We start from the raw sequence: 68,608 nt of genomic DNA, 5'->3' as shown, positions 1-68,608 counted from the left end.
TTATCTTTAATTTTTGCAATTTTAATTACAGTGTGTCTTGGTGTCTTTCTCTTTGGGTTAATCCTGTGTGGGATTCTCTGTGCTTTATGGACTTGGATGTCTGTTTCCTTTCCCAGATTAGGGAAGTTTTTAGCTATTATGTCTTTAAGTATATTCTCAGCTTCATTCACTCTCTTCTTCTTTTGGGACCCCCTATAATGCAAATATTAGTATGCTTGATGATGTCCCAGAGGTCTCTTAAGCTGTCCTTATTTTCAGCCTTTTTTCTTTTTTCTATTCAGTATCAATGATTTTTAACTACTCTGTCTTCTAGCTCACTGATCCATTCCTCTGTATCATTTAGTCTTCTGATGTATTTTTCATTTCATTTATTGTATTTTTCTTCTCTTTTTGGTGGTTCTTTATATTTTCTAACTCTTTTTTAAAAACTTCAAACTTCTCGCTCTATGCATCCATTCTTCTCCCAAGTTGTTTGATCATCTTTATGATCCCTACCCTCAACTCTTTTTCGGGTGTTACCTAACTCCCCTTCACTTAGTTCTTCTTCTGGGGTTTTACCTTGTTCCTTCATCTGGGACATGGTCCTCTGTCACCTCAGTTTGCCTAAGTTGCTATTTGTATTTTTATGTATCTGGTAGATTAGTTATGTTTCCTGACTTTGGAGAAGTTCCCTTTGTATGAGGCATCCTATGCATCCCAGCAACACACTCCCCTCTCATCATCCGAACTATATCTCTAGGGGTTCCCTTTATGAGGGCTACAGGCTCCTTCCGTTGTAAAGGGCCTGACTATGTGGGCAGTCTTTTAGGCTTTGTTGGTCCCCAGTCCAGTTGGTTGCCAGGTCTTGCCTTGTGCACAGGCTGCTGGCTGGTGGTTGGTAGGGCTGGGTCACAAGGAGGTGGCTGACTGCAGAGCCGCAGGGAACCTCAGGACTAGTGCTGCCTTACTGGTGGGCAGGGTCCAGAAGACTCTGAGGCTGTTGCCTGCCCACTAGTGGGTGAAACCAGGTCCTCGGGTTAGAGCCAGACCACTGGCAGGCAGAGCCAGGACCTGGAGTCTGCTTGCAGGGCCTAGGGGTCCCAGTGCTGGTGTCAGATGGCTGGTGGGGGAGACTGGTTCCTGACACAGTTTGGTAAGGGATCTGGGGTGTCCTGAAGCTTGTGCTGGCCTACTAGTGGGTAAGGCTGTTGCCCAGCTGGTCCCATGACAGGGTCTGGCCTGCTGATGGCAGGCTGGGTCCACAGGCTGTAGGATTGTGGTTTTCTTGCATCTGGTGTTTACCCCATGGTAGGTGAGACTAATCCAGAGGCTAGAGCAGACTTCCTGGGGCCATGGCCAGGGCCCGGGGGATTCTGGGGCTGGTGCTTGCCCACTGGTAGATGGAGCTGGTTCCTGGGCCCTCTGCTGTGCAGGGCTGTGACCAGAGGCAGCTGTTGGCTCAGTGGGTCTTAAGGCAGCCTATATGGTGATGGGTAGGGTGTGTCCCTGCCCACTTAGCTGCTTGGCCTAGAGCATTCCAGCACTGGCACCTACCAGCTGTTGAGCCAGGGCAGGGCTGGGTCCTGGGGCTAATAAGCTAGAGGGATGATTCCACAGTGGCACCTGCCAGCACCAGTGTCACTTGGTAGAAGGAGCTCCCAAGCATGGCTGCTGCTAGCATCTGTGTCCCCAGGGTGAGCCATACTTTCCTCCTGCATCTTCAGGATACTCTCCAAGAGCAGCAGGTAGGTCTTACCCAGGCTCCTATCAATTTACTGCTTTTGTCCTGGGTCCTGGAGTGTGTGAGATTTTGTGTGTGCTCTTTAAGTGAGATCTCTATTTCCCTCCGTCCTCTGGGACTCCCGAAATTAAGTCCCACTGCCTTTCAAAGCCAAATACTTTGGGGGCTCATCTTCCTGGTGCAGGACTCCTGGGTTGGGGTGTTTGACGTGGGGCTTGGACCTCTCACTCATGTGGGAGAACCTCTGCCACAGTGGTTGCCCACCCAGGCATGTGACCTGACTATATCGTGAATGTGCCCCTCCTGCCCATCTTGTTGTGGTTTCTTCTTTACATCTTAAGTTGTAGAAGATCTTTTCTGGTAGGTTCCAGTCTTTTTCACTGATGATTGTTGTGTAAATAGTTGTGATTTGGGTGTACTTTTGAAAGCAGTTGAGCCCAGGCCCAGAGACAGCTGAAGCCTGGACAGTCAACTGTGTCCTTAGGCAGCCGTTATTTGCCCCCATGTCCAGTAATGCCAGTTTCTTATCTGTGCCATGTATGAAAAAGGTTAGAAAGTAGTATTCTAAACTTTTTAATAAAAAATGTGGTGGTGTTGATCATGTATTAAGTCATGGCCTATTGAGGTAGAATAGCCATTTAATTATATCTGTTATAGGAACTTACAATTTTTTAGTTAAGAGGTATTTTTAGATAATATTTCATTTTGCACATGAGGTGGTGACATGACTGAGCATTATTTTAAGGAAGGCTTAGATGAAACTTGTGAAAAATAATTTAAGGATAATATGTACATGAAATAGGTACAGATACTTTAAAAATATTGTTGGTTGCGGAGTGGATATGAGTGTTGTCGAGCTTCATAATAACAGTTAATGAAGGATCACTGTGACTTTCAAATGCAAGTTTATTTTCTTTGAGAATGAGCTGAAATTGATGGTTCCAAGATAAAGATAACTTTTCTTTGATGTGAGAAAGGAGAAAGAATATTGTTAAGTAAACAGGAAGCATGCGAATTTCCTCTTTAGAAATCTTTTGATCCTGGTACCATACTATAAATTAAGTTGAGTTAAAATACAACTTTCTACTCTGTCACTTCTTGTGTTATAATAGATGGCAAAAGTATTTTTGTTTAGTGTAATAGTTTTAGTAGTATCAAAGGAGCATCCTGACTACCAAAACATTATTTGTTCCTGGAAATAACATACATGTTTCTGTTGTTAAAAAGTGCTGAGCCTGAATTCCCTTTCTTTGTGATATTTTAAATCTGGATTATTTTTTTAGAAGCTATAGTTTTTATTGTTACATGATGGTAGAGGTTAAAAAGGTATACTACTCCTAGAAGATTGGTATTACCATTTAAAATCTTTAAGTGAATTATTTTGAGAGTTGTAGTTTAAATTTTTCTACATACATTAATATGTTACGTTTGTTAAGAGTTTTGATCTTGATCGTCCAAGTAGCATTTTTTATTTTTAATAGCTCCCAGTAGTTGAGCGTGTGCCAAGATCAGTTAGTGTCCCAAAGGAGAAGAATTCAGCATCTAGGATCTAGGTTGATTGGAAGGCAGACCCTCAGGCAGCAGCTGTTAAAGTATGCAAATATATATAGTCCTATGGGACTACAAGGATAAGCCCCACTGGTCCCCCTGAGCCGGCAATCTGGAGGTATCCCCTGGGCAGCATTCACAAAAATCAGGGCGTCAGACAAGTGTATAAGCTGCTTTCTGGGAGGTACCGTTGAACGGTGGCAAGGCAGAGGGAGAGTGCAAAGATGATTTTTCCCGGCCTGTGTTCCCTGAGAGCACCTTTGTATCCTCTAGATGTGTGCCAAACTTGAAGCCTGCCCCTAAGGCCAAAGGTCCATGATTAGCAAGTCCCTCTTTCACAGAAAGTCTGGGTGTGTATTTCAGTTTGCTATCTGTGTAGTGCCCTGAGGGGGAGGCTGCCAAGAACTGTCTCTCCAGTGTTACAGTCCTGTGGTACCCAAGAATGCAAGCCCCCCTGGCCACCAGAGCCAGGCAGTCCAGGGCAGCAGTTACAAAACCAGAACGTCAGAGAAGGCTATAAGCTTCTTTCTATAAGATACCAGTGAGCTGAAGTGAGGTAGAGGGAGAGCACGAAGATTGCATCCACTGGCGTTCTCTGAGAGCACCTCTGTAGGTCCCTATAAGTGTGTCAAACCAGAAGCCTGACCCTCAGACTAAAGCTCATGGTCAAGGAAATAGACCTCTTTCTCAGAAAGACTGGGGGGGGTGTTTCAGTCAGCTACATGTGCAGTGCCCTGGGAGTGATAGAATTCCAAGAACTCTCTCTGATTGTTACAGTCCTGTAAGACACAGAAATACAGGCCTCTGGTCTCTAGAGACAGGTGATCAAGGGGTATCCCCTGGGTGGCAGCCACAAAAACTGGGTCACCAGATATAAAAAAACAGGGTGAACAAAGTGAGAAAGTGGCATGGACTAAATACACTACCCAATGTAAAATAGATAGCTAGTGGGAAGCAGCTGCATAGCACAGGGAGATCAACTCTGTTTTGTGACCACCTAGAGGGGTGGGATAGGGAGGGTAGGAGGGAGACGCAAGAGGGAGGAGATATGGGGATATATGTATATGTATAGCTGACTAACTGTGTTATAAAGCAGAAACTAACACACCATTGTAAAGCAATTATACTCCAATAAAGAGGTTAAAAAAAAAAAAAAAAGCCAGGGCAGCAGGTGTGTGTAGAATCTCCCCTCCAGGAGATACTGGTGTTCTGAAGCACGACAGAGGGAGAGTGTGAGTGGGAAGATGGTGCCCTCTGGCTTTAGCAAAGCAGAATGAAAGCAGGAAGATGGTGCCCACCAGCCTCTGTTCCTGGAGAGTATACCAACAGGCCCCTGCCCCTCAGACCAGTGCTTTAAAATTAGGAAATGAATCTCCTTTACATAAAGTCTGGGCACTTTTCAAAGGACTGCTTCCACATTGGGCCCTGGGGCAGGTGAGTCTGTATACAAGCCCTCAGTTTGCCACAGCTCTCCAAGTGTCATGGGTGCAAGCCTCATTGGTCTTCAAAGCCAGGTGTTTGGAGGACTGTTTCAGGTGCTGACCTTAAAAGTTGGAGTGTCCAATGTGCGGTATTATGAGCCCTCTGCTGCTTAGTGAGAAGCTCCAGGTTTTGAGTTCCCTCCCGGTTGTGGGTCACCTCACAGTAGATGGAATTTATGGTGAGATTGTGTCTTAGCCTTTCCTATCCACTTTGATGTGATATCCCTCTCATTTGCCCAATGTGAAGGGGCAAACTGGTTTTGCTGGTTTTTAGTTTTGTTTCCAGAGGAAATTATTCCATATATAGCTGTAGGTTAGGTGTGTCCATGGGAGGAGGTGAGTTCAGGAACTTCCTACATTGCTGTCTTGAATTGGAGCCTCTCTTCTCCATCTTTATCCAAATTCTTCCTACTTTAAGGACAGCTCCAATGTAACTTTTCCATTAAATTTGCTCTGAAACTTCCTAGTTTTAAATATCCTTCCTATTTCTGAGCTCCCATATATCCATCCCTCTCTTAACACATTTATTTTTACTTCTTATCACTGTTACTAAATTGTAAATTTGTTCATTTTTTTCCTATAGCCTCCTGGGCAGTGACTTTAAGTAATCAGTTAATAAATATTTACTTATTGAAAACTTACTAAGTTTTTATATTTTTTTCCCAAGAATGAAATATGCAGATAGGTGTAGACATATCTAGAGACAACTAAATTTACTACTTCAGAAACTGGGGGCATCTCTGAGTCCCTTAGCTATATGTTGTTGTAGATGAATTATCTTATTTGATCATTTACTGCTAGAATTTTTATGACTACACTTTCTGTATAACTGCACTTACTAAGATGACTTCTACTTTTAAAAGCCAAGGACTTTCTGTATTAAGAAGGTATACAGCACCAAGTTTAACGTGTTGTTCTTTTTTTTACTAAAAACACTTAAAAGGAATTATTTTCTCTCAGAATTTTAAAAACCTTTTTCGAAATAATTATATGCTCATAAGAAGTTGCAGAAACAGTACAGAGAGGGTCCTTTGTACCCATCACCCATCGTCCTTCAGTGGTACATTTACATAATTATAGAACATTATGAAAACCAGGCACATAGGCACAATATAATTAACTAGACCACAGAACTTACTCAGATTTCTCCAGTTTTTATATGTACTCCTTTTTGATGTGTACAGTTTTATGAAATATTTTCACATGTATACATTAATATAACTACCACCACAAAGGAACTCCCTCAAGCTTTATAGTCAAACCTTCTCCAACATCTGGCAATCTGTTCTCTCTCTGTATATAATTTTGTCATTTTGAAATGTTTTATTAATGAAATCATATAGTATAATATTTGGAAAATGGCTTTTTTCACTCATTAGAGTGACCTTGAGATCAGTCCAAGTTGTTGTGGGTATCAATAGTTCTTTTTTTATTGCTGAATAATATTTCACTTTATATATTACCACAGTTTGTTTATCCCTTCACCCATTAAGGTGAACCCATTTGGGTTTTTTCCAATTTTGGCTATTACAAATTCAGAGAATATTAATGCATGTTTTATTGCAGTAAAATATATAACAAAATTTGCTGTTTTAACCAACTTTAAGTGTACAATTCAGTGGTATTAAGTACGTTCACAGTGTTTTGCAGCCATCACCATTATCTATTTCCAGAACTTTTGTATCATTCTAAACAGAAACTCTTATACCCATTAAACAGTAACTCCCCATTGCCTCCTTCCCCCAACCCCCAGGTAAGCACACATCTATTTTCTGTCTGTATGATTTTGCCTATTCTAGGTACCTCATATAAGTGGAGTCATAAATATTTGTACTGTTTTGTCCAGCATAGTGTTTTCAGGTTCATTCAGAGTTACCTTTTTAGGCTGAATATTATTCCATTGTATGGGTGTACTGCATTTTGTTGTTGTTGTTGTTTATCCTCTCATCTGTTGATAGATATTTGGCTTATTTCTACCTTTGAGCTATTGTATTTCATGCTGCTCTGAACATGAGAGTACAAGTACGTTTGAGTCCCTGCTTTCAATTCTTCTGGACAAATACCTAGAAGTGGAATTGTTAGATCATATGGTAATTCTGTGTTTAATTTTTTGGGGAACTACCATACTTTCCAGTATAGCTGTCTCAGTCTGCATTCCCGCAAGCAGTGCACAGAGGTATCAGTTTCTCCTCATTCTATCAACACTTATTTTACCTTTATTCAGACATAATGCTCAAGGGTTTTTTTTTTTAATCTATCTAGTTAACCTGGAAGCATTTATTGGGAAGACTGTTCTTTCCCCACTGAATTAAGTTGTACATTTGATGTAACCTTATATATGTCAGACTTTTTCTTTTCCTCTGCTCTGTCCTTATGTCAACCATGCTTATTTATTATGAGCTTTTTACTAAGTCTTGATAGTTGGCAATAGGAGCCCTGCAGCTTTGTTTTTCTTCAGGAATGTCTTGGCTAGTTTACATTCTTTGTATTTCCGTATAAATTTAAGCTTCACTTTTTTGGTTTCATACCACCCCTCCACCACAAACATATATACGTTTAAAATCTTCCAGAATTTTGAATAGATTGAGTTAACTCTGTAGATCAAATTAGGGAGGATTAACATCTTATACTGAGTCTTAAATTCACGAACATGGTAGATCCTTTCGTTTATCTAGATCTTAATTTCTCTCAGTAATGTTTCTTTTCAAGATAGAGGTATATATATTTCATGACATTTATTCCCAGTTATTTGATGTATTTTGGTGCTGTTGCAAATGGTATTGTTTTAAAATATTCTCTGTTTGATTCTGGCATATAAAAACACATTTGACATATTTGTATATTAATCTTTTTATTAATCTTACTATGGTCACCCATTAATTCTAATAGTTTGTAGTTGCAGATCCTTTTCGACATTCTATTTGTACAATCACATCTGTGAAAAGTAATTTTACTTCTTCCTTTCTAATCTTTTACTTCTTTTCCTTGTCTTATTACATTTGTTAGAACCTCCACTATACCACTGACTAGAAATGGTAATGAACACCCTTGTCTTAGTCCCGAACTTAGGAGAAAGGTGTCCCACATTTCATTATTAACATATTGGCTGTGGTTTTGTGACAAAGATACTCAGATTAAGGAAATTCCTTTCTATTCTTAGTTTTCTGAGCACCGTTAATTTTTAAGTTTCTTAACTGATTTTTATATACCAATTGAGTTGATTCATGTAGTCTATATCGATTTGGTTTTTTCTCTGTATATGATGAATTAATTACATTTTTTAAAAAACATCAAGCCCATTTTACATTCCTGGATTAAATCCAATTTAGTCACATATATTACATTTCATATATAACATTGGTTTTTATTTGCTAAAGTTCTGTTTTTTGCATTTATGTTTATCAGAGCTATTGGCCTATATTTCCTCTTTCTTATAATGTTAGTTTGGTGTCAACGTTATGCTGGCCTAATAAGAGTGATTTTTTTTTTTTTTTGCGGTTCGCGGGCCTCTCACTGTTGTGGCCTCTCCCATTGCGGAGCACGGGCTCCGGATGCGCAGGCTCAGCGGCCATGGCTTACGGGCCCAGCCGCTCCGTGGCATGTGGAATCTTCCCAGACCAGGGCACGAACCCGTGTCCCCCGCATCGGCAGGCGGACTTTCAACCACTGCGCCACCAGGGAAGCCCAATAAGAGTGATTTTTGAAGTGTCCCTTCTTTTTCTACTCTTTCAGATTGCTTGTGTAAGATTGCTAGTATTTCTTATTTTAATATTTGGAAGACTATAACAGAAAGGCGGTTTAGGCCTGGAGTTTCCTTTATGGGAATGTTTTAAATTATAGATTAATGTTCCATTATTTTGGACCATCTTTATGGGGATTTTTTTTTAAACATCCTTGTTGAAGTATAATTGCTTTACAATGGTGTGTTAGTTTCTGCTTTATAATAAAGTGAATCAGTTATACATATACATATATCCCCATATCTCCTCCCTCTTGTGTCTCGCTCCCACCCTCCCTATCCCACCCCTCTATGTGGTTACAAAGCATCGAGCTGATCTCCCTGTGCTATGTGGCTGCTTCCCACTAGCTAGCTATTTTACATAGATAGCGTATATATTAGTCCATGCCATTGATAGCGTATATATTAGTTCATGCCACTCTCTCACTTCGTCCCAGCTTGCCCTTCCCCGTCTCTCTATATCTGCGTCATTCCTGTCCTACCCCTAGGTTCTTCATAACCTTTTTTGTTTTTTAGATTCCATATATATGTGTTAGAATACAGTATTTGTTTTTCTCTTTCTGACTTACTTCACTCTGTATGAAACACTCTGGGTACATCCACCTCACTACAGATAACTCAATTTCATTTCCTTTTATGGCTGAGTAATATTCCATTGTATATATGTGCCACATATTCTTTATCCATTCATCTGTCGATGGACACTGAGGTTGTTTCCATGTCCTGGTTATTGTAAATAGAGCTGCAATGAACATTGTGATACATGATTCTTTTTGAATTACGGTTTTCTCAGGGTATGTGCCTAGTAGTGGGATTGCTTGGTCATATGGTAGTTCTGTTTTTAGTTTTTTAAGGAACTTCCATGTTCTCCATAGTGGCTGTATTAATTTACATTCCCACCAACAGTGAAAGAGGGTTCCCTTTTCTCCACACCCTCTCCAGCATTTATTACTTGTAGATTTTTTATGATGACCATTCTGACTGGTATGAGGTGATACCTCATTGTAGTTTTGATTTGCATTTCTCTAATGATTAGTGATGTTGAGCATCCGTTCATGTGTTTGTTGGCAATCTGTATATCTTCTTTGGAGAAATGTCTGTTTAGGTCTTCTGCCCATTTTTGGATTGGGTTGTTTGTTTTTTTGACATTGAGCTGCAAGAGCTGCTTGTAAATTTTGGAGATTAGACCTTTGTCAGTTGATTCATTTGCAAATATTTTCTCCCATTCTGAGGGTTGTCTTTTGGTCTTATTTATGGTTTCCTTTGCTGTGCAAAAGCTTTTAAGTTTCATTAGGACCCATTTGTTTATTTTTGTTTTTACTTCCATTTCTCTAGGAGGTGGGTCAAAAAGGATCTTGCTGTGATTTATGTCATAGAGTGTTCTGCCTATGTTTTCCTCTAAGAGTTTTATGGTGTCTGGCCTTACATTTAGGTCTGTAATCCATTTTGAGTTTATTTTTGTGTGTGCTGTTAGGGAGTGTTCTTATTTCATTCTTTTACATGTAGCTGTCCAGTTTTCCCAGCACCACTTATTGAAAAGGCTATCTTTTCTCCACTGTATATTCTTGTTTCCTTTATCAAAAATAAGGTGACCATATGTGCATGGGTTTATCTCTGGGCTTTCTATCCTGTTCCATTGAGCTATAGTTCTGTTTTTGTGCCAGTACCATACTGTCTTGACTACTGTAGCTTTGTAATATAGTCTGAAGTCTGGGAGCCTGATTCCTCCAGCTCCTTTTTTCTTTCTCAAGATTGCTTTGGCTATTTGGGGTCTTTTGTGTTTCCGTACAAATTGGGAAATTTTTTTGTTCTAGTTCTGTGAAAAATTCCATTGGTTGTTTGATAGGGATTGCATTAAATCTGTAGATTGCTTTGGGTAGTATAGTTATTTTCACAATGTTGATTCTTTCAATCCAAGAACATGGTATATCTCTCCATCTGTCTGTATCATCTTTACTTTCTTTCATCAGTGTCTTATAGTTTTCTGCATACAGGTCTTTTGTCTCCTTAGGTAGGTTTATTCCTAGGTATTTTATTCTTTTTCTTGCAGTAGTAAGTGGGAATGTTTCCTTAATTTCTGTTTCAGATTTTTCATCATTAATGTATAGGAATGCAAGAGATTTCTGTGCATTAATTTTGTATCCTGCTACTTTACCAGACTCATTGATTAGCTCTAGTAGTTTTCTGGTAGCGTCTTTAGGATTCTCTATGTATAGTATCATGTCATCTGCAAACAGTGACAGCTTTACTTCTTCTTTTCTGATTTGGATTCTTTTATTTCTTTTTCTTCTCTGATTGCTGTGGCTAAAACTTCCAAAACTATGTTGAATAATAGTAGTGAGAGTGGGCAACCTTGTCTTGTTCCTGATCTTAGAGGAAATGGTTTCAGTGTTTCACCATTCAGAATGATTTTGGCTGTGGGTTTGTCATATACAGCCTTTATTATGTTGAGGTAAGTTCCCTCTATGCCTACTCTCTGGAGGGTTTTTATCATAAATCGAAGTTTAATTTTGTTGAAAGCTTTTTCTGCATCTATTGAGATGATCATATGTTTTTTATCTTTCAGTTTGTTAATATGGTGTATCACATTGATTGATTTGCATATGTTGAAGAATCCTTGTATTCCCGGGATAAACCCCACTTGATCATGGTATATGATCCTTTTAATGGGCTGTTGGATTCTGTTTGCTAGTATTTTGTTGAGGGTTTTTGCATCAGTGTTCATCAGTGATATTGGCCTGTAGTTTTCTTTCTTTGTGACATCTTTGTCTGGTGGTGGTATCAGGGTGATGGTGGCCTTGTAGAATGAGTTTGGGAGTGTTCCTCCCTCTGCTATATTTTGGAAGACTTTGAGAAGGATAGGTGTTAGCTCTTCTCTAAATGTTAGTTAGAATTTGCCTGTGAAGCCATCTGGTCCTGGGTTTTTGTTTGTTGGAAGATTTTTAATCACAGTTTCAATTTCAGTGCTTGTGATTGGTCTGTTTATCTATTCTGTTCCACCTGGTTCAATCTTGGAAGGTTGTGCTTTTCTAAGATTTCGTGCATTTCTTCCAGGTTGTCCATTTTATTGGCATAGAGTTGCTTGTGGTAATCTCTCATGATACTTTGTATTTCCACAGTGTCAGTTGTTACTTCTCCTTTTTCATCTCTAATTCTATTGATTTGAGTCTTCTCCCTTTTTTTATTGATGAGTCTGGCTAATGGTTTATCAATTTTGTTTATCTTCTCAAAGAACCAGCTTTTAGTTTTATTGATCTTTGCTCTTTTCATTTATTTCTGATCTGATCTTTATGATTTCTTTCCTTCTGCTAACATCGGGGTTCTTTAGTTCTTGTTTCACTAATTGCTTTAGGTGTAAGTTTAGGTTGTTTGAGATGTTTCCTATTTCTTGAGGTAGGATTGTATTGCTCTAAACTTCCCTCTTAGAAGTGCTTTTGCAGCATCGCATAGGTTTTGGGTCATCATGTTTTCATTGTCATTTGTTTCCAGGTATTTTCTGATTTCCTCTTTGATTTCTTCAGAGATTTCTTGGTTTTTAAGTAGCATATTGTTTAGCCTCCATGTGTTTGTATTTTTTACAGATCTTTTCCTGTAATTGATATCTAGTCTCATAGCGTTGTGGTCAGGAAAGATACTTGATATGATTTCAATTTTCTTAAATTTACCAAGGCTTGATTTGTGACCCAAGATATGATCTGTCTTGGAGAGTGTTCCATGAGCACTTGAGAAGAAAGTGTATTCTCTTGTTTTTGGATGGAATATCCTATAAATATCAAGTAAGTCCATGTTGTTTAGTGTGTCATTTAAAGCTTGTGTTTCCTTAATAATATTTTCATTTTGGATGATCTGTCCATTGGTGAAAGTGGGATTTTAAAGTCCCTGACTATGATTGTGTTACTGTCGATTTCCCCTTTTATGACTGTTAGTATTTGCCTTATATATTGAGGTGCTCCTATGTTGGGTGCATAAATATTTACAATCGTTATATCTTCTTCTTAGATTGATCTCTTGATCATTATGTAGTGTCCTTCTTTGTCTCTTGTAATAGTCTTTGTTTTAAAGTCAATTTGTCTGATACGAGAATTGCTACTCCAGTTTTGTTTTCATTTCCATTTGCATGGAATATCTTTTCCCATCCCCTCACTTTCAGTCTCTATGTGTCCCTAGTTCTGAAGTGGGTCTCTTGTAGACAGCATCTATATGGGTCTTGTTTTTGTATCCATTCAGCCACTCTGTGTCTTTTGGTTGGAGCATTTAATCCATTCACGTTTAAGGTAATTATCGATATGTGTGTTCCTATTCCCATTTTCTTAATTGTTTTGGGTTTGTTATTGTAGGTGTTTTCCTTCTCTTGTGTTTCCTGCCTAGAGAAGTTCCTTTAGCCTTTGTTGTAAAACTGGTTTTGTGGTGCTGAATTCTCTTAGCTTTTGCTTGTCTGTAAAGGTTTTAATTTCTCTGTCGAATCTGAATGAGATCCTTGCTGGGTAGAGTAATCTTTGTTGTAGGTTCTTCCCTTTCATCACTTTAATTAATGTCCTGCCACTCCCTTCCGGCTTGCAGAGTTTCTGCTGAAAGGTCAGCTGTTAACCTTGTGGGGATTCCCTTGTACATTATTTGTTGTCTTTCCCTTGCTGCTTTTAATATGTTTTCTTTGTATTTAATTTTTGATAGTCTGATATAATATGTGTCTTGGCATGTTTCTCCTTGGATTTGTCCTGTATGGGATTGTCTGTGCTTCCTGGACTTGGTTAACTATTTCCTTTCCCATATTAGGGAAGTTTTCAACTATAATCTCTTCAAATATTTTCTCAGTCCCCTTCTTTTTCTGTTCTCTTCTGGGAGCCCTCTAATTCCAATGTTGGTGCGTTTAATGTTGTCCCAGAGGTCTCTGAGACTGTCCTCAATTCTTTTTATTCTTTTTCTTTATTCTGCTCTGCAGTAGTTATGTCCACTATTTTGTCTTCCAGGTCACTTATTCGTTCTTCTTCCTCAGTTATTCTGCTCTTGATTCCTTCTAGAGAATTTTAAATTTCATTTATTGTGTTCTTCATCATTGTTTGTTTGCTCTTTAGTTCTTCTAGGTCCTTGTTAAACGTTTCTTGTATTTTCTCCGTTCTATTTCCAAGATTTTGGATCATCTTTACTATCATTACTCTGAATTCTTTTTCAGGTAGACTGCCTATTTCCTCTTCATTTGTTAGGTCTGGTGGGTTTTTATCTTGCTCCTTCATCTGCTGTGTTTCTCTGTGTTCTCATTTTGCTTAACTTACTGTGTTTTGGGTCTCCTTTTCACAGGCTGCAGGTTCATAGTTCCCATTGTTTTTGGTGTCTGCCCCCAGTGGCTAAGGTTTGTTCAGTGGGTTGTGTAGGATTCCTGTTGGAGGGGACTAGTGCCTGTGTTCTGGCGGATGGAGCTGGATCTTGTTTTTCTGGTGGGCAGTATTGTCTCCAGTGGTGTGTTTTGGGGTGTCTTGACCTTATGATTTTAGGCAGCCTGTCTGCTAATGGTTGGGGTTGTGTTCCTGTCTTGCCAGTTGTTTGGCATAGGGTGTCCAGCACTGTAGCTTGCTGGTCGTTGAGTGGAACTGGGTCTTAGCTTTGAGTTGGAGATCTCTGGGAGAGCTTTCACCGTTTAATATTACATGGATCCAGGAGATCTCTGGTGGAGCAATGTCCTAAACTCGGCTCTCCCACCTCAGAGGCACAGGCCTGACACCTGGCTGGAGCACCAAGACCCTGTCAGCCACGCGGCTCAAAATAAAAGAGAGAAAAAAAAAGAAAGAAAAATAAAATAAAGTTATTAAAGTAAATATTAAAAAATAATTATTGAAAATTTTTATAAAAGGAAAGAAAGAAGAGAGCAGCCAAACCAAAAAGCAAATCCACCAATGATAACAAACGCTAAAAACGATAAAAAAAAAAACCAGAACCCTAGGACAAATGGTAAAAGCAAAGCTATACAGACAAAATCACACAAAGAAGCATACAAGTACACACTCACAAAAAGAGAAAAAGAAAAAATATATCGTTGCTACCAAAGTACACCACCTCAATTTTCGGATGATTCGTTGTCTATTCAGGTATTCCAGAGATGCAGGGTACATCAAGTTGATTGTGGAGATTTAATCTGCTGCTCCTGAGGCTGCTGGGAGAGATTTCCCTTTCTCTTCTTTGTTCGCACAGCTCCCAGGGTTCAGCTTTGGATTTGGACCCTCTGCGTATAGGTTGCCTGAGGGCGTCTGTTCTCCTCTCTGACAGGACGGGCTTAAAGGAGCAGCTGACTCGCGGGCTCTGGCTCACTCAGGCCAGGGGGAGGGAGGGGTACAGATGTGGGGTGAGCCTGTGGCGGCAGAGGCCAGTGTGAAGTTGCAACAGCCTGAGTTGCGCTGTGTGTTCTCCAGGTGAAGTTGTCTCTAGATCTTGGGGCCCTGGCAGTGCCGGGTTGCACAGACTCCCGGGAGGAGAGGTGTGGATAGTGACTTGTCCTTGCACACAGGCCTCTTGGTGGGTACAGCAGCAGCCTTAGAATTTCAGGCCCGTCTTTGGTGTCCATGCTGATAGCCACAGCTCATGCCCGTCTCTGGAGCTTTTTAGGTGATGCTCTGAATCCCCTCTCCTCACGCACCCCAAAACAGTGGTCCCTTGCCTCTTGGGCAGGTCCAGACTTTTTCCCAGACTCCCTCCTGGCCAGCTGTGACGCACTAGCCCCTTTCAGGCTGTGTTCACACAGCCAACCCCAGTCCTCCCCCTGGGATCTGACCTCCGAAGCCGGAGCCTCAGCTCTCAGCCCCCACCCATCCCGATGGGTGAGCAGACAAGCCTCTCGGGCTGGTGAGTGCTGGTCGGCACCGATCCTCTGTGCAGGAATCTCTCCGCTTTGCCCTCTGCACCCCTGTGGCTGCGCTGTCCTCCACGGCTACAGAGCTCCCACCCCTCCGCCACCCGTAGTCTCTGCCCGCAAAGGGGCTTCCTAGTGTGTGGAAACTTTTCTTCCTTCACAGCTCCCTCCCACTGGTGCAGGTCCCGTCCCTATACTTTTGTCTCTGTGTTTTCTTTTTTCTTTTGCCCTACCCAGGTAGGTGGGGAGTTTCTTGACTTCTGGGAAGTCTGAAGTCTTCTGCCAGCGTTCAGTAGGTGTTCTGTAGGAGTTGTTCCACATGTAGATGTATTTCTGATGTATTTGTGGGGAGGAAGGCGATTTCCACGTCTCCTCTGCCATCTTGAAGCTCTCCCCCATGGGAATGTTTTAAATTATAGATTCAATTTCCATTATTTTAGACCACTATTTCTTTAAAAATTTTTTCTGCCCTCTTTTTCTGGTATTCCTATTTACATATATGTTAAACCACTTGATATTATAAAACAATCATTTAGTTTTACTTTTTTCTTTGTTCTCTAGTTTTGTAGTTTCTCTAGGATAGTATGTTTGAGTTCATTGATCTTCAGTGCCTAATCTCTTGTTAATCCCATCTGGTGAATTTTTAATTTCATATATTTTTCAGTTAATAGAATTTCTGTTCTACGACTTTGGTTCATTTTTATAGTTTTTTTTTTTAGCAGTTTTAGTTTTCATTTTTATAGATTCCATTTCTCTTTTGGATTCCCTATTTGTCCCCTCATTGTGTTTGGCTTGTCTTTTAAGTCTTAAACATGTTTATAATAGCTAATTCCATTGCCTCTGTCATGTTTCTTCTGTTTCTATTGAGCTATTTTTTCTCTTGGTTATAGGTCACCTTTTCCTACTTTTTCACATGCCTGGTCAGTTTTGGGTTTTGCTGGATATTTTTGATGCTTCATTGTTGAGTTTCTGCATTTTGTTGGCTTATTTTAGACAGTGTTGAATTTAGTTCTAGAATGGAATTAATTTATTTGTGAATAATCTTGAGTCTTTCAAGGCTTGCTTTTAAGCTTTATTAGGACAAGTTTAGAGTAGCCTTTACACTAGGGCTAGATTAGTCCAACTTCTGAGGCACTTTCTAGGGCTTCTAAGCTTTTCAACAAGGTTTCTGTACTCTGGGTTGTTGGAATTTGAGCTTTTTCTAATCCTATACATAGGATTGTATGTATGTATAATCCTATACATAGTTTCAGTGATTGTTTAGGTAACAGTTTTTCAGTGTACATTTCTTTCCTGTTTAGTTGTTCTTTGTCTAGTCTTGTAGACTCTTCACCCCTAAAATAGGCACAGCTTAGTATTCAGCAAAAGAATGAATGAATGAATGAGTGAGTGAATTTTCTCTACATATTTCTGTAGCTCCTTCTCTGTACCTCTGTCTTATTTCCAGTATGTTGTGCCACGAATTTCATTTACTTCAGTAACCTTGAAACTCTCTGATTCTTTAGCTCTGTGAGGTTGCTCTGCTCTGTGTAGGGCTTACCTTTTTTTATGGCCAGTTCCTTAGGTGTCACATTTTCTACTGCTTGTTCTTTAATGCCCCACTTTAATGGTTATTTATAAGAGAAGGGTTAGTCTGGTACCAGTTATACTGTCAAGGCTGGAAGCAGAAGTCTTCTATATATTTTGAAGCTATGGAATTATTAGATGAATCAAATTTAGAACTGTTACATCTTCTTGTGGAATGAACTCTTATCATTATGAAATTCCCTTTATCTCTGATTATAACTCTTGCTTTAATGTCCCCTTTTTAAAATTAATAAAGCTACCTCTGTATTTTGGGGGATTTTTTGTTTGTTTTTGATTAGTGTTTGCATTGTAATTTCTTTTCATCCTTATACATTTAACCTTTTTTGTCTTTTTATTTAAAGTATTTTTTATATAAACACCAGTGTATAGTTGGTATTTTTTTAAACAAGTAGTCGATATATGTTTATTAAAATGATTACTTTTATTTTTTTTAATTTAAATATTAGAATCAACTTTGTTTTTTACATTCCTTTTTTATATTCTTTTCCATTATGATTTATCACAAGATATTGAATATACTTCCCTGTGCTGTACAGTAGGACCTTATTGTTTATCCATTCTATATTTAATAGTTTGCATCTGCTAACCCCAAACTCCCAATCCATTAATTGGGATTGACGTTTATTGTATCTTACAATCTTTTTTTAATTGGAGTTTTTCTTAATTTATATTTAATGAGATTATTGATAGAATTTGGTTTAAGTCTTTATTCTTGCTATTTGTTTTCTGTTTGTCTCATTCTTTGTTCCTATAGCTTCTCTGTATTCTTTTTATCTTATCGTTTTAGGTGTATTTTTAATATTTTCTCCTGTATTACGTTTTAGTTATACATTCTTTTAGAGGTTGCTGTATATTATAATACACAAATTTGACTTACTACAGTCTACTTAAACTTTATTCTTTTAGCACTTCCCAAACAATGCAAGTTTTTAATGTAACATTTTAATGCCACTTACTATCTTTTGCCCTAAGTTCTTTTGCTGTCAAATATTTTACTTATTCATATGTTAAAATGCCACAAGACATGTTGTCATCTTAATTAGCTACTATTTACCCAGGGTGGTACTTTTCATTTCTTTTTTTGCAGTTGTGTGTTTCCATCTGGGATTTTTCTCTTGAACCTGAAGTTATTCCTTTAGAAGTACTTATAGTTCAGGTCTGCTTTTGACTAGTTTTCTCAGAATTTTGTCTGAAATGTCTGTTTCACCTAAATTTCTAACAAATTCTGAGAAGAATTCTAGATGATTATGTGTTTTGTTTTATCACCTGTATGTCATCCCATTGTTTTCCAGCTTCCGTAAGTGTTGTTGAAAAATGAGCCAATAATTTTATTATTGTTCTGCTGAAGGCAATACCTTTTTTCCCACTGACTGCTTTTTGTCTTTGGTTTTCAACAATTTGACTGTGATTTCCCTAGGTGTGGATTGGAGGGTTTTGTATGGGTGTTTTTTGTTGTTTTGTATTTATCCTGCTTGGGTTTTACTGAGCTTCGTTAATCTGTAGGTAAATGTCTTTCAATTGTTTGTGAAAATTATTAGCCTTTATATCTTCAAATATAGCTTATTCCTCTTTTTTCCCTTTCCTTTTATGATTCCATTTACCTGTATGTTAGATCTTTTTGCTGTGTTCCACTTGTTTCTTACGTTCTTTTTGTTTCTACTTCCTTTTTTCCTCTGGTCTTCAGTTTGGTTATTTTTGATTGACCTGTCTTTGGATCACTATTCGAGTCTTCTGCTATGTTCAGTAATGCTTTTAAACACATCTAGTGATTTCTTAATTTCAGATACTGTATTTCTCAGTTCTAGAATGTTCATTAGATTTTTTAAAAATATATTTCAGCTTTCTGCCAAAATTCATTGTAGTTTTATCTATATTTTAGAACTAATGCCCTATTTTCTTCAACATATTAACCAGTTATTTTGAAGTCTGTGACTTATAACTATATCTGAATTCTTCGTTGAAGATTTTTATTGGTTTTGGCCTCATAATTTTGAATGTATGTGTGTGTTAGCATGCCTCATAATTTTTTGATGTTACATGTGGATGAAATATTATAGAGGCTCTGGATGTGGATTTGATGATGTTAGCTTTAAAGCAGATTATGTTGTCCTGAGAAGGCAAGTAGAATCTGGTGGATACCTTTCATCCTGTTGAATCCTGGTTTTAGGCTTTGTGAGAGCTGGTTTATTTCAGATGGCCTTATTCTAAGGCTCATTTACCTAGAGCCTTGCCCCTTCTTTTCTCTCATCTTAAATTCTGGTGTATTTACTAGACCCTTCCCCCATGGCAGAGCTTAAACTCCAGTCTGTGTCTCCTCAGCACCACACAGCTCATTTGCCTCATACCTGCTTTTTCTCTGCCATTTCTTTTGGTTGTTGGAAGGTGTCTTAACCTGTGCATGTGCAGGTGACAGATCAGCCCTTGAAGGGAATTTGTATGTAGATATATGGATGGGGTCCTTTTCCACAGTTCCCTCTATTTTGCTTCTCAAATCCCATTCACTTTGACAACCCTGAACTCCTACTTTTATTTCCTCATAGGTCTGCCACTTGAGTTCTATTTCCCTGTGCCATAATTTGGAAAATAGCCTCAGCAAAAAAGCCAGGATGTCTGTTGTCCACATTCTTTCTCATGAGGAATGTAACCTGTAATACCTGCCTGCGCTGGTTGCTGTCCTCACACAGGGGAGCTGGTACCACACTTAGGCTTGAAGGGAGGAGGAGATTACTAGAAAAATGAAGGTCAGGGTCATAAAGAAAGGGCTATATTGAGAGGAGTATGACCTTTGGTAAGCCATCCTGAGGCCATCCAGAGATGATCCTTCATCCAACTCTTACCAGGGATTTGGCCAAACTCAGCTAGAAACCAGAAGGCAGGAAAGCACATTAATGTATGTAAGTCAGCTTAGGGTCAAGAGGATGTCAGGTTGTCAAGGGGAAAATGGAAATACCTGGCACAGTTCACCCCTTTCCTTTGTTCCTTAACAGATACTCTCTTTCTTCATTTGGGAGAAAAGTTTGTATCTCAAGCAAAGGAGACACTTGAAATTCCATCAATTTTGGTATCATCGTGGGGTAATGTCCGTTCAGCGATACTTTCCTGAAACTTAAAATATTAGGCACACCACCAGTACTTTTCACATAAAGAAAGTGAGACTATATGAAGTCCCAAAAAGAAAAACAAGTAAAATAACTACCTGGGTCTCTGCTCAATAGCCGAGAAAGTTGGTAGTCATGAAAGTTCACAGTCATGAAAGTTGGTAATCATAGCTACCTTCTTTCAATACTCTTTGCATGTTCCCCTTTATTCTCTGCCATTACTTTGGCTGGGCGGAATTCTTTGCCTGGTGGTAGACTCCAGATCTCAATTCTATGGAATCTGAATCTTTGGTGCTCTTGCATTTTGAGGATTGGTACGTTTTTCCATTGATCAGTACAATTGGAAAGAGAGAGCTAAAAGATGCCCCGCTGAGTTTCCTGGGTTCCAAATACAGTGTTACCTATTGTGTAGCAGTCACGTCTGTTCTGTAGCAGGAATTGTTTCCCCTTGTCAGCAAAATCAATTACTCTGCTAGTACGATATGTACCTGTTGGTTCAGCTGCATGAAAAGCCCCCAGTTGCTCAAAAGGTAGTCTCAGCTCCCAGTTAATCAGTTTTCTGATAGAAGTTAATGTTCCTGGTAGACACGTGTCTCATTGAGCACTAGGACCTTAATATTAACCAAGCTAAGGTTTTATTAATGGGAGGTAAAAAAAATTTTTCGAGTGAGTCATTTAGTACAATAATGAGATGGCTTACCATTACTTGTACTTCTTGATTCCCAGACCTGTGCACTCTGGCTCTGGGGGAGACTGTACCATATTTTGGCTGCTGATTTAACACAGATGGAGCATTCTGCACTTGATCCTCATAATACTGTTTCCAAGCAGGTTCATAACTGAACCTTCAACAGGCCATTTCACTGTCTTCCAAGCCAGTTGCCTCTGAATGGTAGAGCATGTAGGGAGATAAGTGAAATCCATGCTCATGATCCTCTTGCCACATGCTCATGATTCTTTCGCCATAAACTGTATTCTTTGGTTGGAGGCAGTGTTGTGATGGATAAGGCACTCTGTAAATCTAATGACAGTGGTGCTGCAGAACACTTGAGGCAGAGAAGGAAAGTCTGTGTTTAGAACATGGATCTATCCTTTTGAGGACAAAACATTGTTCATGCCCCAGTGGAAGAGGTCCAGTATAATCAATCCCAGCTGGTTCCTCAGCGACATGGTGCCATATTGAAAGCTCAGCACTGGCTTATGCTTTGGGGAGGTTGGGCACTCAGCAGTGGCAGTAGCCAGATCAGTATTTGTGAGTGAAAGACCGTTTTGTTGGGCTCATGCATATCTCCATACTTGCTGCCGTAGCCATTTTGTTCATGAGCCTATTGAATAAGCACTGGATTGGCCAAAGAAAGAGGCTGGCTGGCATCCTCAGGAAGGGTCATCTTGTCCACCTGAATAATGACAGCCTGCTTTACAGTGGGACATTAATATCTTCAGATTCTCTGCCCATTCACATACATCTTCTTCAGACCTCCCTCTCACCAATTTTCCATTTCCATTTTCTTCCTCATACCCCCAGTCATCTGGCAATCTCATTTGTCACTTCCCATAAATCAGTCTATTCTAGATCCAAACCTCTGTCCATTTCTCCTTTAATATGAAATGGGTAACCAAATGTACAAATCTGCATAGGGTTATTACTCTGGGATCATCCATTCTGCCTGATACCAGCGTCTGGTGTAGATCTATTTGTGAACCAGGCCCTCAATTTTTTAATAGGGAACTCCGCAAGAAGCCGAAGGAGTAGGCTGAAGGAGCGGGGTTATACCGCATACCATGAAAGTCTAAACTGCCTGCTGATAAAGTTGACTTGTCCCTCTTGGACCTGTTTATACTACTCACTTGCATTTTATAGTGAAATGTGCTCTGTTGTCCAATATTATGTTTCAGTACATCAGTTAATAACTAGTTCATGATGGGCAGTTCAGGTTGCATAATCTTTTGGTGTCCTATGGTCAGACATTTGTCTCTACCAGGGTTTTGTAACAAGCCAAGAGCTGCTTTTAATGGAGTATCTGCAGTGTAGGGTGTGGTCTTTTCTAAAAACTATAGGACTGTGTGGTCATTATCTCTTGGGGACTTTCTCCGGGCTTTTAACATCTCTATCACAAACACTTTGAATAACACTGGGTCGGCTGGGTCATAAATCTCATGTGGCTGAAGAATTTGTATTGAGGCCTGGGCCTGCTATGTAGCCCTTTCTTGCTGTGGGCCTCACTGAAAACTGACAGCCTTATGAGTTACCCTTCAAAAATGGGTCAGAGTAGCAAATGTAGCGTTCTTTTAAATCCCAGAGGCTCACCAAGCTCTGTACCTCTTTGTAATTGGCCTTTCAAGGCACAGCATCTTGCCCTCCACTGTAGAGGAAACTCCTAACATGCATGAAACTAGTGGACCCTTAGAAACTTCATATTTGTGACACATCCCTGAACTTGTCACCCTTCTTCTAACGCACATTCACCTTACTCAGGCACTACTCCTACTTGTTACTTCTCAACAAATCCAGTTAGCATAAAAGCATCAATGTAATGGACCCACATGATATTCTTTGAAATAGTAAGATGATCAAGTACTCTCCAGACTAATTAGGATAGAAAGCAGTAAAATTGATATATCCCTGGGACAAGACAGTTAACATATTCTATTGCCCATGTTATGTAAATGCAAATGGCAATAGCTAGAGACTGTCAGTCACCTATGCTCCCTGGAGAATATGTTCTGTTGAAGGGAGTCCTGAACAGTGCAGCTCCTTGGCCACTATGGGGGTGTGCTACAGGAGGGTCTGTGATCCCTTTGGGACCTCCTGAGAGGGACTTGGGCTAATCTTCCATCAGGCTAAGTCCCCATTCTGACTGGTGACTCACAGTGGAGTTTCAGAATTATAGGGTCCTTCAGGGCCATTATCTAATAGCCCCCAGAATATCTTGATAGTTCCCATTCTTCAGCAAATTGTCTCTTTGTAAATATCTCTTGCAGAATGGCTTGGGGAAATTTTTTGCAGTATACATCTGTGGCCATATTACAGTATCCTTCCTTAAAGGGATTCTGCATCCCCCTTCTGAGGCAGGAATACCAGGTATATGAAGTGGCTTAAATCCAGGAACTTGGAACAGGTCATGAATTCCAATTATGGTGACTTTCATTCATTTCTGCCCAACAGAATTAGAATCTTCTAATTTTTAGGGATCTTGCAATCAGGTAGCCACCACTTAAGATCTGTTTTGGATAAAACACTTTGATTAGCACTCTGCCCTGTGGTTTATTGTGGTGATTGCTTCCATTTTGTCTTTGAGGGCTAAGTGCTGTCACCTGGCCTTTATCATTCCAGGATTACGTTATTACCCAATGAGATCCGGGAAACCAGTTCCATTGCAGCACCGTCTGTCATTTCTGGCCTAATGAAAACACCACCACAGAACTCTGGTGGATGCTAGTGTCCCTCTTACCAGTGTACTTCCTAAAGTCTTCCTGGGCAAGATGAGAAGACTGTACCTAATGGATCCATTTCAACATTTCCAGTTCCCTGGTCCTTTGGACTCCATCTTCTACCAAGAAGCTCAGGCATTTCAACATCATTAAAAGAGGCCACTGCAGAGTCCCAGCATTTACTCAACCAGCTGTTAATGCCATTTGCAAGTTATCATTAAATTCGGAGTCCCAGGGAGTTGCATTCATCACAATTAAAGTAGCCCAAACATGGCTTATTTTTCATCCCCATTGGTCTAAACACTTTGTATCTCATTGCCCCAGAATGTTGAGATCTTAACTCCCATTTTAGGCATGGAGGCAAGGAAGGATGGTAGAGGTGTGTTCTGAGGAAAATTGTCCTCAATTTGTGAGTCATTGGAAGGTTTTTAAGTAAAGGAGTGGTTTTTCCTCACAAGGGATTCTATTAAAGAAGAGGAGTTGCCTCTGTCAACAGGAAAGACAGATGTTTAAGGTTCTCAGTCTCTGTGTCTGGCAGAACATCCACATCCCATATCTCAGAGTCCCACTCCTTCCCCATCCTTACTGTAGGAGACCTGGAGGGCTTAAGCTTTTAAGTGGCACTAGCTCTTTGCAGATCTTACATTAGACTCTTTGCTTTGTTCTCTGCCATATAAACCCTATGATTTATATATATACAAGAGATGAACTCCTTCACAACTGCCAGTGAGGACTTCTGGTTGCCCATGAATGTCTTTAATTGTGTGTTCATAACTAATTTTTTCCCTTCATTCTCTGAGACTGTCAGAAGTATACAGGTGATAATCACAACTTTTATAACTATTATTGCTGTAGCAATTAAATGTCACAGTCATTTCATCTCACATCTTGCTCTCTATCTGCATTTCATCCTATGCTACCACTGATAATAATTTGAAAAATCAGGATGCTACATCCCATAGATTTCTCATGGCCTTATTTTGTTGTATTCCCTGAATATATGAACAACCTGGTCCCAGAATTCTATTTTGAGGATCTATTTCTTAGGACTATTTCTGGTACAAGTACTGTGTCTGACTCAGAAAACAGATGGCATACTCAGAATAATTCAAGGAGAACCTAATAAAGAGACAATTTACAAAGCTATGGTCAGCATACAGGGAAACTGCAAGGAATAGTATAGCACCCTGGAGCTGGTAATAGTATAAGTGCTACCATCTTTAGGCTGGAAGGGAGGAGTGGAGGGAAAGGTTAGCAGAACTCAGAAAGCAAAAGTCTCAAGAGAGCCACCTTGAGAGAAACTGGGTTCCTTGGTCGAGAGGCACAACCATCCAGTGGCTACTCCATAGGGAATGTCAGGGGAATCTCTTCTGTCCCTCAGACATCCTACCAGGGTTCCCCAGTGGCAGGACCCAATGGAAAGCCAAAGGGCAGGGGAGAGCTTTGATAATAGGTCAAACAGGTGAGCCTCCTGAGGGCAGAGAGCAAGGTATAAGATGTTGGAGAATGGATAGAAAGACACACCAATCATATAAAGGGTTTCAAGAATGTTTTTGTTTTGGCATGTTATTTAAATTTAAGGCATGACCTGGAGAAGGAAAATAGTATAATTTGATGAGGTAGTCTCAGATTAGAATTAAGAGTCTAATCAACTTATGAAAGGAGAAAGCAAGAGCTTTGAGAAACCCATTTCTGTATTCCACATACCTCTTCAGGGGAAGAGTGACTTTTGTAAGCATCTTAACCGTCTTGTGAGTTTACATGAGTAATTCAGAAATATTTTAGTGCTCACTCTGTGCTATTCCCGGAATAACAAATATCTGGGCTTGTTTTTATTAAATAATTTTATTAACTGACCTACATAGACATTATCTTTAACAATTCAACATAAAAATAAATACTTTAGGATAAATAATTTAAGTGAATTTTTTAGAGCCCGTAGGGCTTACAAAAAGAATCTTAAAAGATCCATATTTATCATCTGAAGACTAATAGTTACAAAAGGTAGAAAAGCATACATCAAAAAATAAATATACATTTTAAATATTTAAATAAATAGAAAGCCTGATACATTTAAAATGGGAGGCACTTAATTATCAAGTCATTGTTGAGTAGATGCTTTGACAAAAGGTAATCCATTTGTTCAGAAGTTCTACAGCGGTTACTGTCTCATCATCATATTCACATGTGAATCTTGTTTCAGATCCCTGTAAAAGAAAACATTTTAATTTTGTTTTAGTTCAAGGTAGTTTACCTTATATATAATATTTTCAGTTGAAGTCTTATAGACTTATGGCCTTTATTTTCAAGTATGTTAAACATATTAACCATTCACATTTTCTTGAAATGATCAAAATGATGTGCCAAAGTTATATGTTATGATACCAGTGATAGTGACATAAAAACTGAAATTTTCCTCATTTGTTAATTGTCACTCTTAATGAACACGATTTTTTTTCCTGAATTTTGTACAATAAACATTTTAAAACAGGTTTAGACAAATACTTCATTAAGTGCTGCATGCAGAATTAAAGTTATTAAACCTCTTTTCCTCTCGAATTATATCTGTATCTAAATATAGGTTACATGTCTACAGTGATAAGCACATTATACTTTCTTCATTTCTAAACCTTAAATCTCCTATTAGTCTGCTTGAGTGAATCTCCTCATATTTTCCCCAAAGCAAGACGGAACCAGCCCAGAGTAAGTTAGGATAAGCTTTGGGGGGAAATTTGTATGAAGAACGTTTTCAAAAATACTCATAACGAATCCCACCCCACCTCAGTGCAGATAAATTTCCCAATTTTTAGAAATCTAAACATTAGAAATTCTGTGGACTGACTTTTTAGAAATTAACCTCCTCTGCTGATAGGAACTGTTTCAACTCTACCTCTGGCTGACAAGCTAAGAAGAAAATATTTTGATATATAGTGAGATTGAAAGGGGGGACTTTTTCAAATTTGAAGTAATTCCTATCCTGGAAACATAAATCAAGTGAGATAAAGTATTCCCTTTAAACAAACTATTGCAGTATTATATACCCTCTTACATATAGTTATTTAAATATTATAACCTCTTGGGGGCTTACATTTTTTAAAGTATCTTGCTTTTTCTGATTTTCATGTAATTTTATATTAATTTTGCATCTAGAATTTAGAATGAGTTTTTCTGAAGTTGGTCAAGAATTTTAGAGCAAAATTATTGACATAGATGGTAAACTGAGTCTATCAATGGGTAGATGACATTGATCTCAATGTATTTTTTAAATTAAATAGAGACTGTCTACTAATAAAGTGACTCTTATTTGGAAACAACTAGAGTTACATACTTTTAGAAAGTTGGTTCTACTGTAATTAAAATTATGCTGTTTATTTAGGATATCTATTAATTTATGGATTTTGTACTTTGGCAGATGGATGAGAAAAGAGAGCCATGAATTCCTCACATCACCCAAGTTCCTTGTATGTTTCATGCTTCCTATGCATTTAAAAATACTTGAGGTCCTGAAAGTGAGTATTACTTCTAAATAAAAAGTTAATTATCTGGTCCATTGGCCATTTTACTGGTTGCCATTTTTTTTTTTAGACAAATCTCTCAGTTCTTCCACCAGATGATAGGAAAATCTCATTTAAAAAGTCTTTCAGGTAATCAGAATTAGCTATTCTGGAAAATGATCTGAAGGAATTAAAAAATATATAATGAAACCTGTCTGCTTTCTGTGAAATTCAATTCAGTGTCTTCTTCCACTCCCAATTTTGTGTTCATGTGAGGGGTGACAGAGTGCAGCGGTGGGGGCTTGTCCCTGAATGGATGGTAGGTGGAAGCCCTCTAGCTTACACTTCCCAGCTCCACCTAATATACAAGTGAGTTATGTTCACAGTGGACTTAAAATGCATGAGTACTTCACTAACACCAAAAATGTTATACCATGTTAAAACACCCTTCCATTTATTTTGTTTCCAGGAGAGCAAATAAGGTAATATCTTACCTTTAGTGTCAAAACTATTCTGTTGATATTGTCCATTAAATCCTTGATATCTATCGAGTTCTGGGTTTTGCTTTGAGCAACATTTAGCACATCCTCCAGAGGTTTGAGTTCTTCTGCTAGACACTGAAGATGTTTCAATTCTGTAGCCTTGAATAATAATAAAAGTAATTATCAGGTCAATTTGCCCTGACTAAAGGTCAGAATCAGAAATTAATATCAAAATGTATTAACAGAGGCAGTATATAGTTTTTACCATTCTCTCTGTTTTCATCATTGCTATAAAGATGGACCAACATTATAAGACTGGAAAATGAGAGTTCAGCTGCCCATAGTTAGCATTAACTGTTTGTTAACAAATAATGAGTCATTAATTTCAGCTTAATTTGACTTCGAAAAAAAGTCAACATTTCTGCACCCAAATGTAAATCACCAATATAGGTTGAATTATTTTCCAGTCTGCAGAGAAATTATTAGAATCAGAGTAGTCATAATGTGGAAGTATAGGATCACGTTCTCTGATTCTAATATTTAATAATCTAAGAGTTGAGAATCATAGAATGTTAGGGACAGAGGGAGCTCTTGGATGCCATCTGTCACAGTTCCAACACTTGATGGATTAGTTAGTTGTAGCTATTTAGTAATGGGTCAGTATAGCAAGGCACATATAACTACATCTTAATTTTTTACTTTTCTATAATAAGTACATTAAGATACATTTTTTTTTTTTTTTTTTTTTTGCGGTACGCGGGCCTCTCACTGTTGTGGCCTCTCCCATTGCGGAGCACAGGCTCCAGACGCGCAGGCTCAGCGGCCATGGCTCACAGGCCCAGCCGCTCTGCGGCATGTGGGATCTTCCCGGCCCGGGGCACAAACCCGTGTCCCCTGCCTCGGCAGGCGGACTCTCAACCACTGCGCCACCAGAGAAGCCCTAAGATATATTTTTTAAAATGATTTGTCCAAATCAAATAAAAGCTTACAATATTTGAAGGATTTTTGGATGGGCCTCCTAATTTAGACATATACACATACAAATACACACACACAACACACTTCTATATATAATGATAATATTTCATACTTCTATGGTACATTATAATTTCAAAGTGTTTTGTCCTAAAGAAGCCCAAGTCTCACAGCCACCTTTTGTGATAGGTAATGCAGTGTGTTATCTCCATATTACAAATAAGGAAACTAAATCTCAGAATTTCAATGTCTTCCCCCCAAGGCCATATGACTAGGTGGAGCCAGGATTAAATTTCAGTTCTTTTTCTTTATAACATTAACATAACAACCTTTGAATTAAATGTTTTTATAGCTCTCTAAATTCTTTTGCAAACATGAATGGTTGTAAAATGAACAAATGAATGGCGTTTATCACATTACTTTTAGTTTCAAATAGATTTTGCGTTGTCATTTAGAAACTGCTAGATTTCAAAGAATTCTACCACCCTCTAAATTATGCACATAATCTGGTGTTATTTTTTAACACTTTTTAAAAGGAGAGGTAGGAATACACCACATACATTTTATGACATTTTCATCTAACGCCCTTTCAACTTGCTACTATAAATTCTACAAGTTCAGGGCTTAAGTTTTTGGCATGAGCAACTTGGAGCTCTTTCCTTCAAAAAAGAGTCTAGTGTCTTTACGCTGCTGGAGGTAAGAGTTACGTGACTCTGATTAAGTTGGAGGAGCATCTCTAAGTTATCTCCTTTTTATCTTTTAAAGGGGTAGTTTGATGTATAATTTCCTCGAATTTATAAGAAGTGGGTCAGTGGGATTGCATTCATTACCCTTAAATCCCATTTTTTTTCTGGGCTGTTCACCCAGGGACAAGCTCTTCTTAGCATCAGATTTTGCCCATTATCTGTTGACTGGTATGACGACTAGGAAATTTTACATGACTAGTGTAGCTCTAGGAGCTTAGATGATGCTTAGCTGTCTGAATCCCCAGACAACCAATGAAGCTTTTAGTCTTGGAATGTAAGTCATATAGCATCAGAAGTCTCTAGGTCTATTGACATGAAAGATGTGTAAGTCCAAAATTTTACTTTACACTCTCCAGGAAGAATTTTGTCTTTATTATTACTTCTAATAGCTAATGCTTATATGGTGTTTACCATATGCCAGATACTGTTCTGAGTACTTTACATTTACTCCTTAATCCTCACAAAACTATATGAAGTATATACAATTATCATTTACATAAGTAAGTAAGAAACTGAATCACAAAGAGAGTAACTTGCCCAAGGTTACAAAAGATTGGACATGGCAGAGCTGAGATTTCAGTTTAAATAACCTGCCCTAGAATCTGTGCTACGGATTACTGCTATGCTGCCTCTCAAAGATAGATCCTTAAGAATCTTTCCTAAAACAGTAAAGGATTTATTTTAAAGTGGGCCCTCTGATAATCAGTTTTGCTACTTTGAGTGGTAAAGTGATATGATCAAGTATCTCTAGAGTTTTATATTTTTAAATAAAACAGTAGGTCAGCACAATCTTTTTTAAAACTGTCTGAGCAATAAAGAGAATATTATTCTTTTCTTCCCATTCCCTCTACCCCAAAACACACATAAGTACGTATAAAGAAAATATTGGCAAAGCCATTTTTCAGAGGCTCATTAGCAAACTTGGTTTTTTTCAAAAAGATGCTGAGGTTACTAATTCTTCTCCTCAGATGAAGTGCTATTAATCCAGGTAGTTTGTAAATTTTCACATTACTTTCAATTCTATTAAAATGTAAATGAATGTAGAAAGTTGTACTTACCTTCTTGGGCATGTAAAATTTAAATGTGAGCATCCTGAAGAGCTTGAGGTTCTCGTAATTCTGAGAAAGCATAACAGACTGTTATTAAAAAAAAGAAACTCCACTTAGAAAAATTAAATGTAATAATTTGAGTAAGAAAGGGAATAAACTTACATTAATTTCCTTCAAAAGCAAATGTAAATCCTGCAGCAATGACTGCACTTGTTTCTTTGTGTTCTCTGTAGAGCTTGAAGTAGGTGCACCGTTTGCCACAAGTGCAAGAGTTAGTGCAATGCAAGACAAGAGTTGCATCTTGTACATCGTGGCAGGAGTTGAGGTTACTGTGAGTAGTGATTAGAGAGGCTGATAGGAAGCTCTTGAACAAGAGAAGCAATTTATACTGTTAATTCTGGAAAAATATGATGGGGGTGTCAAAATGTTTTACATATTACACATACTTTCAAAGATTCTACCTGTGTGGCAAAAAGCATTACCTTTATTTTTCCTCTTCTGATGACTCTTTGGAATTTCTTTAAACCCCCATAAACTGACTGAATGGATGTAGGTGAAATCCCTCTTGGTTACATTAGCCCACACTTAGGTGGCAGTTCTAATTCATACAACTAACGCCTTCTGTGTGAAACAGTTTTTCCTCCCTCTTTCTTTAAGGGGGTGGGGATACAAAAGAGTCTCATGAAAAATTTCTCTTTGTCATAAAACTATGTGGAACACCATGTTGTGGTGGACAAGAGCAAGAATAAATAGTTGAAAAGAATAAATTTTTAGATTTGTTGATTAAACAGGAAGAATATTGGTTTCCTGTTTCAGGATGGCTTTACCTTTTTATCTCCACGATGACTGAGCTAATGCATACAACATGCTAGATTACTTCTTATACAATCAGCTAGAGAGGTATTAAAATTAGAATACATAAAATACTGAGCTTGAGGCACTGTTTTATGCTATTTTAATTTTAACATGTTCTTGTATCTGTTTAAATCTCTTAATGTCTGTTGTACTTTTTTTTTTTTTTTTTTAGTAGTACGGTGTTTAACAAACATGCTCAGAAAAGGGTTTGCATACAAGGACACTACTAATGCTAATGGGGGTTGTTTTTGGTCATTTGTTCTACAGATTTATTTTTGCTCCTTTATCCTTTTTGATGGGCATCAAGGGGATATAGTGAGAGTTGGAATGTTGCCAGAATCAAGGATGCTTTTTCTTCCTCTCAGTCTCTCAGGGGCCACCTGAGTTATTAGATCTTTCTCCCTCTTCATGTCCATTTCATTTCTTTCTCTCTCTCTGTTGAACAGATTGCTTATATTTCTTTAAATATAAGGCAGAAAACGAGCATAACAATAGGGATCCCCAAGTTTATTTGTTTATAGGAAGCTCACTAACTGGAATTTCTGGATACCATTTGTTCACTCTTTAGGAGAAAGATGATGTGACTAGCTCGTGGTGATCCAATACTGGCCTAATTATTGTGGCTGGGGGTGCAAAAGGCAGGGTAATAAGCAGTCCAGGAGGCCATGGTGAGCCACGGAACATGTATGTTTGTGTGTGTGTGTGTGTGTCTTGTGGAGTGAGAGCAGTCCTCAGAGCAGGGGTATTTGGGCTCAGTTATTCCAACATGACTCTTAAAATACAGAAGCCAGAACTCAATCAATAGAATACCAGGAGGGGTATCCATTACAATTCTTGGAGCACCTTTATGAAAAAATTAAGTACTGCAAAACCTTGTGACAAACAAATACTCAGAAAAGCGTTTGCATCCAAGGGTATTGATGCCAGTTTTATAATAGACTTTATGTGTGCCATATATAAACCAGTCCACAAGTTTCTAGTTTATATGTTTTCACTCTTTAATAGATTTAGATTTAGCTTCTAAAGCACCTGTGACACTATGAGTGTAACAATAATAGTTATTAAATAACATCAGATCAGTATTTTTGTAGTCATTATATCAGGTAGGATACTTAGGATTGTGTTCGTTTGTCTGCAGTGTAATGCACTGACTGCCTGAATGATGGTACAGATATATACTGCTAATTTAAACTGAGGAAATCCTTCTTCAAAGACATTTCTTGTAACTTCTCCATTCTTACTACCTTATTCATTTCTTGTCTATTCTTTAAACATATTTATCTAACACCTATGATGCTGTCAGGTAGATAGAAAGAAAATGCGCAGGCGCACCGTCTAGTTTAAGCCTTACCTGTGAAGTGATGGTACCATTTTGTAGATTAGACAACTGAAGATCAGAGATGTTCAATAATTTGTTCTAGGTTATTTAGCCCTTACTACCAGTTTAGGGCAGAACAAGGATTTGAAACCAGAATAATCTTACTCCAAAGCCCACACTCTTACCATTTGTGTTCTTTCTCAAACAACCTGATGTGTAATAGAGCAGCCATACACAGACAGGTGTAATCCCAGGTAATAGGTGATTGCTGCCTCAAGAAAAGTGAATATGAAGAATTTTGAAGAAGAAACATGACTTTAAACCGAATTTTGACAACATGGTTAAAATGTAGATATGTAAATTTAGGATTAAGATGAGGGTGGATAGGCAGGAAAGGTTACACATTCTTTGAGCATAATTTACTTTTTTTTTTTTTTTCTTTTGGTCACATTGCGAGGCATGCGGGATCTTAATTCCCTGACCAGGGATTGAACCCGTGTCCCCTGCGGTGGAAGCACAGAGTCTTAACCACTGGACTGCCAGGGAAGTCCAGGTTACACATTCTAAGGAACACTTAATTGTATATAAAAAGAACAGAGAGGGCTTCCCTGGTGGTGCAGTGGTTGAGTCCGCCTGCCGATGCAGGGGACACGGGTTCGTGCCCTGGTCCGGGAAGATCCCACATGCCGCGGAGCGGCTGGGCCAGTGAGCCATGGCCGCTGAGCCTGCACATCCAGAGCCTGTGCTCCGCAACGGGAGAGGCCACAACAGTGAGAGGCCCGCGTACCGCAAAAAAAAAAAAAAAAAAAAAAAATGTTTCAGTACTTTTTATCTATGCATTAGGCAATATTCAGAAGAGTATAAAACATCTTCCTAAAATTTAAGAATTACAGTTCCTCAAGGGAAAAAAAGTGAAGAAAAAGCCAGGTTATAGACAATAATTTTTTCTTTTAGAAAAGATTAGAGACCAATGATGATGATCTTTCCTTTTTTTTTTTTTCCTAAAAAAATGCAGAATGTCTCTCTGTACCTTTCAAATCAAAACCACAAATTTAGCATCAGTTATAAGGGAAAGGCTATTTGGTAATCTGTGTGTCAACTTTATTACACTTGTTTCACTTCTCTAAAGACTTCAGTGTCTCATCCCAGCATCATCAGCTCAGGCCTTTACCCTTCCAGAATGGAAAAATTCACACCCACACATTTTTCTGTGTGGGGCTTTTCCAGTGAGGCCTGTGATGTGCTCATAGTCTTGATATTTATATTTCTCCGGCTATTTCCATGAGAGAGTGGGTCAGTATATGGCTACATTGACGGGACCCTGTGGAAAGTTGAATTCCTAGGCCCCTGGCTTGTCCTTATTGTGTAACAGGCATCATTATGGAAGTTGGCCTTATAACTTCTTTCTTGAAATGCTTGGGAAGAAAGCTATGGCAATCGTATGCTGTGGCAAACTTTCACTTTTTAACATGTCTGACACATCAGCGGACTTCTCTGGCTATAGTGGTTATAGAGTCAGTAGTAGACTGCTAACTACCGCATGTGTCACACCCCCTGCTTCCCCTTTGAAAATAAATTTCACTATTCAATTAGAAGCTCTTCTAGTTGCTTAGCATTGTTTGTGAGTCTGCCTCTTAGACTCAGGAATAGCCCAAGTTGCTAAAGCTGCCTCCCAGGGAGGTTGGTCAGTCAGTTGCCTAATCATCCACCCATCAAAGCTAACTTTCAAGGACTCCACCTCCTGCAAGAATTTCTTCTTTCTGAGCCTCTTTCACAGCTCTGTAAAACTTTATTTTGATCTGGAGCTTGATGCCTGTATTAATGCATCTCTTGTCGGTCTCTCTGAAGGCCTCTTGGTTTTTCAAGATACCGTTCTCTTCTTTTGAAGTTAGGACATATTGTTGGATCATCTCCATACCACCTAGAGAACATTTCACTAGGAGCTCTGTGTTTCCTGTGAAAATCCAGATTTCCTCAGGCATAGGTTGGTGCCCACTGTTTGTCTTTATTAGACCTGTGGTCCGCCTTAATGTGATACCGCTTCTGTAAATCTGTCTGTTCATCACAGTTAAGTCTCGTTTGTGTGTGCTCTTCTTCTGTGTGGTAAATTTTAATGATGTTCATAACCTTTGGAATGGAAGAATTATTTCCTTGGTACTTTTAATTTTGCAAAGTGTTTTCAAATTCATTATCTAATTGAGTCACATTTTGCTGATAAGAAATTTGGTGTTTTTAGAGGTTTAAGTGACTTACCCAAGATCCCATTCTTAAATTAGTGGTGAAGTTAGAGCAAAAACCCAAGGCTTCCTTGTCTCTAATCTTATGTATTTCCTGTGCTAAATAGTAATGCCAAATTCTAGGCCCATTATGCTACATAGAAAAAGATGAATTGTGCCCATTTTCCGTCTCACTCATTCTCTCAGTGATAGCTGATGAATCAAGTGAGGCATCATCCACCATCCACCTTCACTTAACCAACACCTTGTTTGAGCAACTTTAGGATTTCTAAGAATTTAGAGCAGCTGAATCCATACAGTAGCTATGAAAGCTGGTTTTGCTCATGTTTTTTAATCTTTCTGGGGTCTTTTAAAAGCACTGGAGCATTTGATGTTTCCTGACACTTCTCCCATATCTAAAGTAAGAAAATGATTGTATTCAATGTGGATTTAAGCTGCATTGTCCTTTTAGGAGTGCAGTGTTCTAAGGCTGACATGGGGATATCACACAAGGCAATTGTCTGCATTTGTCAACCAGGAGACAGCTTATTACTTAAATGTGATGAGAATTGGGAGTATCTTCACAACCTTTGGAAATAATTTTTTGTGTAAATATATGACCCCTATGACAAGTCACACAGCAGTTACTAGAGGTAGAACATGACAGTCTTCTGATGGTAATAGTAATAGATTTGTAAAGCACTTCAAGTTCATAAAGGACTTTCACATCCATTTATCTCATTTCACAGTAAAATAGTTAAGGAAAGAAATTTTCTGGCTGCATATATTTCATGAAGACCTTTATTTTCTTTGTACATTAAGATTAAACCTTGCAACTTACAAATAAATATTAGCTTTCTCCTCTGTGGAGATAAATGCCTTCATTAAAATCATTGTAAAAATAAAATCATTTACATTTAAGTTCTCTGTTAACTATTGGTTCTTTCCTCTTCTAGAGAAGCTTTGGATGTATCATTGACAGTACATTGTTCCATCATTCCTAATGTTGAAAGATAAACTGAGGCATACTAAAAATTTTGAGAGTTTGAGCAAAAGTCAATTCGAATCAGGCAGCATCCAATCTAGCAGATAGAAGGGAACTCTGGGGAGCTGTACAAAATGAAAATAGCCAGAAGGAAATGAGAGCAAGGAAGTTATACTAGGCAAAAAAGTGGACTGGTTACTGCAAGGTTACTTCCCTTTAGGGGATTGCAGGGGTCTATCAGGCAGATTACCTAATTTATGCTGATTAGGCAATTCCTGATTGGAATATCTGGGAGAGCCAACACTGTAATTAAGTCTTGGTTTAGTGATGCGGGACTTAGCATAAACGATTCCATTTTGGGCCTGTTGTATTGTTTTTAACACTAACTAATATATTTTTTAAAGATTATAGCCTGATTTTTTGTTTAAAAATTGTAACATGATCTAATATCAAAATAATACATATTCATTATACATTATAGAAAATTTGGAAAATAAAAGGAAACTGAAAAAAATTTAAAATCAACTGTAATCTTACCAGGTAGATATAACTATTGTTATCACATACTGGTATTTATGTCCATCTAATCTTTTTTCTGTGGTATGGTTTTACATGCTTATTTTTCTTAATCATGTGTTATAAATATCTCACATATTAAGTATTCTAAAACATTTTTATTCTGTTGTGTGACTATTTTATTATTGGAATTTACATTAATTACAAACATTCACAATTATGAATAGGGCTGTAATTCACTAAGCTCTTTTGCACATAAATATTTGTGCAAATTTCTGATTTTCCTTTTAGGATAAAATCCTAGAATGGGAATTACTGTGTCAGTGTATGAATATTTTAAGGCTTTTGATACTTATCCAGAAAGTTCTTAACAATTTACCACTCCTTATCAGTGGTATAAGCCTATATTTCTGTACCAATTACATAGTTTCCATATTATCAAATAAGGGTGGATCAAGAGGGAGAAAGGAGCGGGAATGGTGAAATGTATGTCAGTTGCAGATTATACTAATACCTTCAGTTCCATATTTGGAATTGGGAATCAGGTGGACCTGAGTGCCAGTCGTCTTTATCACTCACTGGCTGTGTGACCTTGAACAAATTTCTTATCCTCTCTGAGCCTGTTTTTTCATTTCAAAAATGACAATATGGACCTAAGTGGACTCTTGAGTGAATGACAAAATATCATAAATGAAAGCACACAACACTAATCTGATAACTTTGAATGAATGAGTAGTCCCATGACCTGTTTCTGGTATGCTACACCCGCTCCCTTTTCTACTAAGATATTTCTTTAAATGATGGCATTTGCTTTGCAAAGTGTTTTGATATCATCCAGGTTTATCAATCTGCCTAATATGAAGGTTGAAAAAGAAAGAGGTAGAAATTTTTACCGTTCCAGCAAAGCCCAGATTAAACGCAGGTAAAATCTAATTAACCAAATACCTTTTCATCATTCTATAGGGTTACTAGAGGTAAAGTATAACATAGATATTATTCCATAATATATCAGTCCCGTCTAAAGAGATCTCTGTCCATTGTAGAGAAGGAACATTTTTCCTTTATCCTTCTAGGTGCTCTGCTGAGACACCCCCCACCCTGTAATAAAAGACAGATTAATAGGAGAAAAAATAAGCAATTGTAAGTACATACGTATGTACCTACAGGAGCACTATAAAGATCTGAGCCTCAAAAGGCAGCCAGATGATTGAGGCTTAGATACCATCCTGAGCTAAGGAACCGGATAGGGGTCTGGGGCTTCAAAGAGGGGAAGGCGTTTCTTGGGAAGGTGAAAAGAGGAAATGTTTGGTAAGCAAAGGTTGCCCTGCCATGCAGATAAGTCTCTCAAGTTAGAAAGTTATATTTGGAAATAAAGTGGGTTAAAAAAAAATAAAATAAAAGCAGATAAATGAACAGTCAAAAAAAAAGTTATCTTTGTTAAGAGCTTTCTTCCTGGTACAGACCCCTCTCTAAAGTAAATTTCCTTTATAATTGTAGATCTCTCTTACAAAAGGGTAACTTCTACTCTGTTTTCAGAGATGCTCTTGTGTCTGTAGTTTCTCAAAATAATCAACTAAAAATAATTCTTACGGCCAAAAGGGTGTATTTTGGGATGAAATATTCTGCTACCCTTCATCATCAAAATTGACCTATCCTGATCTGAGTTGAAAAGCAGCCTCATTCCTCTAAAACAACCAAAACTCTGTAAGTTAATTTTCAAAAGTCCTCTGATGTGCTGAATTATTAACAGTGTCTGCTTGGAGTGCTGTACTGAGAATAATTTGTTCTCAGTGGAGAAGTGCGCATGGATATTTAGTCTGCAGTGGGCTCTGGAATGTGGAGTCACGGCCCATATGCCAAGTTTTTAACATTTCTGCTCTATGCTCATGCTTTCTTTAGGCCCAGTTCTAGCCAGCTTTTTTGTTTTCAAGAGCAGGTTAGATTAGAAACAATTGTGGGAATCAGGCTGCCCACAGAAGAAATAATCGCTGACAGTTTAAAAGGATGAGGCATAGGAGGTAACTATAAATACAGAAAACAAGTGTTAAAAATGAAGGAAATATGGGGACCAAAGAAAAGCACAGCCTTCTGAAACCTTAGTATGTGATCCAGTAACCCCCATGCACCCCAATAACCCTGTATGATAGCAGAATATAATGACTGATATTCACAGTGATAACCTGCCTCTTCAAAAAATGTTGAAATTATGTTTTGCCTTGTTAAAATCTGCTTTGTTTAGGAAGTCACAGTATATGTAATATTTTTAGGAAAGATTTCCATTACAAATGTTTAACATAGAAACAAATTTGATATTTTAGCAAAAGCAAATGAGAGCATGTCTTCACATGTCTGCAGATCAAATTTTAAAAATTATTATAGAAGACAGTAATGCTAGAGAAGAGGAGGGAGTCAAACAAATCAACACTGTATCAGGCCTCACTCATGTAAATCATAGAGAATGGAAGGAGGAGCCAGCCTCTGTAAATAAGATGCATCTGTATCTTCTGTTGCAGGGAACAAAAGGAAAGCTTTCACACCACCTCATGGTTACTTGGCTTTTTCTACTGGTAGAGATTCTAGAAGTAGTTACTTAGGGGGCTGATTTTAGAGTCAAGCTTGCCTCATATAATTTTTTATTTTTTTAATTTATTTTATTATTTATTTATTTTTGGCTGCCTTGGGTCTTTGTCGTTGTGCGCAGGCTTTCTCTAGTTGCAGCAAGGGGGGCTACTCTTCATTGTGGTGCGCGGGCTTCTCATTGCCGTGTCTTCTCTTGTTGCAGAGCACGGGCTCTTGCCGCGGGGGCTTCAGTAGTTGTGGCTCGCAGGCTCTAGGTTGCAGGCTCAGTAGTTGTGGCTCACGGGCTTAGTTGCTCTGCGGCATCTTCCCAGACCAGGGATCGAACCCGTGTCCCCTGCATTGGTAGGAGGATTCTTAACCACTGTGCCACCAGGGAAGTCCCCATATAACTTTGTAAAATTTATGAATATGTAATTTATTCTTAATTCTCTATCTTTGACAATATTAGGCAAATAATTCTGGACTACTCACCAAATGACATTAGGATTCTGGTAGAGTTCATTTCACCTCTTAAGCCAAATGTTTATAGATTAACCCACATAGACTTCTGTGTGTGTGTGTGTGTGTGTGTGTGTGTGTGTGTGTGTGTGTGTGTGTGTACTTGTATGTATGTATACATATAGACATATATCTATTTATTTCCTATTAAGAATTCAGGTAAACTTTATCCATGGGGTAAGAATGTATTATGGAACTTACAGTCACTGGCAAATCTCTGAGGTGTTTTAATTTGATTCATAAATTGTGAGGCCTAATTATCACCAATAGACGAGGTTATTTTAACCTAGGAGGAAAATCTTGTTTGTTGACAATCATTATGTTAGCCCTTGCTCACAAATATGAGGAAGCTTCTAACTATACTGAAGGCATACAGTCATTGAGAATATTTATGTTAATAACACTTTTTCTGTGCAAATTAACCTGGAGAAATTGAGATTCCCCCCTCCTCTCTCTCACTTTTTATAGATGTCTCATATTGTGAGTCAGCAGTATAGGGCAGTTCTTACAAAACCATTGAGCTAATATTAAAACATGGAGTATACCAAAAACCTAGTTATTTCTAGCATCCCTTCTTTCCTAAGGGGAGGGGGTAAACCCTTGGTGCAACCCATGGACCATCTGGAAGGCACCCTAGATGTGGGTATAAGGGGCATCCTTAAATTTTTATTATTCTGAGTTTGGGTATGTTTGGGGGGAAGCAAAACCATGAAGAATTCTCAGCGGTGAATACTTGCTCAGGTAAGATGCAGGTACAGTTCCTAAAAGAAAGAGTAGCAGCAGGTTGGCTGCTTCATGGACCAGAGTAATGATGAAGTGTTTTGAATATAGCAGGTAGTAACATAATAATGCCTAAGAATTTTACTTCTTCCATAAGTGAAGAATCATTGTTTGACCTAGAATTACCTATGAACACGGTAAGAGGTGGCATAAAAGTACAAAGAATATTCTTGAGGTGAGGCAAAAGGTAACATGTTTTCGGTGTAGAATATACAGAAGAGAAAAAATAATTGTATTATACCTGACAGGTAGACTATGTAATCCAAGATAATACACTCTTTTAATACAGCGTTCTCTCTGTGGTTGGCTATGCTGGCTGTGGTGGTTAAAATCCCAACTATTAGAAATACTTCTGTGTGGTTGAAATATCACTGAAAGTTCTTTTGACGTGCTCATGTACTACTTAGAAGAATAAATGTAATGAAATCCTAGTATCCCCTAGATTTCAAGATATTGTTCTCTACACTAGAATACGTTTGGGGGGAAATGGAGCACTAAGAAATTTAATTTGATTGACTAGGCATTTAGGGATGATTTAAATTTAGATTGTATGATACTATTTCCTAGGGAATATAAATTCAAGTGCCACACCACAATGGTGAGGGTAGGACCACATGAGGGTCCCAGATGGCTAGAGCATCAGAGCCTGAAAAAAGGAAGAACAAGCAACATCCATCCCAGGCATATCTCAGTCCATTCCTACAGGGGCAGCTATGAGACACTGAATTACTTTGGAGCTTCCTAAATACCTTACTTTCTTCAGGCACAAACGGATTTTAAAAAGTTATCCTGTTATTTCTGTTGTAGAGAATGCTAATTTCCTCCTAATATCTATTCTTCCTTCTTGCTTAGAATAAGAATCCTGAGTTTTAGCTGGTTACAGTACCGCTCCCCAGTAAAGACCACATTCCCTAGTTTTCCTTTGCAATGAGGTGTGGCCATGCAGATACAATGGCGGCACTCTAGCGACTCTTCTGGACCTAAAGACAGGGAACCACACTCTAGGGATGTTAGAGCTGAGCTAGGATGCCAGTCTTTTCATGGAGCTACCAAATCAACTCTGATAGCCTAGTTGCTGAATTATTTTATGTGAGAGAGAAATAAATATATCTTGTTTAAGTCACTGTTACTTTGGGTTTCTCATTATATGCCCCTAACAGCACTGTATGAGTACGTTAGGCCTTGTTCTTATTAGACAGTCCTACTGGGGGTTTTTTTTTGACTGCAAAATATTTAAGGTACATTATCGAACATCATCTCATGGGCTATGAGAGTAAAAAAATAGGTTGCTATCCCTAGCCTACAGAATTTTATATTTTAGTAGAAAAACAGACATATATAGGGATGCTCCAATGTAATACAGTAAATGCAAGGGGACCAGTAGGTAGTTACTTGCCAAGTATAAAATTTATGCTAGCTTCTACTGGCATAAGAATAGACATAGAGATCAATGGACTAGAATTGAGAGTTCCAGAATATACTCTTGATTATAGTCAATTGATTTTTGACAAGGGTGCCAAGACAGTTCAATGGAGGAAGAATAATAAATAGTCTTTTCAACAGCTGGTGCTGGGACAACTGGATTTCTACATGTGAAAGGATGAAGTTGTACCCCAACTTCATACCATATACAAACATTAACTCAAAATGTATCATAAAACTAAATTTTAGAGCTCAAATTACAAGACTCATAGAATAAAACATAGGGGTAAATATTCTAGACTTTGAATTAAACAGTGGTTTCTTAGCTATGTCACTAAAAGTAAAATCAACAAAACAAAATAATAAATTATAGTTCATCGAAATTTAAAACTTCTGTGCTTCAAAGAACACCATAAAGAAAGTGAAAAGACGATCCACGGAATGGGAAAAAATATTTGCAGATCATATATTTATAAGTGATTTATATCCAGAATGTATAAAGAACTCTTGCAACTCAACAATAAAAGGACAAATAACCCAATTTAAAAGTGGCCAAGTGATTTGAAATTTCTTCAAAAAAGATGTATACATGGCCAAAAAAGCACATGAAAAGATACTGAATATCATTAATCATTAGGGAAAAGCAAACCAAAATCACAGTAAGATGCCTCTTCATACCAATTAGTATAACTGGAAAAAGACAATGTGTTTGCAAGAATGTGAAGAAATTGGAACCATGATGCATTGCTGGTGGGAATGTAAAATAATGGTCCAGCTGCTTTGGAAAACAGTTTGGCAGCTCCTCAAAATATTAGAGTACCATATGACCCAACAATTCCGCTCCTAGGTATATGCTCAAGAAAAATGGAAATATATCTACATAAAAACTTGTACACAAATGTTCATAGCAGCATTAATCAAAATAACCAAAAAGTGGAAGCAACCTAAATGCCGATCAGCTGACGAATGGATAAATAAAATGTGGTATACCCACACAGTGGAACATTATTTGGCAATAAATACTGAAGTACTGATACAGTACAACATAGATGAGCCTTGAAAACATTATGCTTATTTCAAGCAACTGACCACAAAATGCCAAATATTGTATGATTCTATTGATATGAAATGCCCAGAAAAAGCAAACCCATCATGTCAGAAAGTAGATTAGTAGTTTCTAGAGGCTGGAATAAGGGAGAATGGGGAGTGACTGCTAAGGGGTTACGGGGCTTCTTTTGGGGGAGTGATGAAAATGTTCTAAAATTAGATAGTGGTGATGGTTGCACAACTTTGTCAATATAATGAAAACCAATGAAATGTACAGTTATGGTATGTAAATTATAGTTCAAAGCTGTTAAAATTTTTTTGCTAGCTTCATAATTGTGGTTGAAACATGCAGTATGTTTTTGGTTTGTGGCTAAACTGAAATAGTGTCTTCAAATGAAACTATATCTCTAAGAATTACATATATAACCAAATGTAAGGTAAAACAACTATATTATTACAATTAAGAAAAATGAAATGAGTTAAAGTTTTAAATTGTCTATTGTCAAATGGTAAAAGATAACACATGGCACTCAATCACTACTCCTATTGCCAATTATCATAACCTAATTAAGTCCCAATATTGTAGAAGTGGTAATGCTTTCTCTTTGAGTAGTAAATGAAAATGGCATCCTCCAACACATCAGTATATTTGAATGCTTGAAAAATATATTTTAGGATGAATAACTGTACCAACCAATACTACAGAAATGTGACAATAGTTCCAGAAAAGGTGATTCGTGGCTTTCCCTCTCACTAGCTAATGGGAATTCCATACAGCATGAACTGCTCAAAACAGCAACAAAAAAACTATGCAATCATCTTTGTTTTCTTTCATCTTTGTTTTCCCATATTCAATCTGTCAAAAAATCTTGTTGGTTCTTCCTCAGAATTCATCCTTGATCCACCACTGAAACCACAACTATCTCAACCACTCTAGTCTAAGCCATTATTATCTTTTGTTTGAATATTTCAGTAGTTTTCCTAATTGATGCCTCTTCTTCCAGTTCTTGCCCTATACTGTAAGCCTCTTTTCACACAGGAGACAACATGATCTTTCTAAAATCTAAATCAGATTACATCAGGCTGACCAGAACCTTCAAGAGGCTTCTCAGCTCACCGAAAGTAAAAGGCAAAGTTATTAATTGGCTTACAAGGCCCCCTCATCTGACCTCAGTAATGTCATCTTCCACTCTTCTCTCTTCCCTCAAGTCACACTGTTCTCCTTTCTATTCCCTGAACAAAACAGCCTGTGACAGCTTCAGGGCCGTTGTTTGCTGTTCCCTCTGCTTGAAATGCTCTCTACCCCAGTATCCTCTTGACTTCCCTCATCTTCTTCAATTCTTTTCTCATATATCTTCCTCTCAGTGAGACCTTTTCTGTTCATGTTATTAATTCTGACCTCCCAGGAACTAGCTATCTCCCTTCCCTGTTTTTTCCCCTTCTACAGCTTATTATCACCTTCCAATACACTGCATTATTTTCTTATTTATTCGTTAAATATAGTCTGTGTCCTTCCACTATAATATAAACTCTGTGAAGGCAGGGATTTTTGTTTGGTTGTTTTGCCTATTACTAACTACCCCTAGGGCCTGTAACAGTATCTCACACATAGATGTCACTCAATAAATATTTATAGTAAGCCATTCTGAGGAAGTAGGATTTTTCCTGAGTACATTGGAAAGATATTGATAGATTTTATGTTTCCATTTTATAAAGAGTCCTCTAGTAGTATTATGGAGGAGAAATTGGAGGAGCTAAGCCAAAAAAAAAAAATGACTTTTTTCTCATATCAAAATTTTGCAGAAACACTCTATGGGGAACCTGAACATAGCTTAGGAAGACAGCATATCATTTCCTTGAGAAATGCCTTGATTAATTAAATAAAATCTGAATTTTATTTGCCAATTTGTGAGCATGAGGTACAGCATCAGGTTTGTATGTAAATTTACCATGTGCTATTTGTTACTGAGAGATTCAGAATGAAGCAGTGCTATCGTATAATGTGGAATCAGCAAGAGTGTTGAAAGTTTGGTAGGGAACGTTGGAGTGGGGGAGAAATGTGGATTACTGAAGTGCTGACACAACTATTTTATCATAGGTAAGCAAGGAAATTATTCACTTTTTTTCCTCATGAAGGCCAAAAACACCCTTCAGTGGGTATTTTGTAGTATTCTGGATGGAAAGAGTTACTGCGTCTCAAATAGAGTGACTGAATTCTAGGGGAGCAGAAGCATCTGTCCTCTGAACAGAGTTTTGAGAGAGTCAAATACTTATAAAAGCAAAGATCCTCCTTTGTTGATTTACGCTATGTATAGTCAGGTGTGTGTTCCATGTTTTTCTATTGATATTTGCCTATAATCTGAAATGATGAAAAGTTGGGCTTTCCATGGAACGCTTCCATCCTGATACTTCTCTTTATGGTGAAAACGGCATGCTTTTATGGTTTTCTCTTTGTATTTGGAGAAAAAAATGTGATGTGTATTTATACTGGGGTAGATAAAGGTTTTATTTCACAATTACCATAACCATTTCGTATGACATACAGTCTGTTCCCTAACTTTGTACTTTCTATTAATCTACCTCTTGCTAATTTTCTGGCCAAAAAGAACTAAAAGAGCTGTTGTCTTAAATCAGAGAGCTGAGTGAGAGACTCTTGTTTCTGCCCTGCTGAGCAGATAATAGTCAAAGGAAAAACTTCTCAAATAGTCATTTCAGTTGTGAGCTTTCTCCTTGGGTTGGTATTTTCATACTTGTTCTTTCTTGAATTCATGAAATTTAAAATTTAATATTGAAAATATTTTTATTGATAATTTCCTAAAACACTAATTCCAGAGTGGATTGATAAGACTGGATTCATGGGTAAAGGGGAATAATGTTTATTAATCTAAGATTGTATTAACATTGCCAAGAGACCTGTTTTCAAATTGCTCAATTTACATAGACTAAAGTTGTGCTTTCAGTAACACACAAGAATGATAGCTCCAGAGAGAAATCTCATTTACTACTTTCCCACTTCTTTGTAATAGTGTGTTTCCAGGTTGAAATGTTGTCTCCATTTCATCAAAACAGAGGCAAACCAATTTTTTATATACTTTCACCCATGAATGTCTGCAGTCTTTGTAGCATTTTAGCAAGAAATTCTAAAATCTTTTACATTCCTTCAAATATCCATCTCCTAACCATTCTACTGGATTTCAGTGTTGTTTGGCCATGTATACTGGGCTTAAAATTTCTAGCCAAGTTGTAAATATGTCAGTAACTACACAGAGTAGATAAGACATTAAGTTTACTAAATTAAGTTAGTGGAAATTGGTTAACCTCCCACTTTCTCAAAATTTATTATTCAATCTAAATTATCCAACATGATATTTCTTCTATTTCTCCAGGTAGATAGCAGGAGAACCTGGGGTCTGGGGGAAATTGGCATTAGTGAGCTTGGGAGTAAACCCATTTCCCCCTACTCAAATTGTTCATCCTCAGAAAGATTCACTTTCTAAGAAAAAAGCGACTCTCCCCAATCTTAAGTCAGTATGAGATCTAAGATGGAAAAACAAAGATGAAACCACAAACCCATGTCATATAAGAGAGACTTAGATATTCCATAAGTTAACATTCATAGAAATAGCCATCATATTTTAATTCTGTCTGCAGAAACCTTCCATAACTAGGGGCATTGTTTCATGAGCAAACACGTTATTAAATTGGAAAATTTATTTTACATTTTATAGTTGACCATGTCAAAGAGATAGTTCAACCATATCTGAACCCAGTTTCGAAGAATACAAATGCTGTCAGGAATTACTAACTTATATTTTTACAACTTTATTGGGGCATAATTGATATGCAAAAAACCCGCACATATTTAGTGTATACAGTGTGATGAGTTTGGATACAGGAATACCCATGAAAGCATCACCACAATCAAGGTAATAAACATATATGTTATACCCCCCTTTTTGCTGTAATAACACTTAACACGTGATCTACCCTGTTAACAAATTTTTAAGCACACAGTGTATTACTGTTAACAGTATGCACTATGTTACACGGCAGATCTCTAGAGCTTACCCATCCTACACAAATTAAACTTTATACTCATTGAACAACTTCCCATTTCCCCCTCCCTCCAGCCCCTGACAGCCACCATTCTACTCTGTTCCTATGAGTTTAACTATTTTAGATGCCTTATAGAAGTGGAGTAGTACAGTATTTATCCCTCTGTAACTGGGTTATTTCACTTAGCATAATGTTCTCGAGATTCATCCATGTTATTGCATATGGCAGGATTTCCTTCTTTTTTAAGGTTGAATAACACGCCATTTTATATATATATATATATATATATATATATATATATATATATATGCCACATTTTCTTTATCCGTTCATTTGTTGATGGATATTTAGATTTTTTTCGTATCTCAGTTATTGTGAATAATGCTGCAGTGAACATAAGTATGCAGATATTTCTTCAGTATCCTGATTTCAGCTCTTTTGCATGTGCCCAGAAGTGGAATTGCTGGATCATATGATAGTTTATTTTTAATTTTTTGATGAACCACCATACTGTTTTCCATAGCAAGTACACCATTTTACATTGTCACCAGTGGTGCACAGGGTTTCAGTTTCTCCACATTCTAACCATCATTTATTATCTTTTTAAAAAAATAATAACCATCCTAACAGGTGTGAGATGATACCTAACTGTGATTTTGATTTGCAGTTCCCTAATAATTAGTTGAGATTCTTTTCACCTATATGTTGGCCATTTGGTCTTCTCTGAAGAAATGTCTGTTCAAGTATTTTGCTTGTGGTTTTTTTGTTGTTGTTTTTTTCTTCTGGTACGCGGGCCTCTCACTGCTGTGGCCTCTCCCGTTGCGGAGCACAGGCTCCGGACGCGTAGGCTCAGCGGCCATGGCTCACAGACTCAGCCGCTCCGCGGCATGTGGGATCTTCCCGGACCGGGGCACGAACCCGTGTCCCCTGCATCGGCAGGCGGACTCTCAACCACGGCGCCACCAGGGAAGCCCTTTGCTTGTGTTTTAATTGCGTTGTTTTGTTTTATTATTACTGAGTTGTAGGAGTTCCTTATATATTTTGGATATTAACTCCTTATCAGGTGTATGGTTTGCAGGTATTTTCTCTCATTCTGTAGGTTGCCTTTCATTCTGCTGATTGTTCTTTGCTCTGCAAAAGCTTTTTAGTTTTGGTGTAGTCCCACTTGTCAATTTTTTCTTTTGCTGACTGTGCGATTAGTGTCATATCCAGAAACCATTGCCAAGATCAGTGTCAAGAAGCTTTTCCTCTATGTTTTCTCCTAGGAGTTTTACAGTTTCAGATCTTACATTTAAGTCTTTAATCCATTTTGAGTTGATGTTTGCATGTGGTTTAATATAACGGTCCAATTGCATTCTTTTGCATGTGGATATTCAGTTTTCTGTACATAATTTGTTCACAAGATTATTCTTCCCCATTGTGTATTATTGGCACCTTTACTGAAAAGTAATTATATTTGCATGGGTTTATTACTTGGCTTTCTATTCTGTTCCATTGATTTATATGTCTATCTTTATACCAATATCATACTGGGATTTTTTGTTTGTTTTTTTGCTTTTTTTTTTTTACAGCTTTATTGGAGTATAATTGCTTTACAATGGTGTGTTAGTTTCTGCATTATAACAAAGTAAATCAGTTATACGTATGTTCCCATATCTCTTCCCTCTTGCATCTCCCTCCCTCCCACGCTCCCTATCCCACCCCTCTAGGTGGTCACAAAGCACCGAGCTGATCTCCCTATGCTATGCGGCTGCTTCCCACTAGCTATCTATTTTACGTTTGGTAGTGTATATATGTCCATGCCACTCTCCTGCTTTGTCACAGCTTACCCTTCCCCCTCCCCATATCCTCAAGTCCATTCTCTAGTAGGTCTGTGTCTTTATTCCTGTCTTACCCCTAGGTTCTTCATGACACTTTTATTTCTTAAATTCCATATATATGTGTTAGCATACGATATTTGTCTTTCTCTTTCTGACTTACTTCACTCTGTATGACAGACTCTGGGTCCATCCACCTCATTACAAATAGCTCAATTTCGTTTCTTTATGGCTGAGTAATATTCCATTGTATATATGTGCCACATCTTCTTTATCCATTCATCCGATGATGGATACTTAGGTTGCTTCCATCTCCGGGCTATTGTAAATAGAGCTGCAATGAACATTTTGGTACATGACTCTTTTTGAATTATGGTTTTCTCAGGGTATATGCCCAGTAGTGGGATTGCTGGGTCATATGGTAGTTTTATTTGTAGTTTTTTAAGGAACCTCCATACTGTTCTCCATAGTGGCTGTACCAATTCACATTCACACCAGCAGTGCAAGAGTGTTCCCTTTTCTCCACACCCTCTCCAGCACTTATTGTTTCTAGATTTTTTGATGATGGCCATTCTGACCAGTTTGAGATGATATCTCATTGTAGTTTTGATTTGCATTTCTCTAATAATTAATGATGTTGAGCATTCTTTCATGTGTGTGTTGGCAATCTGTATATCTTCTTTGGAGAAATGTCTATTAGGATCTTCTGCCCATTTTTGGATTGGGTTTTTTGTGTTTTTGTTATTGAGCTGCATGAGCTGCTTATAAATTTTGGAGATTAATCCTTTGTCAGTTGCTTCATTTGCAAATATTTTCTCCCATTCTGAGGGTGGGCTTTTGGTCTTGTTTTGGTTTCCTTTGCTGTGCAAAAGCTTTGAAGTTTCATTAGGTCCCATTTATTTATTTTTGTTTTTATTTCCATTTCTCTAGGAGGTGGGTCAAAAAGGATCTTGCTGTGATTTATGTCATAGAGTGTCCTGCCTATGTTTTCCTCTAAGAGTTTGATAGTTTCTGGCCTTCTATTTAGGTCTTTAATCCATTTTGAGCTTATCTTTGTGTATGGTGTCACGGATTGATCTAATCTTATACTTTTAAATGTACCTGTCCAGTTTTCCCAGCACCACTTATTGAAGAGGCTGTCCTTTCTCCACTGTACATTCCTGCCTCCTTTATCAAAGATAAGGTGACCATATGTGCGTTGCTTTATCTCTGAGCTTTCTATCCTGTTCCATTGATCTATCTTTCTGTTTCTGTGCCAGTACCATATTATCTTGATTACTGTAGCTTTGTAGTATAGTCTGAAGTCAGGGAACCTGATTCCTCCAGCTCCGTTTTTCGTTCTCAAGATTGCTTTGGCTATTCGGGGTCTTTTGTGTTTCCATACAAGTTGTGAAATTTTTTGTTCTAGTTCTGAGAAAAATGCCCTTGGTAGTTTGATAGGGATTTCATTGAATCTGTAGATTGCTTTGGGTAGTAGAGACATTTTCAGAATGTTGATTCTTCCAATCCAAGAACATGGTATATCTCTCCATCTATTTGTATCATCTTTAATTTCTTTCATCAGTGTCTTATAATTTTCTGCATACAGGTCTTTTGTCTCCTTAGGTAGGTTTATTCCTAGATATTTCATTCTTTTTGTTGCAATGGGAAATGGGAGTGTTTTCTTGATTTCACTTTCAGATTTTTCATCATTAGTGTATAGGAATGCCAGAGATTTCTGTACATTAATTTTGTATCCTGCTACTTTACCAAATTCATTGATTAGCTCTAGTAGTTTTCTGGTAGTATCTTTAGGATTCTCTGTGTATAGTATCATGTCATCTGCAAACAGTGACAGCTTTACTTCTTCTTTTCCGATTTGGATTTCTTTTATTTCCTTTTCTTCTCTGATTGCTGTGGCTAAAACTTCCAAAACTATGTTGAATAAGAGTGGTGAGAGTAGGCAACCTTGTCTTGTTCCTGATCTTAGAGGAAATGGTTTCAGTGTTTCACCATTCAGAATGATTTTGGCTGTGGGTTTGTCATATACAGCCTTTATTATGTTGAGGCAAGTTCCCTCTGTGCCTACTCTCTGGAGGGTTTTTATCATATATCGATGTTTAATTTTGTTGAAAGCTTTTTCTGCATCTATTGAGATGATCATATGCTTTTTATCCTTCAGTTTGTTAATATGGTGTATCACATTGATTGATTTGCATATACTGAAGAATCCTTGTATTCCCGGGATAAACCCCACTTGATCATGGTATATGATCCTTTTAATGGGCTGTTGGATTCTGTTTGCTAGTATTTTGTTGAGGGTTTTTGCATCAGTGTTCATCAGTGATATTGGCCTGTAGTTTTCTTTCTTTGTGACGTCTTTGTCTGGTTTTGGTATCAGGGTGATGGTGGCCTTGTAGAATGAGTTTGGGAGTGTTCCTCCCTCTGCTATATTTTGGAAGACTTTGAGAAGGATAGGTGTTAGCTCTTCTCTAAATGTTTGATAGAATTCGCCTGTGAAGCCATCTGCTCCTGGACTTTTGTTTGTTGGAAGATTTTTTAATCACAGTTTCAGTTTAAGTGCTTGTGATTGGTCTGTTCATATTTTCTATTTCTTCCTGATTCAGTCTCGGCAGGTTGTGCATTTCTAATAATTTCTTAGAAATTTCTTCCAGGTTGTCCATTTTATTGGAGTTGCTTGTAGTAATCTCTCATGATCTTTTGTACTTCTGCAGTGTCAGTTGTTACTTCTACTTTTTCATTTCTAATTCTATTGATTTGCGCCTTCTCCCTTTTTTTTCTTGATGAGTCTGGCTAAAGGTTTATCAATTTTGTTTATCTTCTCAAAGAAGCAGCTTTTAGTTTTACTGGTCTTTGCTATCATTTCCTTCATTTCTTTTTCATTTATTTCTCATCGATTTTTATGATTTCTTTCCTTCTGCTAACTTTGAGGGTTTTTTGTTCTTCTTTCTCTAATTGCTTTAGGTGCAAGGTTGGGTTGTTTATTTGAGATGTTTCCTGTTTCTTAAGGTAGGATTGTATTGCTATAAACTTCCCTCTTAGAACTGCTTTTGCTGCATCCCGTAGGTTTTGGGTTGTCGTGTCTCAATTGTCATTTGTTTCTAGGTATTTTTATATTTCCTCTTTGATGTCTTCAGTGATCACTTCGTTATTAAGTACTGTATTGTTTAGCCTCCATGTGTTTGTATTTTTTACAGATCTTTTCCTGTAATTGATATCTAGTCTCATAGCGTTGTGGTTGGAAAAGATACTTGATACAATTTCAATTTTCTTAAATTTACCAAGGCTTGATTTGTGACCCAAGATATGATCTGTCCTGGAGAATGTTCCATGACTCCTTGAGAAAAATGTGTATTCTGTTGTTTTTGGATGGAATGTCCTATAAATATCAATTAAGTCCATGTTGTTTAATGTGTCATTTAAAGCTTGTGCTTCCTTATTTATTTTCAGTTTGGATGATCTGTCCATTGTTGAAAGTGGGTTGTTAAAGTCCCCTACTATGAATGTGTTACTGTCGATTTCCCCTTTTATGGCTGTTAGTATTTGCCTTATGTATTGAGGTGCTCCTATGTTGGGTGCATAAATATTTACAATTGTTATATCTTCTTGGATCGATCCCTTGCTCATTATGTAGTGTCCTTCTTTGTCTCTTCTAATAGTCTTTATCTTAAAGTCTATTTTGTCTGATATGAGAATTGCTACTCCAGCTTCCTTTTGGTTTCCATTTGCATGGAATATCTTTTTCCATCCCCTCACTTTCAGTCTGTATGTGTCTCTAGGTCTGAAGTGGGTCTCTTGTAGACAGCATATATATGGGTCTTGTTTTTGTATCCATTCAGCCAATCTGTGTCTTTTGGTGGGAGCGTTTAATCCGTTTATGTTTAAAGTAATTATCGATATGTATGTTCCTATTCGCATTTTCTTAATTGTTTTGGGTTCGTTATTTTAGGTCTTTCCTTCTCTTGTGTTACTTGCCTAGAGAAGTTCCTTTAGCATTTGTTGCAAAGCTGGTTTGGTGGTACTGAACTCTCTCAGCTTTTGCTTGTCTGTAAAGGTTTTAATTTCTCCATCAAATCTGAATGAGATTCTTGCTGGGTAGAGTAATCTTGCTTGCAGGTTTTTCTCCTTCATCACTTTAAATATGTCCTGCCAGTCCCTTCTGGTTTGCAGAGTTTCTGCTGAAAGATCACCTGTTAACCTTGTGGGGATTCCCTTGTTTGCTATTTGTTGTTTTTCCCTTGCTGCTTTTAATATGTTTTCTTTGTATTTAATTTATGACAGTTTGATTAATATGTGTCTTGGCATATTTCTTCTTGGATTTATCCTGAATGGGACTCTCTTTGCTTCCTGGACTTGATTAACTATTTCCTTTCCCATATTAGGGAAGTTTTCAAGTATAATCTCTTCAAATATTTTCTCAGTCCCTTTCTCTTTCTCTTCTTCTTATGGAACCCCTATAATTCGAATGTTGGTGCATTTAATGTTGTCCCAGAGGTCTCTGAGAGTGTCCTCAGTTCTTTTCATTCTTTTTTCTTTATTCTGCTCTGCAGTAGTTATTTCCACTATTTTATCTTCTAGGTCAATTATCCGTTCTTCTGCCTCAGTTATTCTGTTATTGATCCCATCTAGAGTATTTTTAATTTCATTTATTGTGTTGTTCATCATTGTTTGTTTCATCTTTATTTCTTCTAGGTCCTTGTTAACTGTTTCTTGCATTTTCTCTATTCTATTTCCAAGATTTTGGATCATCTTTACTATCATTATTCTGAATTCTTTTTCAGGTAGACTGCCTATTTCCTATTCATTTGTTAGGTCTTGTGGGTTTTTATCTTGCTCCTTCATCTGCTGTGTGTTTTTCTGTCTTCTCATTTTGCTTATCTTAACTGTGTTTGGGGTCTCCTTTTTGCAGGCTGCAGGTTCGTAGTTCCCGTTGTTTTTGGTGTCTGTCCCCAGTGGCTAAAGTTGGTTCAGTGGGTTGTGTAGGCTTCCTGGTGGAGGGTACTAGTGCCTGTGTTCTGGTGGATGAGGCTGGATCTTGTCTTTCTGGTGGGCAGGTCCACATCTGGTGGTGTTTTGGGGTGTCTGTGGACTTATTTTTGGCAGCCTCTCTGCTAATGGGTGGGGTTGTGTTCCTGTTTTGCTAGCTGTTTGGCACAGGTTGTCCAGCACTGTAGCTTGCTGGTCGTTGAGTGAAGCTGGGTGCTGATGTTGAGATGGAGATCTCTGGGAGATTTTCACTGTTTCATATTATGTGGAGCTGGGAGGTCTCTTGTGGACCAGTGTCCTGAAGTTGGCTCTCCCACCTCAGAGGCACAGCATTGACTCCTGGCTGCAGCACCAAGAGCCTTTCATGCACACGGCTCAGAATAAAAGGGAGAAAAAGTAGAAAGAAAGAAAGAAAAAGAAAGAAAGGAAGGAGAGAGGGAGGGAGGGAGGGAGAAAGGAAGGAAATAAAGAAAGAAGATAAAATAAAGATAAAATAAAGTTATTAAAATAAAAAATAGTTATTAAGAAAAAAAATTTTTTTAAGAAAAAAATGGACAGATAGAACCCTAGGACAAATGTTGGAAGCAAAGCTATACAGACAAAATCTCACACAGAAGCATACACATACACACTCACAAAAAGAGGAAAAGGGGAAAAAATCATAAATCTTGCTCTCAAAGTCCCCCTCCTCAATTTGGGATGATTGATTGTCTATTCAGGTGTTCCACAGATGCAGGGTACATCAAGTTGATTGTGGAGATTTAATCCATTGCTTCTGAGGCTGCTGGGAGATATTTCCCTTTCTCTTCTTTGTTCTCACAGCTCCCGGGGCTCAGCTTTGTATTTGGCCCCGCCTCTGCGTGTAGGTCGTGGAGGGCGTCTGTTCTTTGCTCAGACAGAACAGGGTTAAAGGAGCAGCTGCTTCGGGGAATCTGGCTCACTCAGGCCAGGAGAAGGGAGGGGTACGGAGTGCAGGGCAAGCCTGTGGCGGCAGAGGCCAGCATGACGTTGCACCAGCCTGAGGCGCACTGTGCTTTTTTACGGGGAAGTTGTCTCTGGATCCCGTGACCCTGGCAGTGGTGGGCTGCACAGGCTCCACGGAAGGGGGGTGTGGATAGTGACACAGGCTTCTTGGTGGCAGCAGCAGCAGCCTTAGCGTCTCATGCCCGTCTCTGGGGTCCGCGCTTTTAGCCGCGGCTCACGCCCGTCTCTGGAGCTCCTTTAAGCAGCGCTCTTAATCCCCTCTCCTCGTGCACCAGGAAACAAAGAGGGAAGAAAAAGTCTCTTGCCTCTTCGGCAGGTCCAGACTTTTCCCCTGACTCTCTCCCGGCTAGCCGTGGTGCACTAACCCCCTGCAGGCTGTGTTCACGCTGCCAACCCCAGTCCTCTCACTGCGCTCCGACCAAAGCCTGAGCCTCAGCTCCCAACCCCCGCCAGCGGGTGAGCAAACATGCCTCTCTGGCTGGTGAGTGCCGGTCCCACCCATCCTCTGTGCGGGAATCTCTCTGCTTTGCTCTCCGCACCCCTGTTGCTGTGCTCTCCTCTGCGGCTCCGAAGCTTCCCCCCTCCGCCACCCGCAGTCTCTGCCCATGAAGGGGCTTCCTAGTGTGTGGAAACCTTTCCTCCTTTCAGCTCCCTCCCACTGGTGCAGGTCCCATCCCTATCCTTTTGTCTCTGTTTATTCTTTTTTCTTTTGCTCTACCCAGGTACGTGGGGACTTTCATGCCTTTTGGGAGGTCTGAGGTCTTCTGCCAGCGTTCAGTAGGTGTTCTGTAGGAGTTGTTCCACGTGTGGATGTATTTCTGGTATATCTGTGGGGAGGAAGGTGATCGCATCTTACTCTTCCGCTATCTTCCCCTCGTCCCTATAATACTGTTTTAATTACTGTAGCTTTGTAATATGTTTTGAAATCAGGAAGTATGATGGCTCCATCTTTGTTCTTCTTTCTCAAGATTGCTTTGGCTATTTGGGGACTTTAATGGTTCCAAATGAATTTTAGTATTTTTTTCTATTTCTATAAAAAATGTCATTGGGATTTTGATGGGGTAACATTAAATCTATAGATCACTTTGGATAGTGTGGACATTAAACAATATTAATTCTTCCAGTCCATGAAAATAGAATGCCTTTTCATTTATTTGTGTCTTCTTTAATTTATTTTACCAATGCTCTGTAGTTTTCAAGTCTTTCACCTCTGTGGTTAAATTTATTCCTAAGTATTTTATTCTTTTTAACACTATTGTAAATGGAATTTTTTTCTTAATTTCTTTTTCAAATAGCTCATTGATAGTGTATAGAAATGGAACTGATTTTTGTGTGCTGGTTTTGTATCCTGCAACTTCCCTGAATTTATTAGTTCTAACGGTTATTTTGTGGAGTGTTTAGGGTTTTCTACATATTATGTCATCTGCAAAGAGGGATAATTTTACTTCTTCATTTCCTATTTAGATGCTTTTTATTTATTTTCCTTGCCTAATTGCTCTGGCTAGAACCTTCAGTACTATGTTGAATAGTGTGGCAAGAGTGGGCATCCTTGTCTTGTTAGTGATCTTAGAGGAAAAGATTTCAGTTTTTCACTGTTGAGTATGGTATTAGCTATGGGCTTATCATATATGGCCTTTATTATGTTGAGGTGAATTTCTTCATTATTTCTTTAAATAAGCTTTCTGTCCCTTTTTTTCTTTTCTCCTTCTTATACTCTGTAATGTGCATATTGGTTCATTTGATGATGTCCCATAGGTTCCTTAGGCTTTCTTCACTATTTCATTATTTTTTCTTTGTGTTTCTCTGAGTGATTTCAGATGACTTGTCTTCAAGTTCACTGATTCGTCTGCTTGATCAAGTCTGATACTGAAGCTCTGTATTGAATTTTTCAGTGTAATTATCAAATTCTTGAGCTCCAGAATTTCTGTTTGGTTATTTGTTACAGTTTTGTGTTTTTTTTGGTTTTTTTTTTTTATTTTTACCATTGTTGATATTCTCACTTTTTCATGTATTGTTTTCCTGGTTTCATTTACAGTAAGCTCCCTACATACGATTGAGTTCCATTCTGAGATCGAGTTCATAAGTCCAATTTGTTTGTAAGTCCAACAAAGTTAGCCTACATACCCAACTAACACAATCAGCTATATACTGCTGCTTTTACACTTGCTTCCAGACATCCTGTTGAGTGTGATATTAGCTATGGCAAGGATGCCCACTCTTGCCACTTCTATTCAACATAGTACTGAAAATACTAGCCAGAGCAATTAGGGAAGGAAAAGAAATAAAAAGCATCTGTATTATTGTACTCTATACAGTAGTGTACAGTAAAGTACAGAAAAGCACAACCACTTGTAGAGGATGCACACACTTGACAACGTATGCCAGACACGTGAACTAACTTACATGATTGGACACGAGAAAACATGTTCACATCTTTGAAAGTTCACAACTTGAAGGTTCGTATGTTGGGGACTTACTGTAGTTGTCTATCTGTGTTCTTTTGTAACTCACTGAACTTCTTTAAAATGATTACTTTGAATTATTTGTCAAGAAATACATAGATCTCCATTTCTTTAGGGTTGGTTACTGGAGGTATATTTTGTTCCTTTGGTTGTGTCATGTTTCCCTGAATCTTTGTGTTTCTTATAGCTTTGCATTGGTGTCTGCACATATGAAGAAACAGCCACCTCTCCCAGTCTTTTCGGATTGGCTTCAATAAGGAAAAATCTTCACCAATCATTCTGCCTAGAGTTTCTGGGAGATTCTCAAACCTTTTCTATGAATGTGCATACTCCACTCTCCCTTCTTCCTGCAGGAACATCTTTGGTGTTGTTTTGGTTTGTTTGTTTTCAGCCTGCAAAGCTCAAAATTATTGGACTCTCAACAAACTTAGATTATAGGCCATAGACAGAAAAGGCCTCTCTTGTTTTCTTCTTTCTCTGCCAACAGATGGGCCACCTTTAGTCCCTACTTCTCTCTTTCTTATAGAGTTTTACCAAGGCAGAAAGAAGCAGCTGATCCATTCTAACATTCCTAATTTTTCCTATCATTTCCCTGGATACTGTAGCTTTAGTAGGTATGTCTGCCCCCAAGGTAAAAGAGTTTTACCAACTTTTTCCCAAGCAAGGTTCTAGAACCTCTCAGTGAGGAACAATATCAGGGTGCACGTTGCCATTAGTCCCACATTCTCTACTCGACAAACTTCACATCACATTTTAGAGTCTGAGACTTGTAGCACTTTAGTTTCATGTACCAAACTCTGTATCAGATAGGATACCTCCAGCTTTAAGTAACAGAAGCCCTACTTCGAATTGGCCTGAATACCAATGACATGTATTTCATATATTAGGAAGTCTAAAAGTAGGGTAGACTCCAGAGCCAACTGATTCAGCACCTTAGAGAGATCATCAAGGATCCATATTCTCTGCTGCCACAGTGTTGGCTTCCTGCTAAGACTAGTTACTCTCATGAACATAATATGGCTGCCAGCAGAAACTAGAATAATGCGCGTCCTTGTTTATATCCAGCAGGAGAGTGAAACTAGCTCCATTTCCCAGAAACTCAAGTAGGTCCTTGATCTCAATTGGCTTAGGCCTGCCCTTCCCCCAATTAACCAGTTCCAAGGGCGATAGTCTTATTGTGATTGGCTTTCACTGACCTTCTGCATGTATGAGTAGATATTGGCAGAAAAATTGATTGACAAAGCTATGTATTTGTTATCTCTCTTTTGGCTTAAGTTATTGTCGACAACCAACACTTTAACAATTCAGTAACGCTAGGTAGACTCCCTGTATCATTTAGAAAAGCTTCAAGGTTGAAAGTAGCATAACCCCAATATAGTGGCTTTAAAAAAAATAGGGTATTATTTGTGTCATATAAGAAATCTGGTCATATGTACTTGCTGTTTTGGCTCAGTAGCTTGACAATGTCAAGGTTAATGTCTGATTCTCAGCCTTTTTTATATACATCTGTCACCTCATGGTGACAAAATGGTCGTTGCATTCCAGATATCAAGTTTATATTTTAAGCAGGAAGAAGAGGGAAGGGTGATCTTACTTACATACTATCAGCCAGAACTAATGACCCATGGCCACCCCCAGCTGGTAGGTGACTGTGGAGAAGGGGTTGGGGTAAGCCAAACACAATGTCTGCTGCATATTGACCACTGGATAAAGTACGTAAGCATATATAGTTTAGTACAGAGTAATTTATTTTCTTCCAGAAGCTAGAAATGAGTTTATATCTGGTGATAGGCATAAGGATCTAGATAGGCCCAATCTAGCTGCCCCATCCTATCAGAATGCTTCAGGCAGTCTACCTGTGGCAGCTCTCCTGGACGTGGGAGAATGTATGCTATCCGTGGCCTCCTGCTACCTTGTGGTTTTTAGCTCAGCTTCTGAGTTCCCATCCATAGGAGTCCAATTGATTGGGAAATTGAATCACAATTGATGCTGCAGGAAGCTGTGGTGGACCTTGTTTCTTGTTACCCCGTAAATAGCCACATGATCTATTCTCATAACTCCTCCCAATGTCCATGTGGGGAATAAGGGATTCTTTGAGCCTCCCTTTCCTCCTCTGCCCCCCAAAGTTGCCTTTGTTCTTTTAGGATTGGCAAGCTCTGGCAGACTTTGGAGAAGACCTTGCCTCCTTGCCTAAGCCTCAAGAACTATCCTCTTCTTAGCTTCAACTCTCTTATCTTCTCTCTTGTTATCTCTATAGCTCACTGGACAGTGGGTGTGAAGAGGCTACAGTAGAGGGAAAAAGGATTATAGCAAAGGGGACTTCATTTTGACCTTCATTAAGTCCTGCTTTGTTCCCACAGCATCTAAGAGCTGGATGCAGCATAGGGCAAGACTGGAAGGCCTACTTCCCATACCTCCACCATTCCCAAGCTAGCCCTACTCTGAACAGAGAGGAAAGAGTGAAACCCTTCGATGACTCAGCAATAGTTAAACCCTCTTGGAATCCTAGAGCTACTTGGAACCAAGGCAGCAAATAAGAGGTAATTGTCTTTTGTTGCCTTCAGTTCTTATTTTCTGTGTCAGAACAGAGCATCACTCTCTTCCATAACAACTTTCCTTCTGAGCCTTTTTCGTAAATCTTGTCATGGAATTCCATCCCTGCCTACCAGCATCACATGCACACACTAGTAATCCTGTTCTAAGGCAAAGAGAAGTAGAAAACTATTCTAGAGTTCTGAGTCTAGGGAACTTGCTAATAAATGGTTTTTCACAACTGGAGCTTGAGGGAAGATGGTATGTATTTTCCTTTTTTGTTGGAAACTGGACATTCATCAGAGAAGTCATATACAGGTAGAAAGTCAACATCAGAGTCCACACACAACTCTTATGAACAGATACAGCTTCCAAGGCAATGAGGATTACGTAGTTGGAAGTGTCCAGAACCAAAGAAGCTAAGTGGTGACAGCCTTTTACACATATCCAAGACTCCCTGTGCTCTTCTTCTCCAGACACTTCAGGTTTTGGCCAAAAGGTGTAAGTTTAAAATAGGCATGGATTGTTTGGAATGGCAGAATTTTTATAAGGGTGGTTTTTTTTTTTTCATCCCAGTGCTGGGCATATATCTGTTTGCTACGCTCAGAAGCAGCCGTGTGGTTCCTGGATCCTTCAACAGCTGTTGGTATCCTAACAGTCTCTCAGTACTATCTCAGTACAGGAGAGAAGATCAGGTGTCCTTGATTTAAAAACAGATTCCTGAGTCCCTGAATAGGTTATCTCAGGAATGAATCTTAAAGATGCTACAAAGGGGAAAGGGAAGGAAATCTTGAAAGTCATTATGTTATTTTGCTATCTATGGAAAGAGTCCAACCCAGATCTTTTCACACAAATGCACCTCTGAATCCCATGTATCCAGCAGTGGAGTCCAGAGCTTTTGTTTTTAAAGTGATGGGTTTTTTCCTCCTGATTAAAAAATAATGCATGTTCATTGTAGCGATTTTGAAAAATATAAAAAGTACAAGGAAGACAAAAATTATCTGTAGTCCCATATGTCCAGCAATTATTACTCCTACCAGTTTGATGCATTCTTTAAAGTCTCCCACTTCTTTCTCTGTCTCTCTCAATTCATGGCCCTGGCAAAGTTGGGATGATAACCGTATACATGATTTTGTATTCTGCTTTTTTCACCCAACATTATATTATAACTATTTTCTCAGGCAAATAAATATGTTTAAAACATCTTTTAAAATGATTTTGTAATATCAAATGACTGTATCAAATTTAATCATTTTCTTGATAATAATCCATACCGTTTCTGAACAATTTTAATAGTATTTATAGCATTTAAATAGCAGGTATATTAAAAATAAAATAAAGCATATGAAATGTTCACTGTCCTCTGCCAAATGCTATAAAACATATAAAGAATTATAAGGCCAGTTTTCTGATCTCAAAGAGATTTTAGTTTATTATGGTATAACTTTTTAAAAATTAATTGTACCATATAGCTTAGTACTTAAACATAGGGTTTACAATTTAAAATAATTAGTACTTACAATTAATTATTTTAATTAGTATTTTAAAATACTATTTATTCTACATTCAGTCTACTTTCCAAAACTCTTGTGAGGCAACTTACCGTAAAAGAATAGCTAAAATAAAAGTGAAGATCATCCTAAGTAGAGGAAAAAGATAGGAACCAAGAGGAAGGTAAAGGAAGAAAGGAAGGTAAAGGAAGAAAGGAGAAAGAGACCAATGAAACCAGAAAACCTAATCTAAGAAAAATACTGCATGGGCTGAGAGACACCCAGCTTTTATTATCTAAAGTTCATTCCTTCAATTATTCATTTGTTCTTTCAGCTCACAAATAGTTATTGAGCACTTCCCATGTGCCAGGAACTGAGTTAGGGGCTGGGAACAATGATGAACAAAATAGACTTGTGCTCATAGAACCGGTATTTCACAAAGAGAGATACACTTTGTCCTAGCTCCTAATGACAGTATCCTCAGTGGAAAATTCAAATCTTCCACACTTCTTCATCTCTTATAGGTCCTCAGAAGATGCAATGGACACTCAGTTAAGTCAAAACATTCAACATAAAGTTTGAAAAATATAGTTCAACAATGTAGGATTTGAAATAGAAATAATAAAGCTTGGAAAATCTAGAGTAAAATCTAGTTTATCACATTCTTTATGAAATTTCATATGTAAATTATCCTATCTAGTCTTTTGATAATAATAATGCAGTTGACCATTTAAAAATTTTTTTTTAATTATCTAAGAAATCTGAACACATTACTAACATTTTGAAAAAGAGAAAATAAAATTCTCCCTTAAGGCCTTCACCTGACCTAACCATTAATAACATTTATATATCTTTCCAATCTTTTAGATTGCCATATTTTACATACCTGTAATCATACAGTACATAAAATTGTCCTGGAATTGTTTTCACAAATCGTTATATCATAAGCATTGTGTTAATCAGGGCTCTCTGGAGAAACAGAATATATATATTCATTATATGTATGTATATATATGTGTGTGTGTATATATATATATATATATATATATATATATATATATATATATATATATATATAAAGTGAATGAATGAGAGAGAGAGAATTGGCTCACCCAATTATTGAGGCTGGGAAGTCCCAAGAGCTGCAGCCAGCAAGCTGGAGACCAAGAAGAGCCAATGTTTCCATCCAAGTCTGAAGCCTGGAAAAGACCAATGTTCCATGCAAGCAGTTAGGCAGGAGGAGTTCCCTCTTACTCAGCCTTTTTGTCCTGTTTAGGTTGTCAATTGATTGGATGAGGCCTACTCACACTAGGGAGGGCATTCTGCTTTATTCAGTCTACTGATTCAAAGGTTGATCTCATCCAGAAACACACTCACGGACAACACTGAGAATAACGGGCAGCAAATATCTGGACACCCACAGCCCAGTCAAGTTGACACAAAAAATTAACCATCAAAAGCATTTTGTATGATATATAGTTTTCATGAGCATAATTTACTTAGCCATTTCGGATTACGGTATTTTTTATTGTTTCCTGTTTTTTCCCACTTATAATTAACACCATGATGGACATGTTCATGATACGAATATTTCCATATTTAAAACCGTTTCTTTGAAAAACCCCCAGATGAGTTTCTTTTTGTTTAGGGGTTGGGACGTGTGTTGAGTTTCCTAGTGCTGCTGTAACAAAATGCCACCCACTTGTTGACTTAAAACAACAAAAATTTATTATTCTAGAGTTTAGATGTCCAAAATCAAGATTTTGGCAGAGTTAAGCCTGAGGAAGAATCTGTTCCTTGTCCCTCATCTAGCTTCTGGTGGTCGCTGGCAGTCTTTGGGATTCCTCAGTGTAAGGATACATCACTCTAGTCTCTGCCTCTGTGTTCATATGGTACTCTCTTCTCTGTGTCTGCACATGGCCTTCTTGAAGGACACCAGTCATTGGACTTAGGGCCCACCCTGATCCAGTATGATCTCATCTTAACTAATTACATCTGAAAAGACCCTATTTCTAAATAAGGTCACATTCACAGGTACCAGCGTTAGGACTTCAACATATCTTTTTAGGGGGACACAATTTAACCCATAGTAAGGTGTCTGGCTATTCCTGATAGGTATTGTCAGACTGTACCCTAAAGGCCTGTATTTATTTAAAATACGCCAATAGGGTATGAGAGTAGTTTCGTTTTACATTTTATATTCTTATAATTGTTATATCATACTGCTGATTTGACTCTTTTATCATTTTGGAAATGACACCTTTTTTCTCAGGTGAGCCTTTTTGCCTAGGACCAGAACTGCCGGCAGTATTCTTATACTGGGAAAATGTATAGGCTCTCATAGGCTATTCAGAGTGCTGGGACAGCCAGCAAAGGATGCTGGGTTACTCCAGCCCTTCCGAGTTGTATGGAATGTGTGTAGGTTACCTCAGGAGATAAGGGCATACAACATATCAGGAGCACCTGGGCATTGCAGTCTAATGAAGACTTGAACATCATCCTACAGCTCCTCAGTCAGACCTCAAGAGCAGCCATGGAAAGCTCATTCGGGCTACGGTGCTTACTCCAGCGGCTAGCAATTTTATCTTCCTCTCAGTAGCAGGTGTCAGCTGCTCCGTAGCAGATTAAGCTCCATCTGGTAGGCTACTTCTTATCTGTGTTTTTATGTCTTCTGCTGCTAACAATTAACTGACCTTAATCTCCTTACAGCTTCTGTTCAGTCATGGCTTCTACTCTACTATGGCTTCTGTTTCTTGCCCCCTTTCAGTGTCTCTTGGCTTCCATCCATACTATTGTCTGCTGGTTCTGATGCTGAGTGTTCTCAGTTCAAACTCTCCAAGAGAGCGATGCAGACTAGATTGGCCTATCCTCCTTCCTGCTGAGCACAGTACTAGGTTAAGTAGAACTCATATGACAGGCCTCATGGGTAAGGGCCAGTCTATTGATGACTGTCTTTGAATCTGCTGGTTGTTCCTGGTGCAAGCAGCCATAAACATGGTGGTGAATCCTATGTTAATAAATATGATGACTCAGACCAAGAAGCCTCTCTCAGAAGGGGTATCAGACAGTCTGAGGCTTTCCCAGTGGGGTCAGTGCAATTAGCAGGCCGCTGGCATGGTCTGTCCACTTGACACTTAGCTCACATTTCCAGCTCTACATATGTATGGTTCAGGATAACAATAACTTTTAGGTGATTGAGAAGTCTTCTAGAGAGGAATTCCTGGAAGAGAGGACAATAGAGCACAGTCTTGAAGGATAGTTAGAGTTGGATAAGGAGGGAAGAGAGTACCAGGCAGAAATTATAGATTGAAGAAAGGCATAGACAGGAAACATTATGCAATGTGCGGGAAACTAAGTAGTTCAGTGTTACTAGGATACAAATGTTGATACAAGACAGTGTAGTCTTGTGTAGGAACCGATTTATGAAGACCCTATTTGCCAAGTTGTAGAGCTTGGACTTTTGGTAAAAGGAAGTCCTTTGGTAAAAGGAAATGTTTTAAGCAGGGAAATATAATAGCTTTTTCTATTTCAAGTGTAAAATATAGGTTTAAAAGGAGCAGAACTAGCAGTATATTAACTGGTTAGGAAGCTATCAAAATAGCCATGCAAGAGACAGTGAGGGCAGTGATAGTACAGATGGAGAACAGGATACAGATCTTAGGAATGTTTGGAAGATAAAACTGGCAAAACTTGATAATTGAAATAATATAGAGACTGAGTGTCAGGAATGAGTTCAGAATGACTCCCAGGTTTCTTGCTTGGGCACTCTATGAGTGATGTCCCTTTAACTGAAGTATAATGACTTAGGACAAAAGCAGGTTTGGGGGAGGAGATGAAAGGTGCATACTGAGCTCAGTTTTGGACACTTTGAGTTTTGAGTACCATAAATACACACATATGGATATATGCATCCAAGTTAAAGTGTCATTTCTTCAGAGAAAGCTTCTCTGACTAGTTGTAGGGTACAGATCTCCATCTCTTAACATCCTGTGCTTTTCTGTTGTGCTAATCACAGTTTAAGGTAAGTGACCAATTGTGCAGTTAACCATTAATGTAATCTTCAGGAGGACAGGCTGTATTTCCCTGGCCTAGGCCAGCACCCTCTCCACAGTAGGCAGTCAGTAAATATCTACTGAATGAATGCTAGGTGCATCTCAATCACCTAAGAGTTAGTTATTGTTATCCTGTACCTTACATATACAGAGCTGGAGATTCTGAGAAAGAAAGTAGCTTGTGCATTGACGCACATTGAGTGAGTGTAGGGTAACCAGATTTAGCAAATAAAAATATAGGATGACCAGCTAAAATTCTATTTCAGATAAAAAAACAAGTACTTATTAGTCCCAAATATTGAATCAGATAGACTTACACAGCTCAAAGTGAGTGGCACTTGACTATGTGACACCAAAGTCCAACTCTTTCTACTCTGCCACTAAGATTGAACACCACTCCTATACTGGAAGCTTTGTTGGGGATTATACCAGCACCAATCCTCTTTCCCTATTAATAAAAGTTTTTGTTTTATTTTATGTTGTTTTGTTTTAAAATTCCTGCTTTGATGGAAAGTAACTCAGTTTGTCCTGGATGCAGACCAGCAACCAGTGGATTCCAGAAGTTTTATTAGAGTCTCTCTGGGAAGCTTTCTCCAAATATAAAGGTAAATTAAAACAACTTGGACCTTCTGCAGTTATCAGATACAGGGAAATGAGTTAAAGGACTCTCCTGAGTAGAACTGTTCCCCACCCACTTCTGTGGTATTTTGAGCCACTCAGGAGCTGTGGTCCCTATCAGATGATTATGTACGTCAAAAACGATTGTTTATGAGTTTCCTCATAGGTGATCTGAATTGTTCTGGAAACAAGATAACAGTGTGGTTCTGGCAATTTTCCTGAGCAAGCTTTAGGGCTATCCTCTGCGGTTAATTTGATCTGTGGAGCTGCTGCGTTATGGGTAATTTTGAAACACGAGGTTTACTTATCTGTCTGCCTATCCTAGGTGACAACGTTTAGGCATTGGTTCAAGGGGCAGTACCGGGCTTTTCTTGAAGGGCCTAGGAAAGGCTCCTGTGCACTCTCTCTCCTTCTCTGTCTGTACGTATGTATGATTCTACATAGAGAGACACATGTAAGTCATTTACTAGAACATTAATAGAGATTATCTTCTGAAGAGTAAATTTTTACTTTTCCTTTATATCTATTTTTTGAATTTTTGACATAAGCAATATTACCTTTTTAATAACAATAACAATAAAGAGTATTCTCTTTTGGGGGAAAAACAGTTTCAGCCTTCCCTTTACAGACCATTGGTTAGTCCTCATATCTGATACTCTTCTGTTTCTTCTTCCTCTCTTCCACTTACAAAAGAAAGATAAAAGAGAAATAAGATAAAGAAAAAGTAGAGAATCTTCTAAAAGGTTATTGAATAAAAAGCAAAAATAAAAAAAATTTCCAAACAAGCAGCTCTTAAAAAAGGAAAATATAATATTGGTCAAAATCATCACAAAGAGATAGGTAAATTCTTTGGTTTAATATAAGCAATGAAAACATGTAAGCTCAGGATTTGATGTGCAGGCTCTTTTCAAGAGAAGTTTGCAAGAAAATATTTCCAGAAGTTGACATTTCCACATGGCAAAAAATTTTCGGAGCAGAGAGCACGTGTTAGAACCTTGAGCCTCAAGCATGACTACGTATTACCAAGGACAAGACAAAATGATTGTCATCTTTCCGTTCCTAATGGTTGATTTTTACCCAAAAATATAGGCCCATTTTCCAGATTGATTTCTCCTCTCTGCAGCCCCCAAGCAGCTGCTATCATTTACAAGGATTACTGTCAAATTGTTTTTGAAACATTTTTATCTATAGAAGGCAAATGGAATGCAGAAGACCTGGCACATTTCCACGGAACAAACTTTCACGCTTCAGCTGTATTTTAGACTTGTCTCCCAGCCCAGTCTGGGTTACAAGCACAGGAACAGTCACAAAACATTATCTCTCGGGCTTCCCTGGTGGCACAGTGGTTGAGAGTCCGCCTGCCGATGCAGGGGACACGGTTTCATGCCCCGGTCTGGGAAGATCCCACGTGCCGCGGAGCGGCTGGGCCCGTGAGCCATGGCCGCTGAGCCTGCGCGTCCGGAGCCTGTGCTCCGCAATGGCAGAGGCCACAACAGTGAGAGGTCCGCGTATCACAAAAAAACAAAAAAAAAATTCTCTCTTGCTGCACTTCTACCTGCTACACAGAAATTCCTCCCGGCTGATTCTGAAAGGCCAGGAGGGAGGTCACTTGTGTTTGCTAACTCACTCTCAGCTCACACGTGGCACTTTTCCTCCCTGCCCTCTTCTCCGGCTCGCTGCGGCGGTGTCCTAAAGCTGTCGATATTGTCAAGGTCCTATTGGCTTCGACCAAAACTCTGATTTGTGTGTGTGATGCTGGACAAAACTATCTTGTCTCCTGAATTTCCTCTGGAAAGTGCTGCCTTGAGTTTCCTAAGGTCTACAAAGTTTAGTGAAATAGCTCTTTTAGTTTTTATTCACGCTTTATTGCAGCCCTTTCCACCTTGGACATAGAATTACATCCATGGGAGTTGGATTGAAAGACAATGTGAGTAGTAAACACCTTGGTCTACTCCCTCTCTTGACTTTCTTCCCTCCCCATTGCCCACTGTGATCCTTTGTTCTTGGACCAAACTTGAGGATGTGGACTCTTGTGTATGTTTGGATGAGTTCTTTCTTTCCCAGAAGGCTCTTCAGTCCTTTAGGCAAACAGACCTATTGTGGGCCACCCTGCCAGCCTTCTAGACATGCTCAGACACACCTGAATTACGAGATGAATGTGGCATATGGTACCAAACCCACTCTGCTTCCCATGAATTTAAATTTGGAGTTCCAGGTATAACAAAGTGCTTACTGGGATAGAAATGTAAGAACTCCAGCCAGTGCTTAAAGCTGACAGCACTTCCCTGGTGTAGGTGGGCACAGTGGGTCTTCTTTTTCAGGATAGTCATTTAAGTGATCCCAAATGGTTAGGCAAGCAAAAGGTACACAGGCACCCATTGCCCCAGGAGAAGGGTGGAACAGAATCCTAATGTAAGACATCTCTCAAGACCCCTTGTTGTGCATGACTGGTTGCTGGAGAAAAGGTAGGTAAATTTGCATAAATGCCAAGCAACCCCCTGGGAGAAAAGGAGGTAGAAAGCCTTTTAAATGTCAGTTCATTAGAAACTTCCTGATGGATTGGGATGGTTCTGACAGATTTTCCTGCAGTTTGAAAGGATAATAGCCTAGAAGCAAGCACACTGTAAGAGATGAGGAACCTGGTCTAATGGATTCATGGGGGCAAGGAGGAGATCTGTACAACATGGCTAAGGCTGGAAGGCCTTCCTGGGACCCCCTCTGGCCTAGAGCTCTCGGCCTTTGGAACAAAGACTGTGAACATGTGGACTGGCTGGCTCTCTCCTTAAAGCCCAGTATGGCAGTACCTCAGCCTGGGTATGGTCTGGGATAGCAAAAGCATCAGTCCACCAAGAGACAACGTCCTTTGGCCTGTGTGGGACCCATGGCAGCAACCAAAGCAAGGGTCTCTTCTACCTAGTGCTTGGAATCAAGACTGACTTTTTTTGAACTGAGTAGGTACCTGGCTTTTTTGGCAATTCATGTCAGTTAAGGGTTGAGGAAGTGGGAAGGGCTCAAGATTGAGATACTGGACTTGTTAATAACTTGCAGGTGGGGCTAAAACAATTAACTGCTAAAATTAGCACTATGACTGACTAAACTGATAAAGCCAATCATATGGGTTATATGAGCAGAAAGAAAGGGCTCATTCACCTTCTGTTAGTTTTAAGATTATTGTCCACTGTAATTTAGGGCTCAAATGAGGTTG

At 38.5% G+C, this 68,608-nt stretch overlaps 1 protein-coding gene across 1 annotated transcript; it reads right to left on the bottom strand.

The window, feature by feature from the left end:
* Positions 1-25,274: 25,274 nt before the first annotated feature.
* IL2 (interleukin 2) lies at positions 25,275-30,545 on the bottom strand. Its single transcript, XM_032632667.1, has 4 exons — positions 30,352-30,545; positions 30,199-30,258; positions 27,432-27,578; positions 25,275-25,650 (listed from the first exon to the last, which is right to left on the bottom strand). Exons 1-4 carry the CDS (start codon positions 30,496-30,498, stop codon positions 25,540-25,542), a joined length of 465 nt encoding a protein of 154 aa, XP_032488558.1. The 5' UTR covers positions 30,499-30,545; the 3' UTR covers positions 25,275-25,539.
* Positions 30,546-68,608: the final 38,063 nt, after the last annotated feature.

The sequence above is a fragment of the Phocoena sinus genome, chromosome 5 (genome assembly GCF_008692025.1).
Source record: "Phocoena sinus isolate mPhoSin1 chromosome 5, mPhoSin1.pri, whole genome shotgun sequence".
Taxonomy (NCBI): Eukaryota; Metazoa; Chordata; class Mammalia; order Artiodactyla; family Phocoenidae; genus Phocoena; species Phocoena sinus.
The sequence above is the reverse complement of the archived record's forward strand: the minus strand, read 5'-3'. Positions and strand labels throughout refer to the sequence as shown.

Bases quoted from the DNA above. Each gene is read 5' to 3' on its own strand.
- IL2 (XM_032632667.1), bottom strand. From the start codon at position 30,498: ATGTACAAGATGCAACTCTTGTCTTGCATTGCACTAACTCTTGCACTT. The intron at 30,259-30,351 runs GTAAGTTTATTC...ATGCTTTCTCAG, and splicing joins TGCTTTTGAAGGAAATTAAT to AATTACGAGAACCTCAAGCT. The intron at 27,579-30,198 runs GTAAGTACAACT...TTATTATTCAAG, and splicing joins AATTTTACATGCCCAAGAAG to GCTACAGAATTGAAACATCT.